Genomic DNA, 61,610 nt, shown 5'->3' on the forward strand with positions numbered 1-61,610 from the left:
ACACTTATCAGCAGTGCTTTGTGTAAGTAATCTAGTCCCAGAAGGCTATGGAGTAGCGGATTTGCGTCTCGTGTGGTAGATGTTGGAATCGGTGAACAGGCTAATCACGGAATTTCTTCAACACCAAGCTCGGCTGTGCTCTCTGTTGCTCCGTTGCAGTTCTTAATCTGGCAAGTGTAAAATCCAATATCGTCAGCCATTACGTTGTGAATAATTAAAGCATGGATGTCGTCATCGGTGACTTCGAATTCATATCGATCGTCTTCGATTATCTGGGTGCGCTTGCCCTCTTCTTCCTCGGAATAGAACCATGCTACTGTCGGTACTGGCTCGCCCACAAATTTTACCTCGAACCTGGCGTGGCTAGTTTCCACTTCTGCAGTGTCGACCAGTTCTCGTAGAAATCTTGGTGGGTTCCCGCTGGCCATCTTGAAGTTGCTAAATGTGGGCCCTTCTTCCTTTAAGATGCTTGAAATGTGGAGAATGTTGCCTCAGAGCTTCATGGACGCGATCGAAGGAAGAAGTTTTAGGCGGCAGTGCTGGTCGCTATGCGTCTGTAGACCCTAAACGTCGGACAGCGCCCGGCCAATTGACACTGTATGCCACAGGTATGCAGTGGACAATTATGAGCTTCCCCTGTAAATAGACGATTGTTTTCAGCTCGATGGATCGCGGAGTTACCTGAGATATTTGTCTGAACTAATGTCACGGCAATAGCACTGACAAATTATATTTACCAGACGGGTACTCAATTCACAGTTGCTACGATACGACCAAGTGCTCCCTTACATTAATTAACAGAACACTACCGCACGTTAGTTTAGAGAATCAGTTTGTTGGTAGAAATAAAATGGTTTTATAACAAAAGTAGTAGGTCAGTAATACATCCAAACGTGCTCGGTTTGAGGAGGACTAATTATTCATTTCTTCTGAAATAACTGACGGAGAGGGGCTGTCTGCTGAGGGCAATCATAATTTTAGATAGTGCAGGGCAGAGTTAAATGAAGTTTTCAAGTCAACTAGATTTCATTAGAAACGGCTATGGAAAGCTAAGGCATGAATTCGAAAAATGTGGGGACTTGAGATAACCATGTAACTTGTTTGGATACCAGGTGATGCAAGACGCTGTGCCGTTGCAAGGCTCGAAATTAACTTTTTTCCCTGGTAGTCCCATTGGGCTACCATTTTCTGAAGTTGGTAGCCCAGTGACAAGGTCTGGTAGCCCATGCATGAATGAAGAGTTGTTTGTAAAGGATATCTTTATTTATATCTAGACTATGAAAGATTTATTTTGCATGATTCTATCCAGGAAGTGAATTTTCTAGTCATTTGACATGAATACCTGCAGATCATAGCCTTAGGAGAACGGTATAGCAATAGCGTGTGTAGTGGACAACGGTGACGCCTCAAAGTTAGACGACCTATTCACACATGCAAATTTTGATGTTCGCCATGACAACGACTTTCCACTCAGCACGTGTAAATATAACATGACTAAAATAGATAAGCTATGAATTTCAGAATGAAAACTTGGTAGAGTCATGTTCCTAATACTTTCGTGGCAATTTTGGCTATATCATGTCATGATTTCTACACACAATCATGGGATGATCTCGTACACTTCGGAAAGCGTAATTTGTGGATGGCCCGACAGCTTTTACTTTGCAGTTTGAATAATTTTGTGTTTCATTGTGATTGATACATTGTGATTAAATAACTATGAAAATAAATTTTCATCGGCAATCATTTCCCGAGCCTGTCATCCAAGTACATCAGTTAACATAATGACACTTTATTGAAAGTTTGTCACTACAAATTCGACTGCTCTGTCGCCTTTTAATTTTCATAACTGGGTTGACTGTATGAGCGTCGGTCGTCTCACAGCGACCAAAATCATGTCGCTCACTAAGTAATATCATGTCCCAGGCTTCGGTAGTCCGCGTGGGCTACTATTTCATGGGTTTTGGTAGCCCAAAAGAAAAGTTGGTAGTCTGTGGACGCGGGACTACCGCTAATTTCGAGCCCTGCGTTGGCTTTGAATGTTGTGGTGGCGTAGAGGGCGCTGTTATACAGTAACTATGTGCATAGCGAGGGCAATCAGGGGTTTGGGTTTTCTTTTAAATTGTATTTTAAAATGTTGCTGATGTTGTGATTTCCGTTTGGTAAAATATGTATTTTTCGGATGTGCCAGTCCTTGGTCTGTAAATATACATACAGTTTGCAGCTGGTAAGTTCCGTTCATCTAGGCGGCAGTGCTGGTCGCTATGTGGGTGCTTGTCGTGTGTGATGTGCATCGTCTTTTCGTCGCTCCGCCTAGTTTGGTTTTCCAACGATTTTTATCGCCGTTTTCTGCGTCTTAGTTTTCCCGTTTTGGTGTTGCTGTGTTGTTTTCTTCTGTTGGACTTCCGTGTGAGCTAAGTTATAGAAATTCCTTTGAGTATTCACAACTCTAGCCATTGTTCTCAAGTTTTTAAAGGTCGAATACTATCTGTACACAAATTGGATGGCTAGGGTACCTGCGCCCTGCTCCATTCGGCGTGTACAGATTGTTTGTTTGGTGGTTCCATTTGTTATTTTATTTGATATTCGGAGTGACGTTGTCTTCATGTGATTTTTTGTGTTTTCTTTTGAGGACCACAATGGAAATAAGTTTTTAACTTTTTGTGCAATCCTCGGCAAGTAATATTCAGTGGCGTTTATTTTAATTGTAACATTTTAATTGTGCTTGGTGTTATTTTATTTGTATTTCTGTGTATTTACTTTGACATTTTGTATTTTATAGTTTTCCTGAATATTTGCCTAATAAATTCAAATCAAATCAAATCTTGTATATTTGAGACAGTGGTGACACTAAATCCCGGTACTTGAGGTCACACCTGGTACAATTAATCACATTATTTCTTGAAAAGTTCGCGCGTTTTGCTTTTGGAAATAAAAACTCCCTCCCTTGATTAACTAGATTTGCTCACGACTCCCAACCCTCCCCCACCTCTCTAAAAGAATAACAAACACAAATGAATGAAGGAAAATAGCTTTATTTCGTACTATCTGTATTATTATGGTTGCCTTCATAGATTACAACAAAAAAATCTCTTGTCTCTTCGTTTTGTTGGCCATGATAAACATAATATACAGTTTGTTTGCTCAAGAAGGAGAAAAGAAAGTTCAGCTCAAGTATCTTCTCGGTATTTACATAAAAAGTATTGTACACGATTTTTACATTTATGCAAGTCATTGCTATTCATGTGTTGTACAGGATTGGATAAAGGTGTGCTTTTTTGTTTGTTTCCCAGCATGCACTACTGGGAAATTCAAATGAAACTAAACGATCTCATTTTCTGCTTTTGAAAAGTATTATTCCTTCTCTTTCTCCGCATTGAAAGTCAGAAGAAAATTCACTCCTGTTCCCCAAACCCATTGGGACTCCATATTTCTAACTGGTGTGCCCATAAGAATGCATTTTACGCATGTACAAGCAGACACGAGCGCAACAACAACAACAGCACGCACATTGTGCCTTGTCTGTTGGGCATTTTATTGCCTTACACGCGCGGAATATTGTTTTCAAAAATATTTGCCAGTTTTTATCAAATGGAGAAAGCGTTCATATTTAAGTTTCCAAAAATGCAAAGGGAGATATCCTACATTATCAATGAAAGGTTGGACAATAGAATTACCAGCACTGTCAATGCATTGCTATCGCATAGATAACCTTTGACTTAAAACACAAACCTCTCTCCTTTCGACGTGTATACTGCCCTCAACGGTCACATTTTACTCGGCATAACTGAACACTAACATTTGTCTGATACTAATAAAATTAACCTGAATGTGACCTGTCAACGAGCCTTTTTTGTCAATTTTTGTTTCCCTGGGTCTTTTTGGAGCATAGCTGTTCAATGAATTCTCAGTTTGTCTCATAAAAATTCCAACCGTAGATTCTTTACTTTAACAACTGGCCACAGTTTACCAGTGAATTCACTAATACACGTTGACGTGAAGCTGCGTACACAACTACCTGCCCGAGATGGTTTTCACAGACCATGATGACAAGCCTACATTCACAATGACTATGAAACAATACTTGTAATCCAATTTTTTGTGCAGAAAGTCAGACACTTTGTAAAGTGACCTTGAACTTTCCTCACATCGACCACAGAGGGAAACTCGATAAATTTAGAGAATGCAAACAAGCTAAAAATTACCAATGCTCTCTGCAACAATCTCTTTAAGTGTACAAATTTGTTATCCACCTCTTTTCATCGAAGTAATTATCAATGTGTATAAACTTCTACAAAATCCTCACCACTTCGTTCCCTTAAAACCCACCACCCCTCACTCCACATGCAGTGATCCACGTCTCCTTAATAACTACAATGCGGGTCAGACTAATTGGATGTCTATGTAGTGGCCAAAGGGCATAAAACAGCACAATCACAAATATCTTTCAAAACTCTGACTAAGCGTTTAACCAGGTAAACAGACAGTAAGTAAAGAGCTTCGATGCATACATTTGCAGCTTCCCAATTTGTCCATTCCGGCGAGAAATACGCCTCCTGTGTTGAAAATTGAAGATCCTTTTCTTTTTTTTTAATAGATTGAAAAAACATTCAACTCACAATGCAGTCAGATGGAGGCTTTTAAAAAATGCTAGAGTTTGACTCTTTTCATGACCCAGTACACATGTACATGCTGGTACCCCTGTAAATATCAACATTTCCAAATCAAGCAATTACATACAATTCACCAGACAAAGAACAAAAAAATCTAAATTTGAAAGCGAAAAACAAAAATTCTTCAGTCTTAATAGAGATATTTGATTGTCTGGTATATACAGAAGTGTACATTTCTTCCACGAGTTTTCCCTTTTTTTTTGTTATGTGCAAGTGTTTTGAAGTGACTAATTTTGCATATTAAAGATAAAAATTTGCATATTTTTGGTTGTTCAGATCTTCCATTGGTAGTGTCAGAGTTGCCAAAGTGGAAATACACATAGAAAATCTGCAAGTAACACACATTTGGACACAAGGTTGGTATACGTGATTAACATGGCAGCATACAGTACATTCACACAGTTACAACACTAATTTTTATGGCACCACATCGCTCAATCTGTTCCAAGTCAAAAGAGGAAAATTTTGCTTCAAAGGACATCAAAAAGTGAAGCTTCCATCCTCCATGTTTTTTTCTCTCTATGTGTTTTTACCTGCTTTTAATAGTACTGAGTAGAAAAAGGTTCCCTTATCGGAGACAAAAGACCAACCTTTTCTGAAAACACAGTGTTGTAGACTCCTTTCTGTGCCATTTCCCATAAAAATAAAAGTCAGGCTTTAATATACAAACAGCGCAAATCACGTCCCCAAAGTCTATGTTGTGATAGCGGGGATGTTTGAGATTGTGGGGCTGTTTGTCTAGAAAACTATGTTTTGTCAGGGTCAACAAACCCCTATGTGCCAAATGGCAAAAAAACTTGCATCACTATACATTATCATTAGATTTTCAAAATATATTTTCTTGGGATTTTCTTCAATGGCAGCTTAAAATTCAAAATAGTTGCCTAACTTGGACAAGAGACAAAATATGATGTTTGCCAGGATTTTTTTCTTCTCTGGCATATTTATCGGAAGGCAAATGACCAAAAATGTCAGTTTCAAAGCTTGTGAAATGCACCACAGGTGGCGCTCTCACCAACTCATGTTGTGATGTTTGTGACACTGAGGGCGCACTGCAACATTAAGGTAACTTGAGGACATGACTCCTTTAAAATGAGGATGAGGCTTGCGGTCCATAAATATGGCATGAACTTCAGATGATGTCAAAACCATTCCAATATTCACAATATTGTTTTGTTAGCTATCTTTGCGATTGTGTGAAGATGCAATCGAGTATTGCTGTGTTTGCAATTCTGATAAGAAAGAAACTAATACTAGTTGTGGCTGCTGTCTGCATAAAGATCAATAAACAACAAACAACCAGCCACCAAAATTCTGGTGTCAATCCTTTGTCAGATGAAAACAACAATTTTGGATTTGATCAGAATTCTGTGCATGTAATGTAAAAGCATTCTACTCACAACATGTTGGTACTGACAAAAATATTATGCATTTAAATAGTCTAGAAGAGTTATACAATCTGCACAAAGATTAGCTGATTCAATTGTACGGTGAGTGAAAAAAAATGAAGATGCATCACTAAGGTAAATTATGAGCAAAGGGCATCCCCCATACTGAAGTGGTATGGTCCACCATGAATATGTGATCAGTACCACCCAATCGTGGGCATGTGAGCCAACACAGAGAATTTCCTTTCATCAACTTTTTGCTTACCAGCAAAATTCTTTCACAACTGAGTGTGTGCAGCTATGTGTGTGTGTGTACGTGTGTGTAGAGGGGTGTGTGTGTGCGTGTGTGTACCTGTGTGCTAGGGAGGGAGAAATGCCACATTTCGTATCCCACAATACAAGCAGAGAGCACCTTGTGATTTAATGAAATGATTTCAAATTAGATTTTAGCAATGTTTGGACTATTTTTAAACTACTCGGACAATACACCAATATGCAGTGAACGAAAAACAGGAGAGTGGTGGAGATGCCTCATGTGTGATATTTCTGAACGTTTAGGGACTCCCCTCTGAGTTCGAGAAGTCATGTATGGGATTACGTGATCGTTACACCATGTCACATATCATTATCTACAGCTTGCCTGAAACCAAAAAAGCAGACAAACGTCTCACAGTCCAGACTGTTTTGTTGATGGCTGTACCACTTACATTGGAAGAGTTGCCCAAAACACCCCTTGAATGGTTCAGTAAAATGGAGGAACTTCTATTCACATTATATGAGACTTGTCGCCACAGACTGAACCATTTTCCCAATAGGGGTGCCATTGAAACATCACCAAGTGATTCTGTTATTTTCTGAGAAGACCAATTCATCTTCACAGCTTGGTAGATTGTGACTTTTCTTTGACAGACTACTAAGTTTTCCCGTGGCCTCAACCATATAAAACGACCAATTAAGGGTCTTCCTAGCTAAGATCTTCCTCCAGAGGGCACTACTGCTTCTCAACGTTAAAAGTCATTGTCCCCCGGTGGAGTGGTCTCAATTTCTGCTAGCTGGAGTATGGCTCTGGCTTCTATATAGAGCTGGAGAGGGAATGAAAATGGAAATGTCTGGGTCAGATAAAAACACTGCTGAAAATAAACAGCAGAATTGCTAAACATTGTAAAATCAATTTCTAAAAACCCACAACAGGTAGCATTCACGACTTTGGTAGAAAATTTGTCATGAAATGAAAGTTTGGCCGAGCTGAGGCTTTTTAAAATCTTTGACCATTGGCAGATATGGCCACACACAGTTTAAATGTTTTCAAAGAGTGCAGAGCACATACTTGTGATTTCAAAACAATTTTACTTTCTATGCAAGAGAACCATACCCCTGTTCTGGCCTAAGGTAAAGTATCTCATGTACCTAACAATTGTTTGGCAAGCTCTAGCAAATATTTATAATGGCTTACCCTACAGCCAGATCAAGCATGCAACTATGAATTTGTTATGTCACATGGTATTATGTTTCATCTGCTTTCAAATATCTTAGTAAAGATCCATCAATATTGTGAAATCTTGTCAGGAATCATTTACTGAGCAATTTTGAAACCTCTTGATAACTCCTTAAAATATTCTCTCATTAATTTGGATAGAAGCAAGTTTGGTTTAGGGAACAGCTGACTTTAAGCACAAACTACATGTTGGGAGACATGGACCAACCCTAAGAGCGGTTGTGAGTGCTGGAAAACATACAAAGGGCACTGCTCACCTCGGCGAAAGTCATGTCTTGAAACAGCTCTTGAATAAACCTCCTTGCAGACAGCCTGAAGGAGTAGGTACCAAGCAAGTCAGCCACGTCTGAGTACAAACAGATATCTTGGAACGCATCTGGAAACCGCTCCTTCAAACTGGTGGACAACGAGATTCAGTTAGTAGATGTAAAGGTGTATCAGGAAAGTGGATGATTTTTTTTTTGATGTTTGACAAAAGATGATGATGTTATCAAAAACACATCAATGTGAATACACAATATGACCAAAGTGGCGTTTCGGTTGCAGTGTCACACTCAATTACTTTTTACTTGTCAAGTTCAGCCTGTTCACCCTTGATTCCCTGTATATAGGTCCACTCACCATTTGATAACCGTGGGTTTGGGCTAAACCACAGTGGTGAAAGGGTGAAACTTGATACTTTTGCACTGGTTCAAGTAAAGAATCATAGTACTGTGATTTTTCATGACTCCACTAAGATGTTGCTATGACAACTGTCAAATACTTACTTGAGTAGCCCCTGTTCCTGCGCCTTCATCGCGACAGAGCTGCTCAGATTCACCACCAGCCTCAGCACTTCTTTCTTGATGAGCGACCTCCCGAGAGGACTGTCCTCCGTCAATTTCTTCAAGGCTGGCGTAGACTCCCCACTGCTGATGCTGGAGGACGTGGTCACTTCAATGCCGCTCGGCGACTTACCAGCGCTGGTAGATCTGAGCAAGGAGAACTGTGGGGTGGTTCCTGTGCTGTACTCGCAGCCAGTATCCGACGCGGCGCCATCGTCCCCTTCACTAAGCACTCTCAACCTGCCAATATCTTTATTTTTCAAGAGATGACACACAAGTAAAAAAACACATCATGTTGGGTAAGCTGTGAATGTCTTTTGAAAAATTATGGAAAGAATGAGAAACAAACACTAAATTGAATTCCATCAGATGTAAACTTTGAACAACCTAGGTGATCAATATTTTACCTTCCTCACTAAACCTCATATCAATTTGATATCATAAACCACGGTCCCTCCACAAAAATGGAGGGACCGTGCATAAACTTTGTTTTTGCATGTTGTCAGGTTTGGGGGGTTTTTTGAGTCATGAGTGTACACAGCATCTGATATGGAAAATATGTTGTTAAATTCTTTGACGAGCAAAAATAATTTCATCCTCATTTTTTGTGTACAATATTAAATAAATATCTGAGTGTGGATTACAAGATATGCACTGAGAAAATCTGCCTAGTAACAAACCTTACGTCTTCTCATATGTCAAACTGACAAGATATTGACAGGGAATCGTGCAACAATCATAATCTAAATGGGATGTTACCAACTTACTGAGTGACAGAAACAGCAACAAGCAAATGATGGGAGTCTTTAAATATTGGTACCAAAAGGTAAGATCCTACCATCAACAAATTTGTCTGATTTCTTTATTCCAATTCAACCTCGTATCCTACCTCCAGAATAATCTTCTACTGTGACCCGGATTCCTTCCCTTCTGAATTTTGTACACAGAAGGCATATCTCCGACTGGTGAACCTCGAAACCGCTTTCCATCCGGGATATCTTCCTCTCCCGGACCTGTTGGTGCAATGCCTCCGCTGCATTGGTGAGACTGAAGTGCGTCAGGGAGGCCGATGGGACAACCAGGGCATCGATGGATGACGTGAGGCTCTTCTCAGAAACAGGCGAAAGCATCTTCAGGGTCTCGCCTTGTCGCTGGAATCCTATTGGAGACTGCTTGCGAGGAGGGTCATCGACCTGTACACACACAAACAAAAAATGTTTTTTGAATGATTTTCTTTCAAGCAGTTCTCATATTTTGTATTGGCTGTTCACTTGGTTTTAAACAGACATTATGCAATGCCACCTTATAAAACGAAACGTTAAGATTTGAGTGAAAGACCACCTGTTTTCTTGAAGTGACAGACACATTCCTGTACAGAGCAAAGACATGCAAATTTGATATGTAAATTTATGCAAATTAACCACAAACTTTTTGAAACAGTCTAAGACTGACACACAGACAGAGAAAGATCCGGAAAAGTAGCACTGATGGTTAAAACTACATTGGACACAGTCTTTTTACCAGTGCAACTAGAAAACTTGGCTTTGAACAAAACTGATAATATTTATCAAGTACTTCAAAAAGGTGCCAAGCACTCCCTGGACATAATGAACTGTTCAGTGAACAACAAACAAGTCCTCTTGGTAGCAATGTCAATCAAACTGATCATCATCTGACATAATGTGCTGATTTCATTCAAGACAAGAGAGCTGAAATTCCATGCGCTTGATCATTGGCTTTCATCAGGCAGCACTCATGAATCTTCATCTGTAACTATTAAAGTCAGCCATCAACGAAAACAAAATACCCATACCTGGAATATCATAGTGACATCGACTGGTAAGCAGAGTCCAATATAGTCCCCACCCCCGGGGCTCGTTGTATGATGGCTACGTGGCAGTGATCTCGTCTTCTTCATACTGTCGGAGCTCTCCAGCGATGTCTGGCTGCCTTCTCTGAAACATACCATTTAGAAATGGATTTTCTGTAAGCATAGCTGTAGCCGTTTTTATTAGCTTTACCATGGGACATCTTTGATGTGGTATTAGTTTATTTCAAAAACATGGCCACATACTGTCTGCATGAGGATACGGACGCAGTATGATTGCCCCAACATACAGTGGATGAATGTGTGTAGCACTAGATGTCTGAGTGCATAGTTTGTGGCACTTTGGTAGTAACCTTGCTATTATACATCTTAGATTCTGGACAGGGGCGTCAAGAGTGCCGTGCCGCCGATGCTTTCATGCAACGTCACGACAGATCTTTTCTTCTATATTCAAATGACAGAGTAGAGAGTCATCAAGGATATGCATCTGTCTACCTGTGAAATTACAAAAGGCGCTTGAAATAAAAATTGTGGCATATCATCCAAAGGGTCCCTTGACACCATTCAAAGTAAATGCACCAAGGGACCTGCAATGGGTACCGTGCCTGGAGCACCTGGATAAGGTCGAGGTCAGAGTTCAGCCATTCCATATGGCATTTTGGTATATTGATTCTATTGATATGATGGTTGAACCTGGAATGTGAAGATCTTGACTGATCTAAATATGCAAAAATGGTTTTAATTTGTATAGAAAATAGGTATTGGACACAATAAACGTAGATTGGAAATTGAGATAAACAAACAGTTTTACTCATTCCAGCTTACCCTAGTGAGGTCAGTCTCCCAGAATATGTATTGCTTCTTCCGAGTGAGCCAGGTGACGTTCCAAATGGAAATCCAGACAGTGATAGTCTCTCTCCTTTGTCGGAGATACTGTCTGCTCTCTGTCGTTTCAAAGATTTCAACGCCGCGAGTCCCTGGGCGTCACGAGTTGTGGTAAATGTAGCATGGGCCTCCACGACCGAGCTCCTGCCACTGAGGTGAGACCCCGTGGGCAGCGTAGCTGATTTGTGCGAGGAAAAGTGTCTCGTGAAGCTGGGCGTCCGTTTCAGATTCACCTGCTTCCTCGCCGAGTCCGACGAGTGAACAACTTTCACTGTTTGCGAGCTGTTGATAGTACTGATGCTAGACACGCTGTCTGTGTGGGCGCTGTCCATCGGTGGACTTGACTGAGTTGAACTGAGCGAGCTCACACCGCTCGTGACAGTGTCGGCGAAGCTGTCGCTGCGACTTTTGGTGTCCATGCTGCCCCGACCACTGCTTTCGGTGCTATTGCTCCTGTACTTGAAGCTCTGACTTCTCTGCTTTGGCAATGTATTGTATTTGAGTTCAAAACTTCTATTGCTACGTAGCTTTCCAGCTTTATCAGAGTCGTTTGTTAAAGTCCGACTGTCGCTATTACTCCGCCGTTTCGTCTCAATAATGGGACTATCACTCACGGTCACCATCTTCCCTTCCGGACTCGGCGTCATCCTCCGCCTCTGCCTTCCTGGCGTCAGGTCACCTTCCCGATCCTTTGGACCTGCGATCAATTTTTTCACGCCCATGCCACTGCTACCTCTATTCCTCACATCCATGTCTCCGTACGGCATGGAAAAACTTGTCCTCTCCTTCTTAGGAGAAGCACCAGCCACAACTGGTGAAGGTGTCCTATCAGATGCCTTGGCCGCAACGTGTTCCAGCTTCTCATTTATGTCCAGGAAGAAAGTACTGCTGGGGCTGCTGCTATCCGGCATTTTATCCCCAATTGATATGAAAGATCCGTACTGTCCGTCCCCCGGCACATAGTAATGGGGCGTTTCCATGTCAGTCCTGCTGTTCATACTCTGCAGACTGGATGACGATGGAAAGTCGTGTAGGAGATTCCCCGTCTCATCTAAGAGTACATCCTTCTCTTCCACAACGGGCCAGATTTCCTCTCGACTGTGCCGGGTGCTTTCCCAGCCTAGCCTGCTGAGCATCTCAGCTCCGTGCCTGGTCTTGGCTATGAGACCTAACACATAGAAACATGTTCTGGAAAAAAAAATAAGATAGTAAGTTCCATATCAATGCAACATTCTCTCATTCAGTTTATTAGTTTACAAAGTTTTGTAAGAGGCACCTGTTTCCAGGGAAAAATACGATGTTTTGTTACAATAATTTAAATTTGAAACAAACATATCATTGAGACTACATCCTTGCAACTGTGATTTCACTGATTTTAACAGCTTCACACAGCATTAAATTAGTTTTCCACCTACTTTAAACCAGAATATCTGGAAAAAATCACTCAGTTAATATCAGAATTTTGGTTAGGGTTAGGGTTCAAATGATTCAACATTTCACTGTGATAGTTTTCAAAAAATTGACATTACATCATCACATGACAAAAATTCACAATGAGAGAAAACTGTTGACATGCCACAAGCAAACACCTTCTGGGGACATTCACAATCAATCACAAAATTACCATGGTTGTAAAATGAGGAAGGTAATAAGATCAATGTGGTGACAAGATTACCATGGTGACAAGATTACCATGAAACAGGATCACCATGGTGACAAGATTATGATGATTACACAATGGACAGCTTACCCCCTGACGGAGAAAACTTCACATTCTTCAGCCAGTCTGATGATATCAGGCAGGATTTCCTCTTGCGCAAGCAACTTCAAACCCCAGGTAGAACTGCCTATGTGACCCTGAATGGTTGGAAGTATTTAAATGTTTGAGAAACACCCTCTGTTTCTGTAATATCATTATGGTAGTTTGCCATGGTCCCATAACTTCTTACATGTCAAAGGATGGCTGAAAAACAGCCACTTCCCTTATGTGGTCAGTGGCCACATTAAATTGCTCAAATTTTTCACAAAATGTGTGTATAATGGTCAACATATCTGACTTTGAATGACCTCTGTCAAAAAATGCTTAAACTGGAAAGCAAGAAATCAGTCTATTTTGACTAATTTCATGTCTGCATTACTAATTTTTCAGAGATTGAATGCATGTTTCATGTATTTCCACGATATTTATAATAGCAAACTTTATCATTGCTGTTATCTTTTCCTGAATTCATCACTCAACACACCACCTACACAGAAGGAAGAGCCACACCCAACGTCTAGAGAAAGGCCACCTCCACATAGTGGTCACTTTTTCTAAGTCCCTTGAGTGGCCACTATACACAGGTTTGACTATATGTAAAATTTCCTGCAGATTTTGAAAAACACAAAACCAAAATTGTACACCATGCTGAAAAGTTTTCTCTAGAACAAGTCTGAGCATGGTCATGATAAAAATTTTTGTCAAGTGCATAGCAATACTCACCAGTCCCCACAGCGCTGCCTTCAATGCAGCTATTTTGTCTGGGGTTGTCTCTGGGTATCTGATACACCGACTGAGCTCAGGCACAATATCCTGATAAGACATTGAAAAAGTAATTATGCCACAAGTTATTACATAGCCAAACATACAAGTAACTCATGTGTGTTTCAAAAATGTCTTTATATCAAAACCCATCAGGTCATCACATCACATTGGAAAGAAAATGATGATTTATTTCAGACTCAGGTTCAACAGAGACATATTTCTTTGCATTCATATTTGTCTGAAGTCAAACTCTAATTTTTTTTAATTTTCCTCGGTAGGATTAAAATTTAATGACATAATGTTTGTTCATGCTAAACTGATTTTCACACAACAATGGCATAAAAATTAATTTTCGAGAAAAAACTAAAAAATCAAGGTTGCTAAAAAGAGGATTTAATTTCCTCAAGTAATTCCTCCTAATCAGCTTACCAAGATTAAATACCACTTCGAAATAATTTTTTCCAAATGACTCGTTTGGAACTTTAATCTTGCTGTTTTTAGACAAAAAGAGCTTGACACTTCAAAGCAGGGATGCCAGCGACTGATAAGACCATCAGCCTCACCCGCTGCCTTACCTGCTTATCAAGCAAGTCAGCTCCAGCTTTGTGCTGTGCCAGCTGCCCGTAGAGATGAACTGGGACAAACACGTCTTTCTTCGTCGTCTGCTCCTCTGACGACCGCCGCATGAAGTGCACGTCGTTGGTAGGTCTCTGATATGTCGTAAATGCCTCGTTAAGCTCAGACTCCACGATGGTCACGTACTTGTGATTGAACGTCTTCTTCCATTTTTCCAGTTCATGCGTCACAAAGTTGACATCAGCGAGGCATTTGAACCCCTTTGGAATAGACAGAAACCTGGCAGAGTATGGAAAGCAATAATCAGTTTGCAAGCCTTTTGACAGACTACAGAGGGCGCTCTTTTTGACACACTACACAGGGCGCTCTACATCTTATAGATCCTCAATCTGACAACAATTATTTTTTGTAGAGGATTATAGCTGTAACCTCTGATTGAAAAATAATTTTTTTATACTTTTCGTTCTATGAAACTAATCCACTCCCATTTTTCTTTCCATTGTATGTTGAAATAAAAAGTACAAAATGGCCGATAGCCGTAACTTATGATTGTTCACAATTTTTGTTTTTTATTGGCAACTTAAGTTTCTTGTTCTACTGCCCGAAGCATATTGAGATCGACAGTATTCAGCTTGCCAATTCAGCCTGTACATGTGCAGACTACATTATATTACAGTAGACAAGTGAATTCTAATCTCGACTAGAATTAAAACATAAACAATAACAATTCATTTTACGCATATACAGGCTTGGTGGTGGCAAGCTAAACCAACCAACTTCAGGGTGTTGAACAAGAAACCTGTAGTTGACATTGAAAACAGAAATAGTGAAATAGTCATCAAAAGCACAGTTACTGGCCCTTTTAATGTTGCCGACACAATACATCACATGCACTGAGAAACAAACAAAATTCTAATCACGATGAAGACTCAATGTCAACAACAACAGGGGACATCACATACATTTTGCGGTATTGACAAATTGACCTCTGGTGGCATTTTGGCATGCATTTGGGTGGAATAGAAATTGCATTTTTTACCAACGGAATGAAAGTAATGAGTATGACATCCAAAGTTACAGCTAGCTGGGCTTTAGTACTTGACAATATTGTTTCTTTTTGACTGAAATAAACTGCAAAAACACAACAAAATTTTTAAAGTCATGCATAAAGTTTCAATTATCAAGTGATCACAAATCAAAACAAGGATTTATTTATCATTCACACAAACATAATCACAGGAGTTTAATAAAACAAAACAATGTTCAGTACATTCATTACGTGTGGATGAAGCCTAGCCATTGCTAGATGTTCAGTTTGTGTTGTATCTCACATTACCTGATCAGCAATAACACCCCTTTGTCTCCCATGTGCAGCAGAGAGGGCCTCATCTGCACCAGCGCGTGCAAATTAGCCTCCACCTCGCACGCCTCGTCGATGATGTCGATGGCCTCCATGGCAACCTCGCGGCTCTTGTCATAGAGCTGCGTGACGAGTAGCTCCATCCCCCAACTGCTGAAGAACGGCGCTTTGGCCCGTAGCAGCACCCTCATGTGACTTGTTGCATAGAGTTGTACACTCTGCGTAGAAGTAGATCAAAGAAGAGTGCAGTCATGTCAATGTCAGAGTTCAAAGTTCAACTTGGAAAAATGTCCATTCAAAAACTACAAACACTAAAACATTACCACATAATATTTAGCAACGACAAGCCATTAAAACTTACACACTAAGTATCATAACAAATAAAAGCAATTTGTTCTTTTTTTGTCAGCCAATGGTAAAAATTAAATTGCCAACAATCAACTTTAGCTGGCAATGTACCAATAAGGAATTTTTACATATCAATGAACGGAAACATGAGTGTAATCTTCCCTACTTTCAGGGCAACCTAGAAATGAATGTATGCTAAATAATTGAAAAACTTTTGAATACACTATATAAGGGTCTAGAAAGAATGAATCAAGTTTAAACCGTCAAGTCATGAGAACATTTGATTGTGACATCGAAAAAGAAATGCTTGCCAAATAATCATGCTATAATGAGCCCTGCTACTTTGTAGCATTATCATATTTGGTCTGGCATACACAGTGAGGTAAACATATTTGGGAAGACACTATTTTGCTTAGGAAGGCAACTTTTCAGAGTTACCCGTCTCATGTCTGATTGTTATTTTTTTATGAATTTTCTACACTGGCATCTTGGGGATGTGTTACAGATGTATTACAATTATATTACAAATCATGGGTTTTGAGATCTGAGATAAAGTCCTGCTGAATAGACCATCTATACACACATACCTCCGGAGATGAGGAGAGGACTTTGGAGAGGATGATTCTTGAAAGACTGTTTCTGGAATAATCCAGACTTGTAATGACCAGTTTTGTGAGATGTTCCTGGGATGGCAAAGTGCACAGATCCAGCAAACTGAAACCAAATCAAATGAACGGCAGTGAGATTTTACCAATCATTTCCTCTGTCTTATCCAAGAACAATATCATGGTCCATTCGTCAAGTAACACGTGATGAACTAGTGACCTCTGAAAAAGGTAGTACATGCCTCAAAATTGAAAGATTTGTATAAACTGTTGCTGAAAGATTCATCAGAGAAACTTGGACCATTTCTTTTCAAAATCAAGAATGAACAATCAGAGGTTATGGGGAAAAATTACGTTTTTGATTTTCAAAAGAATAAGATAGTGAAAACTTTACAAACTCCAAGAACTTCAAAATGGAAACCCCCCCTCCTCCAACAAGCTGTACATTTATGAACTATTAAAAAATTGTGAGTCCGAACATCTGTCTCAGATTACATTCTACTTAAAGGCCATTTCCATTTCTCACCTTTACCATGCAAACTCATCATGGATGGCTATGAATCATTTTACTTGTGTGTGTGTATGTATGTGTGTATATGTGTATGTGTGTGTGTGTGTGTGTGTGTGTGTGTATATATATATATATATATATATATATATATATATATATATATATATATATATATATATATATATATATATATATATATATATATATATATATATATATATATATTTAAAAACTATCTACTGTTGATTGACAAATCAGAGTGCTCAATTCAGGGTGTTTTATTTACTCGTAAAGCCTTGGTCACCAAATTCCAGAAACGAATGACAGCGCCGTAGTAAAGTACTGTCCAATCAAAAGTGAACATGTCATATTCTGTAGACATCTGGTGCGTTTTAATATTCAAATTTGGTAACACAGCGGAAACCAGCTGCAACACAAAATCTGCTGTGCCCTAGGGCATTTATATTATGTGCCCTAGGGCATTTATAGGATGTTCCATTACATTGGAAGGCTATTTCACAAATAAAAGTTTTAATTCATATCCTAAACATGTTACATTGACAAAGGGGACGGTTGACGTAAACACATTGAAAACGAAAATATATCAGTTAGGGGCGATAGTTTTGAAGTCGGATAAAACCCTCGTACTCGGGCTTTTCTGGTATATAAAGTCCAACCCTACGATAAAATGTCTCGGCCTGCGGCCTCGACATTTTATCGCTGGGTTGGACTTTATATACCAGAAGCCCTCGTACTCGGGCTTTATCCTATACTTAAATATATATATATATATATATATATTATATATATATATATATATATATATATATATATATATATATATATATATATATATATATATATATATATATATATATATTTAATATATATATATATATAATATATGTACATATATATATATATATATTAATATATATATATATATATATATATATATATATATATATATATATATATATATTATATATATATATATATATAAAGAGCGAGTACATAAACTTTAGCAATTTGCTGAATGTGACAACAATCTTAAGCAGTGCAGTGCAGTGACCTACAACTTACTATTGGAATAAGCCAGTCTTTTCCAGGACTTTTTCACCTTGCGCCGAGCTTGTCATTTTCCCGATCATCAGGAAATAATGCTGACTCAGCGTACTCGTCACTTTCATGAAGCTGAAGATGGAGGATGACGTGGCTAGACCACCGATCACTTCCACCAAGCGGTCGACTAGTTCTTGTACAAGTTCGATCAACAGCTTCTCTCCCTCCTGCTTTGAGATATTAGATGAAAAAAGACATGTCAAAAAAATACCGTCAAGGACAGTCTGCTCACATTTGGTTTGAATCCGTCCATTCAAGAAATATTTAAACTAGAAAAACAAGAATGACAAAAGTAAATAAGGTCTGAAACTTTCGGTACTGGAGGTCAACTTTAGCAACATGCATAGCAGAGGAATGTTTCAACACAGTCCCTCTTAGTTTGAGCAGGTCTGCTAATATGTAACAGTTCATGAACAATGACAGGAAATGACTCATAATCTGTTTCAGTTACTGCCACCACTCCTACACATAATACTATAGGTACACTGCATACAAATAGGTTAGAGATCATAGAAGCTCTGACTGAGATTGGGCTGTTTCAGTTAATGCCACCACTCCCACACATTTGCAGGATTTCCCCTTTTTCTTACCTCATTTGCATATTTTTGGCACTGACATGTTCATTTGAACAAAGTTATATCTCAACCCCTGGGTCTACCTGTATACCAAACACTGAGATGGAAGGTGTGGCGGTTTGGGAGCTTTAGCATGTGATGGACATACATCCGCACATACATACATACACACAGACATACAGATACCACTGACTCACCATATAAGCTCTTTTTGGTACTTATATACACACCAAATATGAGCTGAAAACTAAAATGCATCCAAAGAATGCTAAAAAATTGTTGGCTTCTTAATTGTGTAATCACTGTAGTGGGGTGGGGATGGATTATTTGGCAAAGAACTGAGACATCATGAAAAATCTTTCAAAAGTTTTGTCACAAGGACATGCTAGTCTCTCAGTCCTGCATGAAATGTCTCATTGATGTGTAAATCTAGTCAGAAAAATTACTGAGGATTTAAGTTCAGATGTGAGTGGTTCAGTGATCAACAATGACAAAACAATGTATCAGGTTTTGTGGTACAATCTAAATTCTGGACATTTCACCTTGTTTTTGAATAGGCCTATAAAAATGCTTTGTCACTGGTTACAATCATCTAGCCTTTGAATACAGTATACCCATGCTGCAAAAGTATAAATGGTGTTCTACATGTCCTGGTTCATGGAATAATTTTAATCTTGTTCATGGGAATCTTTGACTGACATTATACATAAAAGTAAACACCACAGTTTAATACTAACCATAAATCTCTGAAAGTAAAATATCTTTCTATATCATGCAATCGGGCAGATTCAATATATGTAGATTTCACGATATGTTTGTTTCTTTTGAACATCTATACATGTATCAATATATTTGTGTTTCATTAAAGGTATACTGCCACCTGTTCCAAATTTGCCACAGTTACCATGGAAAGAGAAAATCTGACCAATCACAGATTTTAAGCGGGTGGCCACTTTTTAAAAACAGCGCCCTTACATAGACATTTTGAATACAGAGGAACACCCCTTGACCATATATGGGCATATTTAGATTACAGGTGACTGTATACCTTTAAGGTAGAATGCACCTCAAGGACAGATATTCAGACGCTCAAACTTGTGCAATACTTTCTTTTGCCTGCCATTTGTGTGGCTTCATTTTGAAGCTCATGCAGTAAATAGAGATTTCACTGCTTGTTTTTGTGAAAATCAAAAAATTTAATATTTCCCAATACATGTAGAGTAAACAAAGGGATGGCGGCCATTTTGAATTTAAAGTGTCAGTCATGGTACCAAATTTTGCACAGTGATCTCTGATATTCATTCTTGCTTACCAAAGGGAATGATTTTAAATTTCATTACAGGAATGATTTAAATTTCATCACAAAAAGTATTGAGCAAGAGTTTTAAGTCTTTCAATAACAAGGTGCATACTACCTTAAACTGAACAAAAACTGATTTGTGAAATTTCACACCATCAACCCTGAGTTCAACAATTTTTTGCCCACCTCTTCACAGCTCAGTAGAAAGTCAACAAGCTGGATACCAGCCACGGAATACTTCCTACTCTCTGACTTGGTAATGTCTATGGAGCAGTACAGATTATTGCTGGGTTTGAAAAAGTGGGTTACTCTTCTTATAAATCTGTGTTGAAATGGAAAGAGGGGATAAATAAGATGAACTGATATATCCAAGAAACTGGTGAACTCTGAAAGACAAGGTGAATTAGTTTTGACTCAATCCATTTTAAAAACATATTTTGAAATTATCAGGTAGTTTGAAATTTCAAACTGTTACAATTTTTAATTGTCAATGTTGGTATACCAGTGAGTGGGGCAAAGAAAATTTGAAAGAAGGCCGGAAAGTGAACATTTTCTCTGAAGTGAATATCTATGTGCTACCATATCTGTTACTCCCTGGAAATTTACCCACCAGATCCTGTTCTTAACCCTATCCCCAACAGGTGGGTGAGAATGTTCTGGCAGTAAACTTCCATACTGTTGTTCATTTTGCATGTCTAATGTTACATTTTATCATTTGAACTGTGTTCAGGGGCCAATCCCCAAGTGATGTCACAGGTAACTATAGACCAGAGTTCAAAGGTCAGTTCCATGGACAATTAACAAGTATATAAAGACACTGGGTTTTATCGCATTTTTCTAAGAAGAGTGCATTTGTTGAGTGCCATGTGCATAATGAAATATACCTTATAATCGGAGGAATACGGTAGTAGAAGATCTGTCAAATGAGCCAAAGAAGTTATCAACTTTAAATAAATTATCATCAGATTATTATTATTATTACCATAGTATTTGTTCATTCATGTGATGGGTTGAAAGTTCATATTTACCTTGTATTTACAGTGTCTTCAAGTCTTCGTAACGATGAACCCGGCCACTTGAATTTTAGGAGAATGAGTGAAGGAGAATGAATATTTGTGAAAAGAAATAGTGACACACACTGTCAATGATTTGACATCAGCACATTTAGAAAATTACCACCACACAATCACAACAGATTGTTTGTTCAGTGGCTTCCGTCTGCTGTGCATTTCACCGATAGGATGCTGTATATTTTACCATAGCATCGGCAAGATGGATGACAACTTTGTCATTAAAACATCAGGAATAGGGTGGGAGAGACAAAGGAGGCACTGTCACTGATTTATTCATCACAAAATGCAGTTACGTGTCGGTTTGCACATCACCCCTATCCTAACCTAACACTTCTATCTCTTCACAAAAGTGGACAAGGGAGCAAGTTTATTATACCATAACTGCTTGACTATGATTTCATTGACTTTGTCTTTCTCTTCTGGTCAATTTTTGTGTGGGAATATGATGAGAGGTGTCAAGGTGTCAAGATTTTATACCTTGAGAACTGCAGTTATTAGATCCCAGTCCCACTCAAAGTTGGCTTTCGTCGTGAGCACTTTGGTGTCCTTCAGGGCTTGGCTGATTGGATCGTCTGAGTCCTACAGAAACACGAAATTTTGTGTAAAAGAATACTATATGAATGCTCATGCTACTCCAACCATGGGGGAGGGGCAAACATGTTTCTCAAACACGTAGTAATTTTAAGGTCTTTGTTCAGGAAAGAAATGAAGGAAACAGATCATGTGACATCTCTCAACCAATGACAATCAAGCAAAATGGCCATGTGATAATTTTTGACCAATGACAGGAAATGTGTGTCTTAATATTATTTTTACCTTGTAGGTTGCATGAAAGAGTTTCTCTTTCACCATTTTGTCATTCTTGGCCGAGTCTGTTTCATAGGCCTTGCTGTACTTCAGTATCTGGTCAAGAAACAAACTACACGGGACGGGACCTCTCTTTTTCATCTCGTGGTACCTGCTGAGACGGCTGACAGCTGCACTGGCACGACTGTGATGCAAAAATATTTGTGGGGGGAAAAACAGTGTCAAAATATCTATACCTGCTAAATAAGTCATTGCAGAATGCAATACAGATATGAACAAAATTACCAAGTAATTCCATCGGCCCTTATACCATCGCAGTTCATTCCTCAAAGCTTTTCAAAGATTTCATTGGTCACTGCAGGTATTCAAGGGCTTATAGTTTTCACCAAGACAGGCCAGATCTTCTTTCAAGCTTTTTTCAACTTGTTGAAACTTTTTTGGCAGAATGTCTTGTAATCTTGAAAGCCTGGTTGTTTCCCAGTAATATAGACTGTGTTCTCAAAGCAAGACTGAAAAAATTCAGGGGCAGCCACTTACAATACTACCATTCAATAATGTTGTGGCATTCACAAATATTCTGACAAATATTCTGCCACCAGTACATACAACATTCGATTTCTCACATCCTTCCAAGAGCAAAAAGATATTTCTTGTCAGAGAGACCAAATATTTTGATAGTTTGTATGATGAGAATAGAAAAAATACCGCAATTATACGGTGTCACTCAAATTTGATCAGAATTGGTATATACCAGTATGGGTTACCAATGATCAACAATAAATGTTTCTTCTATCTGTTCAGTGGAGGAAAATTCTACGTTGATGTTATGGCAATGATTTCTACACAGTACAACCAGAAAAACAACAAGAAATATTTAAACAGAAAAAAAGAATGACCAAACGTAATAAGGTCTGAAACTTCAGGTACTGGAGTTCAACTTAGCAACATGCATAGCAGAAAACGTTAGTCCCTCTTAGTCTAGTATAAACGGTCTTCCCCATCTACTGTCTATGGTTGCAGCTGGTCTGTTAATATGTAACAGTTCATAAACAATGACAGGAAATGAGTCAAGATCAGTGGAGTTTGCCTGTTTCTCACTGGCATGCCTCCTGCACTTTGCAGGATTTCACTTTTTCTTAACTCATTTGCACACTTTTGACACTGATGTGTTCATTTGAACAAATTCACATCTCAACCCCTGCATCTACCTGTACACCAAATACTGAGATGGTAGCTTTGGCGGTATGGAGCCTTGTGTGTGACGGACATACATCCGCACATACCCACAAATATACAGACCTACAGACATGCAAATCAGATGCAAATGAACTGATTCAGCTTATACGATAACCTCACATTGGTACACCAAATGTGAGCTAAAAAGGGGACTTAGATGTAAGAACACTGAGGGATGAAGAAAACTTGACTTACACTCTTTCAATGGTGGGAATATCAAATGAGGCAGCTAGGGTCATCAAGGTCGGCAAACAGTGGGAATGATGGCCACATTCATGAGGAAGTAACGTATTTGCCTGAGAAAACAAGACAGAAGTATAAAAGTTATGGTTAGGGAATGATTTCTTCATTTTGACTGGGAAAAGTATTAAACATGACCAAATCATATCTTATGTGTTTGTGCACTGATGATGGAACCCTATAAGTTGAAGTTTACAACTTCCTCAATCTTGGAGTTCTGGTGTCTTAGAAAAAATGCTTTGGAATCATACTGAAATGAACACTTGCAGAGCTGCAATGGTTACAGCTCAGTGATAAAGGTAAAATGTGTGGCTAAATGTCAATCATAGCCATGCCTCATGACTTCAATCACAGCGAAAGAATAACATGATTCCAATGTGTGTCTTGAAAGTTTGGTTGATTTGTGAGATTCTAGTGGCCTAAAATTTGGTGGGACCAATGAGGTAAAGAAATCTGTGCGTGTGACATATTTATAACTGCATGAAACGTCCCAAATATTCACTGAAAATTATCATTGATCGGCAAGATAGGTCACTTTTGGTTATGAATGATCGTGTGCTTAACAAGATGTGCCACTGACTGGGACAAAAAGTGATCATGACTCTCATACGCTTCCCTTGTATGGAAACAGTTCTTGAATTTACAGAAATATATTCAATGTTGAATATGTAAACAGCTACTGGTAGGAGTCAATCTTACATGACCATATTGCTGTAACAACTGGTATGACACAGACTTTGTGCACTGGATCTTTGAGGAATGCACATCTCAAATACATGAGAAAGAGATTTTATGTTCCTATCATTAGATTGGTGAACTATCGTAGCATGCATTATTGTGCATGGGTCTTACCATATGTAGCAATTCTCCCAGAAGCAAGGTTGTCCTAATGGCTATGTGTGCTTCTCCTGATGTTATCACCTCAACCAAACTCTGTAAATAGGCGTATGGGTTTTGTAAGGTGAGAACCTGTTCTTTGGAGAACACATGCTGTAATGTTAACTCCTTCTTTGACAAGAGACAATTCTATTTCTCAGGAAATTTGTAAGTCTAGAAGAAGATACTGCCAATTTAAGTCTGTGTACTTCAGCACACTTGAACTGAGATACAATCACATAAAAGCTGAAACTTGTCACCAGTTACAAAAAGGACCAAAGTAAATGTGTGTGCATCATGAAAGTCACAAACTGTTGAAGTATAGAGATCCTACTGGTCCACAGTCAAGGAATTATGATAGCCAACTTTAAGATCATTGAATCAAAGTTACAAGTAAATTTACTGAAATGCTAGTGTATCAATGATCCGCCATGGTTCACATCTGACCAGCTTAACTGTAAGAAAGTCCAAATCCATTGCTATCGTTGGTGATTGTGGACCTGTTGAGGTGAACAGTTTGAAGTTTAACAGTAACTTCCATTTATCTACTTTAACCCTACAACTTGCAATGACTCTGTTTTATAATGTCAAAGAGATGACATGTTTACTTTCAATCAATGCAACTCACAGGCAATTGTAGAGACACCGAGCAAAAGTATTACATCCCTGACTCAAAGATCCACACAGGAAGGCACAGAGAGATGCATTGAGACAGAAACACTCATATACTTGATGAGACAGACACAGAGATACACTGACAGACAAATAAAGAGATACACTGACAGACAGACACAGAGATACACTGACAGACAGATACAGAGATACACTGACAGACACAGAGATACACTGACAGACAAATAAAGAGATACACTGACAGACAGACACAGATACACTGACAGACAAATAAGAGATACACTGACGGACAGACAGACAGACAGACACAGAGATACACTGACAGACAGATACAGAGATACACTGACAGACAGAGATACACTGACAGACAGACAGACACAGAGATACACTGACAGACAAAGATACACTGACAGACAGACAGACACAGAGATACACTGATAGACAGATAGATACAGAGATACACTGACAGACAGACACATACACTGACACACAAATAAAGAGATACACTGACAGACAGACAGACAGACAGACAGACAGACAGACACAGAGATATACTGACAGACAAATAAAGAGATACACTGACAGACAGACAGACACAGAGATACACTGACAGACAGACACAGAGATACACTGACAGACAGACACAGAGATACACTGGCAGACAAATAAAGAGATACACTGACAGACAGACAGACAGACAGACAGACAGACAGACAGACAGACAGACACAGAGATGCACTGACAGACAGATACAGAGATACACTGACAGACAGACACAGAGATACACTGACAGACAAATAAAGAGATACACTGACAGACAGACACAGAGATACACTGACAGACAGATACAGAGATACACTGACAGACACAGAGATACACTGACAGACAAATAAAGAGATACACTGACAGACAGACACAGAGATACACTGACAGACAGACACAGAGATACACTGACAGACAGATACAGAGATACACTGACAGACAGACACAGAGATACACTGATATACTTTGAAATACCAGACATGTACACAAATATACTTGGCGAGACAGACAGAATTACAAGACATGGAAAAAGATCTATACCTCCAGAAGGCCTGCACAGATAAAGGCTTGCAGAACCAACGCAAGATGATTCTCCACAAGGTTACTTCTGGTCATTGCCCTGTGAGGCAAGATGGCCTTGGCTTCCTCACACACAAAGCCCGCCGACAGTTTCCATGACGACTGCATTTGGGAGGGGTCTGATAGATGAAAAGAGGAGGGCATTAAAAGGATAAGAAGGCAGCTGTGGTTTGATTTCACAGAGCAAATCAAAGACAAGCATCAACATGTGCTTTTAAACATACATACATACATACATACATACAGACATACAGACGCCACCGACTCACCATATAAGCTCTTTGTGGTATTTATATACACACCAAACACGAGCTAAAAATGTAACTTCCACTATTATAAATTAATAAATTTCTTATATTGTGTGAATTCATTCTTGTTTTAACTAATCTTCAGTTTTGATAAAAGTTTTGAGACATTGACGATGTAAGAGTTTCGAACCTACTACATGTCGATACTTTCAGTTCTATGAAATTAAATATGCAAGAATTTCATCATATCAGAAAAATATGGGAAAATCAGGTACATGTACTTCTATATGATGTGAGACTTAACATAGCTGCATAAAACTGCACAGAATTAAATTTCTGACATAGCGAGTTGGAAAATTTCAACTTTCATCATGTATACTTGACAAACCATACATGTGACGGACAAATTAATTTTTGTATCTGGACAAAATCTACCAGAGTTTTCATCTATTTATACTGCATTTTCCGCATGTTGTTGGCATTTTGCTGTACAACAATACTCAGGATATGCACAAAACATAGCCAAGAAGTTGGTTTTTACCTGAACTCAGTAATGAAACGTTGAAATCATTGGTCCAGACTGGGATTGGAAGACGAAAAATATCAAAGAATACATCCATGATGCTTTTCTGTGAAGAATCAAGAAAAAGATAAATTTGTCTTGTGCAAAGTAGTAAATACATTTAAATAAACCCTTCTGAAATGAAAAGGATGTATTTTGAACTAATCAAAGTCACTTACAATCAGCAGCCATTCTACTGATAACGTAATCTTTCCTGGAATCGCAATTTTTGCAGAAATAGTTCACAGGGCTTTTGGAATTAATTTGCTTAAAGGGACATTAGCTGTAACTTTTGAGTAATTTTTCACTACTCTGTTTCAATGTATCAACTACATAATTTTACTATAATCCGATCATCATGACCAATGCCCAGTGCATGTCAACACAGCCTGTATATGTGAAATGACCATTGTTATTGTTGATATATGTATTCTAGTCCGGACCTGAATACAAAATTTAAACAATAACAATGCAGATTATACTCATATAGGGTATATTTATATGCTAAATATTAGGAATTTCTCCATGGTTCAGGGATTCAAACCAGAAACTGCAGATGATACACGGAACAAACAAAACTTTAAAAATGACCAAAGTTACAGCTAACGGATCTTTAAGGTAGAACATGTCTTTGACGGTAGATAGTCCGAAGTTCAAATTTTTTAAATATTTTTCTGGACTGCTGCTTGTGGGGGTTCATTTTAAAGCTCTTGTAGTAAGAAAAATTTATACTTTTTTCTGAAAACTGAAAATTTTCTTTTTCTCCATAAAGTTAACACAGGGGCGGCAGCCATATTTGGTAATTTGTTTCTCTGGTACCAAAATTTGCACAGTGACCCCAGATTTTTATACTTGATTTTGTGAGAGAATAGTTGAAACTTTCAGCAAAAGTTGAAGTCTTTCACTTTCAAGGCGCAAACTACCTTAACTTGACAAAAAATGACGGCTATTCAAGCAATTGTTGATGTAATATACATTTCTATCGGCAGATTTTTGAATTACAGTCTTGTGGTCTGTGATCAATATCCTGAGATCATATATACCTTTCAGAGTCAGACTTTGCAATACTTTGCCGCAGAAAACCACTTTTGATAAAGTTACATGCACAGGACAAACAAGCTCTACTTATCAAGACAAGAAAACTGCAAAGTCTTGTAATACAGAGAATAGTTGATATCTCACCCTGATTTCTTCATTGGGAATACAGAGAACACCTAGAAATGACAGCAAGCCACTGGCATCGGGTCTACACAACCGTATGATACCTGAAAACAAAGAGCAGTGAAAAAAAATCACCACAGCCCTCAATAACAGAGCCAAATTTGCTCTCAAAGTATCCATTAATTCCAATATAAATCATCAAGATTACTACATACGACAGAAATCATCACACGTCACTGATGAGATGGCTGAGAAATTTTCAATTGACTTGAAATTGCCGAATTAGTATCGGTATCAATTATTGGTGAATTCCAGCTTGGCTGAGACTGGCAGCTAACATGAAAACATCCTATACGGCAGGGCCAACATACAATGCATATCAATTATGGTTTTATATGTAATGGTACTTCTTGAATATGCACGTGATTTTATACCTTCATTCTGATCTGTGCGCTAAATGTACAATTTATATACATACACGATATATCGGTATGTGCGGCCTGCTTTGAAGAAGTGTTTTTGTACTACCGCTATCAGACAGACTGGAAATAACTGATAATTGCTGCAATTTATTCAGTAAACTTTATGCAATTTCAAGCAAATTTCAAAATATCTCGGCCCTCGAAGCAGCAAACTGCAATAATTTCTGTTTTATAAGGTTATACCGCAATCAGGGTTCTGCTTCCAAAACACAACACATGGAATGTCCAGAAAAGTACGTTTCACATGCTCTGACAAGTTACCTCATCCAGTAATCACTTTACAAGATGTCAGCACATTCTTCCTGGAAATTGCATAAATTGAAGTGGCGCGACTGAAACACTTACAATGACAGGAAAATTCACAAAATGTGTTTTCCTTGCAAACCATGAATGACTTGCTACATCAACTGAGCTCATTTGCTAGGCAGTGTGCCGTAATGAGATGATTATGAACGTAAAATTCTTACCTGGCCAGGATCTGAACATTGAAACAATGGCCATTCTACTGGCAATCCATCTGCATTCTCTGTCCTCACTGAAAATATCAGATTGTTTTTGTCATTAACAGAAAAACTTACAATGAAAGTGCATACAACAGTGTGTTCTATGCTGAAAGAATCACTGTTTCATTTATAATCATTCCCCCTCTGTCAAATAGATGGCTGAAATCACAGATGGGTAATATAAAAGAATGAAAGATTTACTTAATCATTGAAAAACATCTCGTTCTCAAATTTTAGTATTGCCATTGCACTCCCTGTACACAGGTAATACCTAGCAACAGGGTTAACATGGAATTTGAATGGACCAAGGTACCAAAAAACCATTTGTACAAATGCGCATAGAAATGCAGGTATTTCCATATGTGTTTGTACACATTGGTTTGTTTATACCGCTATCAAGTGATCACTTTGGTGTACTGAGTCTGTACAATGCCTGTGTGTCTTTTTTTAATTTCAGAACAGAACCTTTGATGACAATTCCTTTGAAGTACTAGGTTATCTGAAAAAATGTCTCATTTCTGGTCCAAAATACACGTAAGCTACAAGTGGGAATATGAGGAATCATAGAAAGCCTCCATTTTGTCAGTGGTATTGCATCAAATATTGGTGGTATGTCTTATAAAAATAACTCTGCCACTTTGAAGTGCGCAATAGTTTTATTACGAACCCTGTCACCACCATTTTCCGGTACAGAGGTCCATCTTTGCAATAGGGTCATACTAATAGTTTGCAGTGGAAGGGTTCAAGGCCTATTTTGCGATATGCCAAAGTTTGATCAAAGTGCATCTCTTCAATCTCTAACCCACAGCTGTCTACAGCCCTCTTTCACCATCCATCCTACCCCACTTTATCCTGTTGTGCTGTACCTTGAACCTGAAATCTTTACATATTTGGTGTTGTACAAATCTCTGTCATTTCCATAATTTTCACCCCTTCAAAACCCAAAATTCAGCATAATCCACTGCTTTCTGAGCCTTTCAGATACGTCTACCTAGAGGGATACTGGCTACTGGTGTAGGTACATGTACACAGTAACATAGCTTACCTTAGCTGTGTTTGCGATTCTGGCATATGGTAGGTATGCCTATAGTGAATGTCTGTGTAAGGAGCGAGGATTTTCTGTAAGAGACAAAAAAAGAGAATGCTACGTTTGAATGGTTGACATGTCACATACGTTTATCATGGAAGCATATACAGACTGAAGATCTGTGATTCAAGGGGTGCTCCCTGGAGTAAGTGCAGAAAGCGCCCTCAGGAGGCAGGAAGCACAAAGTCTCAACCACACAAATTCCTGGAGAATTCCCCAAATTCTGAGAAATCAAAATAGATGCATTTGAAAACAAAATGAAATATGTGGCCCATCTTATAACAAGGAAATTTAGCTGACACATTCAGAAACAAAGAAATTTACATACACATTTGAAAATACAGAAATTTATCGTTTACATCTTCACGCAGGGATGGAACAACGTCTGACAGCTGATGGCAAAAACTCAGCAGAATGGAATTCACACAAAATACATCAATAACTAAACTAATATTGTAAGACAGTGGCTTCATAAGCTTGTGGGAAAATAGTGATATTTTCCAAGGATCGCAGCGTTAAGCACTGAGCTTGTTCGAGCGTCATCACGAAAAAAATATTTTCACCACTCTTGCAATACATAAATCAATTTAATTGCCAGCTGCCTCGGGATAATCTCGCTCAATTTCCACTCTGTTTACGAATATGACAGTAAGGATGAGCAGAGCAATTACCTGTGCAATTTCATCGACCATAAATCTAGCCATAATTGCCCACTAGCTTGAGGCAGCTTTACTCATTTTCCAATGTACAGACAATCATTTACAGAAATGATTGCCAGGCTATGAATTTTTCAAGTCAGTAAACTGTATATCAATTTCTCTAAATCTTGGTTGAAAAATTGGCATTAAAACATAGTAGAAGTATGTGCAATTTGTCGACTAAAACACCATTTAAAGAGGAAGTTTAAATGTTCATTGCCTTGACGATGAGTACAGCTAGCACAGTTTGAAAAATACTTAAGCAGGAAACAGCGCAAGTAAATTTATCTATATGATGATATTTCTGCAAAATTTTTTTAATAGAGTACAGGGTTGTAGCGTTAAGAAAATTCACTGATTAAAATCACAAAATTTGACAATTTCACAGGAAATTTTCACAAGCAAGACATCATTGCACAGCAGACATCCACCCACACAGATTGTTACCCAATACCTGCTTGGAAAACAACCACTGATCCTCATATTAACGATTCAGAAGCCATTGGGAATGTATTATTCAGAGGTTGATGATACGCAGTTGGAAAAATAAAACCCATCTGCTCATAAAATCTGACCTGATGGCACCTGTGAGATGGTGACAACAATTTGTATTTACACAGGTGTCTGGGTCAACTGAACCAGAACGCTTTTTGTGGTTTTGAATTTTTTTATGATCCTGTGAAAGTATTATTGTTTGTTATGTTACTTGATAATCCGCCTTTGAATTTGCTGTGGCAAGCAGCAGCAACACTGAGCAAGTCATCTCATGTCCATGCAATGCTTTTTGAATTCTTTTCACAATGCCCTACAACAATCTTCAGATATTTTTTATTTCCCTCTGTGCACACCTTTGTGTCTCTGCTCCACACAAGGAAGGTGACCCGCAGCCATGGTAATGCATGACCTTTCACCTTCCGACCTTCTCAAAGATTCACCTGGCGGAGATCTATGTAAACAGGAAGTGCCCGCTGTAGAGTGCAGTGCTCCAGCAGGAATATGAATGAGATTGCTTCCTGAATGTCCGCTGTGAATCATAATTTTTGTGTCTGCTATACACGACACGGCTTCAATATGACAAATAAACTGCCTTTCCGCCTGTCTGGCTCGCAGTTCTTCCTCTTTTCTCTCACTCACGCATACAAAATACACAGCAGGTCATTCAAATGACAAACTGTGGCATCTTCTCCGACCTACTTTTCAACAGCAAACATCACAACATCATTCGTAGCACAAAATAAGGACAGAAAGCTCGTTTTTACACTACAATATTTTCTGAAAAACGAACTGTAATTTTTTTCAGAAATCGTGCAGTTAATGGAGGCAATACAATTTCAGAATTGTTTCCCATACTGCTACCAATTTTATTGCTCTATTCGTGTGTGCAGGCGAAATGCCATTTCCGCCTATGGTAAACTCTGATACAAAATACTACATAATATGTAATATAATAATTGTCATGTACAGCTGTCACTGATTGAGCTGTACTATCGACGAGTGAACTAGAATTTGAAAATATTTCAGAATAACAATATACTTATAGAGATGCACTCCTCTGTATTGGGAAACAAAAATTTGATTCACAATAAAGCTAAAAAAAATTAAGAAAAATCACAAACACAGACGTGACACTGAAATATTCATTTCCACATAGTCTTCACTTTGTGTAAATGCTTTCCTTCTTCCTACTTTTCCTCTCAACTCCTGTGTTTGAAAGACTTCAATTTTTGCTCGAATTTTCTATGAGAAAACTTTCAACCATCCTCTTTCAAAATCAAGAACAACAATTGGGGATCAACATGCAAGTTTTGTTACTGTGGAAACAAATTACCTTAAATTTACCAATATTTGAAATTCCAAAAGGCCGCCATTCCTGTGTAAATTCTACGGGGGAACAAATAAAATTTTCGATTTTCACAAAAAACAAGCCAGTGTAAACATAAGCGACTCCATGAGATTCAAAATGAACCACCGCAAGTGGTAGACCAAAAAAGTAATTGTAAAAGTTTGAGAGCCTGAATATCTATCCAAAAGGCACATTCTACCTTAAACACATTCGATGAACTGATTAAAAGTCTCTTTTAAAATAAACTTTGTTTAATTAAGGAGTTTGCAAAAAATTACTTTTATACAGTACACCACTTTGGAAAAAATGCTGCCACTCACAGTGTTACCCTTTTACAATGAAGGATGAGTCACTGAGAAATCCAAGACTTAGAAGAGAAACCGGAAATAACTCCTGGGGGGGGGGGGAGTTCTATTTCAGTGCGAGTGGAAATCATCGACAATTACACATCAGAATACCCTGGATCTCGGGGTAAACGATGTTGATGCTTTGACATTCAAAATGTAAAAGTCATACACTATCGTTGGAATGGAATGTTTGATATCATGCCAGAAAAAGTACGTCTGACAAGAAATTATTCAGAAAACAGCGGCACGTCTGATGAAATTTCCACGGTACATTCAAGTGTGTCTGTTTTACTTGACTTTGTGATTTGAAACAAGATACTCTGCAGATGTCAATACAAAGACAATATTGTTGTCAATCTTGCTATTTCTACTTGCTCCTGTTTTATTTGATTTTACCACACAATACTGGGAGAAACCAAAATCAAATTACTACAATATTTGATCAGGATATGTTTTCTTAAGTAAATTCTTCCCCGCACAATTACTTTTTTCCTCACCATAAATTTCATAGATTTCTTCAAACCAACAAGTCAGAATAATAAAATATGCTACCATCTTTTTAATACATTCAAGCAGCAAATACAAAACACATTTATTTTCAAGATCACGCTAACTGTCCATGCACAGTATCTTATTTTCTACATACATTGCACGGCAATTTCTTTACAAATCAATGTGAAATTAAGACAGGCGTTTCAAAAAATCACCAAGATAATTGTATACAGAGATTTGACTCGACAGTGTTCACATTACATCCATCAACACTTTACGAGGGAGTTAATTGACAGCGGCAGGGAAACTCCACAATTCATAGTTCCTAAAAAGAGATATTTTTCTCTTTAAGTACTTCCTGGCAATCATAGAATCAGTAACTGCCAAGTTCCCCTTTAACGGATGGTATGCTTCTCTTCTTCCTTAGATGGTTTTTTTTAAAGCTAACTTCCCTTTGGTATTGCAAAACAACCACAAAATAGTAAAACAGAAATCACACAACTAACTTTACTTCCTTCAATCTATTAACATACACTGCCGCAATCTATTCAAGCAAACAAAATTTTTATTTTTTTCTCTGAGATTTTTTCTTCGCTGTTTTTTTTATATCTCTCGCCACTGACCAATGGTGTACTAATACAGACTTGTAAAACACTACCTGCATTCACACTGGAATTTACCCGATTCTTTCGATAAAATTCACAGAACAAAAGCCACACTGATATTTTTGGAATTTTTACGTTATCACCGGGAAGTAAACTTTATGGCCTATTCCCTATTTTGCAGAAAATATGCCCGATCAAAATACACCATCAAAGATCAAAGATACACAAAAAATCTTTTGTGTTAACATGTCATGTGACTGAAATCACTGGTAAACATAGCACTGAGCATAGTCGCATAACAACTGAAATTAGCATACACGTAAAACGGTGAAGTTCAACTCACTGATAATCACTAGAATGCTGAGGATAAGATATTGACCTCACTTTGTTAGCATTTTAATTATTTTTTTGTCTATAAAACAAGTACAGTTATGTTCTTCTATTGAAAGTATATGGCAATACATGGTACTTAAGTCTTGCAAATACACAACACAACACAACACATAGTGCTCTATCATTGTTGACAAATAAGTTGTTGTCAATAACAATGTACATTACAGACACACACATAGGTTGCCTTGACAAGTTTCACACTGTCCTGCTCGGCATGATTTGGATGTACAACAAGAACTGTGCTTTTACAGACAGATCAAAGATAACAAGGGAAAGATCAAGAGTTACTTCCAATGGAGCTGTGACTGTCTCTGAACTAAAGTCCCACGGCTCATGATGCTGTGGCTCTGTTATTTGTCTACTGTAGTAAATCACATCAATATTTATCAGCTAAATTTAAAAGTGATTAATTTTTTACAATAATCTGACAGACTGGTGTTATCTCTGCATATTTAGGCACATTTTGTCGAGGTGACAGCTTTGACCTTCAGCGCGACAGACACTAGCCGTAAAGGTCAGCTGTGTCAAAGGTTAAACACAAGACCCAATGAGGTAACAGATTTGACCTTCGGCATGACAGAAACTAGCCATAAAGGTCAGCTGTGTCAAAGGTCAAACACAAGACCTCTACTGCCAATTAGCCTTCCTTCTGCTGTCCTTTAATGTCACCATGACATTGGCAAAAAGCCGGCAAGAGCCAGCATCATGATGTCTATACCAACAAAGGACAATGCCACTGACGGGGCAAAGCATGGCAGTGATCTGATCTATCTTGAAAATGATAGACATTCCTGGTATGAGACGTGGTCATAGAGTTCATCAAATAAAATGACGTGATATGTGTAAGTAAATTATCAAAGGTCTTTTGAAAAATCAAGCTTTGTGCAAGCCTTTGTACTTGCTACAATATTTGCATATGTTTTCAGATATTTTTTATTTCTTTCAAATACATTACACTTTGCAGAAGATTTGTGTGATTGGTTATATGAAATGTATAAATTTGCTTGTATTAAGGTAGAACACATCTCACGGACAGATATTTGGACTTCACACTTACAATACTTTTTTTGGTCTAGCACTTGTGGAGGCTCATTTTGAAGCTCAAGGAGTGAATAGAGTTTCTACCAGCTTATTTTTTGTGAAAATTAATCATTCTATCTTTCCCCATAGAGTTAAATCACAGATGGCGGCCATTTTGAATTTCAAGCGTCAGTAAAGATTGGGAAATTTGTTTCTCTGGTACCAAATTTTGCACGGTGACCCCTGATTTTTTATTCATGATTTCAAACGGGGAATGGATTAAAGATTAAGCCTTTGGATTTGGAGGCACGTATACTTTAATCTATTTACAAGTACCAGTTTACAAGTACACATCTCCTTCAAGCAGTATACGATGTCAGAGACTCAAAGAATCCTGACATTTCCAATTTAACAGTTGCTGAATTCAACCGACTCCTCCCCTATAATGGAAAATTTGTAGATGCACGGCAGCATGCTGAGAGGCTGATGAGGAAATACTTGCGGTTTTTCGACAGATGTGGTTGCATGCACAGCTCATTAATATTACACTGTATGTTAACAGGTAGAAATACACACACCGCAAATGGCAGGAAAATTTTATCAAAACACACATGAATTGTAAGGAATAACATTCTCAGGATAAAACTGTTTTCACAGACTTGAGAAGTATTCTACGATGGTGTCAAATGACGAGAAATAAACAAACTACTGAAAATACATATGCAAACGTTTCAATCATTAATTATTCATAATTATATAACACACAATTTTATGATATCATCCCCCTAGATTATTACTGATAATATATCCGATTATCCAGTATTGTGGCCCCAGATGTTTTGTACATCTACAAATTCACTGGCATTATCAAAATTATAAAATAATAGCAATAATGTACGCCCTTCTGGCCCATAATGGACTCAATCAAACTTTGCACTCCATAATATACTGGGCTTTGCCTTGTACATTATGTCATGCAAAGTTTGCTTTCATCCATTATGAGCCAGGAGGGGGTACATTATTGCTTAAATATATTAATGGGCACAGATGTGATGACATTGATAAGAGCTCTCCTGTGACACATGGCAGTGTCTTTGCTGGGGTTTGGGTACACAGGTATGTGGTTTGGGAAGCCCTGTACTGTACCTTTTGTCCCCTACTTGGCTTGCATTATCATACCGTTGTGAACCCTGGGTCAAATTTACAGCCTCTGTGAACTCGCTCACAGTGCAGCTCACGATGCCAAACACGCTGAATCAGCAATGGCAGCGGTGCTGCTGAGCCAGGCTACAACCAGTCATAGCCAGGAAGGGGCTATGTGAAAGTATATACCCTTACAAAAACACTGTCTATGACCCAGTATAAGAGGGGCATATCTCCTATGCTTTAACACAGGCGATACACCCCTCTTGCACTGGGCCATGTGTGTTTGTTTGTGTACACTTACCTCCAAATCTACATTGGCTCTGATGTATTTCCTGGTGTGCGGTTGATTCAACAGATACAAAATGGTGAACACCAAGGATTCGTTCATTCTCGGCAGTGGGTTGTCTAAAATGTTGTGTAGAATGGTGCTGATTCCTCCACACTGGGACACCAGCTCTATATTTTTCAATGCTGCGGTAAAAAATACAAAGAGTCATTAAACCAGTGATTATTTTTCCATCAAAGCTGTACACAATGAATCAACCTCCTTCTTTATCAAATTTTGGTTCAGTCCCATTCTTTTATATTGAAAAGTTGGACCTCTCCACAAGAAAATGGGGTGAAAGTGTTAGAAGGGAGCACAGTAAGTGAGGCTACCCACAATTCCCCTTGATTTATGCATTCGGACATTATTTGCTAAAGGCTTCTTCAATTTTATCAGTTTCTGAACAATTTGGAACTTAGAATTTAATTTAAGGATTATTTGTTAAAACTATGTTCCAAAATTATCGATTATGTTTAAAATTCAAGAGTAAATTGAATGAGAAGTCGATGTTTGGAGGTGCTAAAAATTATACACTTGTCAAGCTAAAGTTATCAGCAACTAAGATGGTCTCATCATACCACCTGTCAGACATGCAAAATTTCCTTTGTCACGAACATTAAAAAAATCAATACCCTTTCTTTTGCAAACACAGATGCAACGTATTCCCTTAGTTTCCTTGAAAATATTGTGTATGGCTGTCAAAAATCTATGTCCACAAAATTACAAAATTGCTATCTCCTCCGCGGAAGAGGGGTTATTCTTCTCATTATTCACAGTGAGAAATCAGAAAATTATGATTATCAGAACTATGTTGCCAGAATTTTGAAATATGGACCGAGCTGTTCTGTGTACAGAAGAAATTTGTTTCAGTTCAATGAGTGATCTCCGTGTGTACAGATCATGGAGAATTGGGGAGTTACCCATTATAACTGATAGCAACAGCACTGATTGTGATTATAGGTTTGTTACTAATTATATACCAAAAAACGTAATAGCTTTTGTCAATGCCAGTCAATTTGTGGTGTCATACACTCAGATTATTACGGATAATGTATCCAATTATCCAGCACTGTGGTCCCAGATGTTTTATACCTCCACAAATTCACTGTCACTGCCAACACTGCATGTATACAATAATAGCAACAATGTAACCGCTTCCGACCAATAATGGACTGAAGCAAACTTTGCAAGACACAATCTATGAGGCGAAGTCAAGTACATACACCAGTGGCCGTGGCCACTACAAGGTCACTTGAGTTCATCATGAACCTGGAGCAGGTACATTTTTGCATAAATATAGCATTATGCATGCAACATTGACACAATTCACACAAATTTGTATCTTTCTGTTCCCTTGTTTGTGCCACATCTTGACATTCGATTTTTTAGTTTCATGACATCATCAGCTGTTAAAAAGAACCAGTTGTCACCTACAGTGAGTGCAAACCATGCATTTGTGCATCACCATGACAACTGCTACGTACAAAATTCCAGCAATTATCGCAGATAACAGGACTGCCATGTGGTAGTAGCAGTTGCAAGTAGTATTTTGGTCTGTCATATTTTCATAAAATATTTGTCCCGAACAATAATACCTTGGATAACTTCAGTACATTTTAATAAAGTATTTTTACCTGGGTAGAGCATTTCATACGTTTCATCACCAACTTTTGATATGCATACGTGATGTGACAACATATCTATTTTTTTTTTTAATCTTGAATATGTAATTGTAAAATTATTAAACCGATCAGAACAAATATTTATTTTTGCAAATTAATGACAGGATCAGCCCTGCCATGTTTGACAACACTTCACGTTACTAGTAAAATAGCGTCCAATCCTTGCGGGTCAACGACCAATTTGACAGAAACGGGAAACACTGGAAATGATTACAAACAGATCTTGGGAAGTAGATTGCAAAGTCCTTTATGACTGTTGACTTTTGGCCTGTAAACAAATGTTATGAATGAATGCCAGTGTGCAGTTTGACTGATACAGCACACACAGACTGTTTGAGAAATCTTACAACTTTGGTCGTTTGTTTTCTTCTCAGTCAGACTAGGTGACTCAAATGTCTGGTATTTTAACCACAGTCCCTCAATCACTGTGTTCTAACACACTAGGACAGACGTACGTGATCATTTCATTGTGACCTGGATTACAATGTAAAAAACTTGGTTGTTTGTGATTAAATTATTATATTTCATTATTTAAGTATTTGATTCTGAAATTTGAATAGGGTACAAATTACGCCATGTAAGAAGTCTTGGAATCTCACAGAGAAAGAGTGAGTGAAAATTTCATGTCATTTCATCCAAGCTGTATTTCCAAACATCCTGGGGTTTATTTTTGGTTACCAAAACATGACATACAGTTGAGATGACATAGTTAAGTTGAGAGTGGAGCATGCAATGGGTGTTTTGATTTTATCCTGAAGTTCCAGCTGTTGACATGCTTTCCTACTCAACACAACCGTGGAACATCACCTGTTTCAAATATGTTTTGATTTGGTATAAAATCCCTAAGCGTACAAACTACTTTTTGAAAATTGCTGTTTATGCCATATCTGAGACTGAAAAAATCTTACATTTTGATAAAATAAATCACTGTTACAAAGTCTCAAAAAAAATACATAATTGTGGTGATATACAAGTTAATAAGGTCAAGCTGACACAAAGGACAGAACAAGAAACTCAGAAATCAATGTAGAGCAAAATATGAAATTGGCAAAATGGGCCAGAGGTACAGATGCTTGGCCTCTCAAATTTTTGTGCAATACTTTGCAGTATTCCATTGCCGTCAATTCACTTTGAAGCCTGTAGAACCAATGTCTTGATTTTTCACCGTAAAGATTTTGTGAAATCCAAAACGTAATTTTCCCCCATAGAGTCAACACAGGGTATTATTACCAAATCCTACGATTACCAGGACTTTCAAGGACTCAATTTCGTTTCCAAGGACTTTCCCAGGACTTTCAAGGAGAGGCTTTAAAATTCAAGGACTTTCAAGGAGTATACAGACCCTGTATTTGTTAAGAATAGCGACTACGGTATCTGCAAAGGGAGGATAAATGTCAAGAGAATGAATATCTAGGCCCAACACAGAGTGATCAACCCTGACACTTCATAGTGATTTTTGCAGTCTTGTTCCTGGTTAGTTTTAAATCACTGGCAGCAAATGAGTACAAAACAAAGTTAGTTAAAACCAGTGAGGCGGAAAATATCTAATGTGTTATATACTTTAACAAAGCCTTCAATATTCGACAGCCTCTAAAAACCATAGACACTGTCATCAGAAATTTACCGACTTTACCCACTATGACATACATACATACATACACATATCAAGAAAATAACAAATACATGTTGTTGGTGTTGGCACAATACCCCATTTTACTAACTTGGCGGATGGGGCAGGCAGGAAGAGGGTAAAATTATCAATGCAAAATTATAGAGTTTATCTGTAAAGCACAAAGCAACATCAGAAAGCTTCAGAAAATGGTTGGCCTTACCAAGTTCACACAGGGTTTCCATGCAGGCTCTGAGAAGCCGGTCTCTCTCATGTCCGCCATCGTTTCCAATAGCGATGATGGCTTTGGCCAGAGACTGGGGGAATGTTGACGGACACAGGGTGATTATCTGTGAACATGAATAGTTTAGGAGTGTTCTTGTAAATAACATTCTAGAATGCTACACTGCCAATGCATTGGAAGTTCGGGTGTTTTGGTTCACAATATGGCATTTTATATCTAGATAACATTTAATCTGTACAAAATTTGAACACATTCCCTCCATTCCTGATCTGAGAAAATGAAGCCAGGTGCTGAAGCCCAAGTATATATGTTATATTTGTTACCTGATTAAATTTAAAGTACATATGCAAACATACAAAAATCGCTTTTCTGAGACACTCGGAAATTGAAAACATATTTTACAGTTCAAATTACTGGAGGATTTTTGACAGGACAAAAACTACAGCAAAAATCATACAACATAGGATTCGATGTAGCCTGTACTTAACAGTAGCGACACCATATTTTTCCTCTCAACTTGTATGAAGGATCTCTTACTAAAGAAGTATAACAGTAAATATGACTGCACCTACCTTTCTCATAAACCTAAGTGCCTGCACCCTTTCAATTTCATTACTTTGGTAAATGTCTAAACATCTGGCCACCAGCACATCAATGTGGAATTTCAACATAACACTCAACGTCTCCTCACTCCGCAGGAGATATCGGAAAGCACGGAGGCCACCTGCCCGCACTTCTTTCGCATCATGGAGCAGAGAAAGTCGCAAACTGTGGGAGGAATGAGTTTACAGGTTTTTACGTTGGCACGTTATGAATGGGAAAATATAATGAAGTACATGTAATAATCAAAATCGTTTGTCCAAATCTCTGATCTTGTCAGCCTTACTTTTCACAAACCTGAAATCCATCAACAGAACGGCTGTCAGAGATTTGTAATATTGCATGGGTAGCCATCTTTTCTGGTCACACCCTAAAAAAGATGGCCGACACTGAAAGTCAACACAAGATAGTTACAGAGCCACTACCCTCAGATTACAGCACATGTGTGCCATCCTTGATAAACTTTTGATGAGATTTGTCATAAGACATTTAGAAATCCTACTGATTACTCAGGATATCAAACCATGGTCTATGATCAAGCTCACTTGCACTTTGCCCTGCTACAAGATGTCTCTTTCATATACAATTGCTCAACCCTTTGAGCGCTGTAATTTTTTCCCGCCAAAATTTAAGTGCAACATTTTTACCAACTTTTATGAATTTTTCTGTAATTTTTTGATAATAATGGACCAAATGGACATCACATTTCATTGGCTACAGTTTGTTATCGAAATTTTGACAAAAATCTAAAAAAAAAACTAAGGGAGAATATTTTCATAAGGTGAGGAAAATTGACTTTGGCGCTCAAAGGGTTAAAGCAGCCAGTAGTTGCAACTTTTGATGATTTTTTTTCACCATTTTTTATTTTGTACATCAACTACTAGTTCTTGTTCTACTCCCAAAACCACATTGAAATGTGTACTATTTAGCTTGTCAACACAGCATCTATATGTGGAAAGTGCACTGTTATTGTTTACAGTTGAATTCTAGTCCGGACCAGGATTCACTTGTCAACAATAACAATGCAGTCTACACACATACAGGCTGAGTTGACAAGCTGAATACTATTTTTATTTGTAATATCAACTACAGTTTCTTGTCCGACTCCACGAGGCAATGCTAACATACAGGAGAGAAAGAAACATCAAAACTTACAGCTACTGGCTTTTTTAAAGGCAACCCTTTCAACCCCAGTTCCCTGTATACAAGTCCAACCGTACCATAGAAAACAATGCATTTGGGACAAACCATGGTGGTGAAAGGGTAAAGGCAACACTTCCAACCAGTCGAAAGTTAGATTTTCAAACTTTTATGAAACGCAATAAATAGTTGATCAGCAGTGTTCACATGTACATGTACGCGACACAGGAAGTCTCTCCCATGACAAACATTTATAGACCCCAGCAACGTCAGCTTCACTCTCGCAGGAAATGGCAGTGATTTATAGCCAATGTTTCAATTTCAGACTATCTCGCTACTTCAATATGTAAACTTATATGCCTTTCTGGGGACTATAAGTGCCACTGCTGGTGGCGATCATCACCATTTCCTGATGTATATGGGTCTCACAAAACATCTCAATGCAATTGGGTTTGGACGATAGTTCAGGGAACGGTTGGATTGGGAAGATTAGATAAGGAACGACAGATTGAAAGAAAACTTTGGATATACTAGTATCTAGATGTTTTATCACCGGAGACAGAGAGGGAGAGAGACCTACGCCCTCAAGCACCCAAAATAGAAAAGCAACATCCTCCCTGGCAGGCATTTAAACTTTAGACAAGCAAATACTGGAGTCAATGACTCGGCTTACTCTTAGTTACCAAAACTAAAATCTGAACTTTTACCAAATTTGTTTTAATTGCAGGTCATAAATTCTGTAAAAGAAATCACAGGCTAATGGAGTCTCTAAACAAAGATGTGAACGATAAACTAAGTTGTTAGGGCTTGCCAACATTTTTTTCCAATAGTTTCTTTTTATCATACCAGGGTAAGGGTCACAGTTTGATAAATCTTGTCTGGGTGGTGTGAAGAACACTCTGTGCTGTGTCTCTAATGGAGGAACAAAAACTTTTATTGTTTGTTGCCGGATGGGGCATGTCATGCCACTGACCACAGACATTCTGCACTGGGTCTGAGGTCAACGCTATCAGGATCTAAAGGCCATCAGTGTTCCGGTTTTCACAATGTGTGTATGTGTGTGTGTGAGAGGATGAGTGAGATTGCTTGAATTCACGATGACTTTGAGCTGTGGACTGGCTGTGAGAAATTCTCGAATTTCATATGGTGGGAAATTGTTTTGATGTGCACCCATGGAAAAATTTGGATCTGTTCCGGTGGATTTTAATAATTAGAATCCAGGTTGCAAGGTTAAAGAAACAATGGTCAGAAAATTTGCAAAATCTTTACGACTAAGACAATCTTTTGCACTATCATATTTTTTTTTGGGGGGGTGCTCCCTCCACACACTAGTGACTGACACCACTAGATAATCAAAAGTCGGTGTTTGATTATCCCGTTGAAGATTGCTGACTCAGCTACCAAGAGTAAATTAAATTTTCGCTGGTGTTTGTAATGTTCTATGTGCAAAGGTGCCTGCATAACACAGCACATAGCAGTGTTGCTTCCCCACGCAAAAAACTGCTGAGTAAGTGGGTCTCAAGACAGAACATTGAAAACATTTTGGAGAGACCGAACTGTAAAGACCAGACATGTTTGCCGTCTGTCGAGGGAGCTGGTTAACTTTGACGACAGTTCAAAGCCATTGCCAATAACAATCTTTATGACCCTGGATGGACTGTTTGCTTTCCTGTTACTCTGTACCTTTTGTGTTTCTCAAGGGCTGGTCCTTGCCTCCTTCGTGTGAGGGCCTTGGCAATAAATGCATGAAAATCAAAAACTTAGGTAACAGACACAGCACATCCAAAACTTCCCCTACAGCTTGTCATGAGACAAATCAATCAACTGTACCACTACACAGACACAGTTGAACCGCTTGGATGTAAACAAGAATACCTGAATCTTGAATTATGGTCAACTTTACATGGGCATAAAATAATTTACAAACGATGTTAACATTAGCTCTTTACACAAGAATGTAAACCATCAAAACAGTATATATATATATAGAGAGAGAGAGAGAGAGAGAGAGAGAGAGAGAGAGAGATTACTATTTCTTTTGACGGTTTATTCATATTTTTGTTTAAAGGGCTGAATGTTTCATTCAACTAAAAGATGAAGGATATCTTATATTGTTATACACAGATGATTAAGGAACATTTCATTTTCTCTCTCATGTAATCTCTTTGCTTTCTACAACTTTACGACATGCACCAGAAAACTGAGATTATGCAAATAGCTCATTGCATATGCAATGCCCTGGACGCAAACAGGCTCCAAAGTTTGAAGCTCCCGGCAAACTTTGCCTTTGTCAGCTGACAGCCATCCCTTGCAGGTCAAAGGTTAAAGCTTATCTGATTCGGATTACCGGGAGCATGTTTTGTCGGCATCTCTTTGATGCCCATGTGACATGTGGGCCATGGTGGCTGAAAGTGGCTGCCCACGCAAAAATGTGATTTGGGCTGTGCTATCTTCTTGTCTATTAAAGGGTCAAGCACTTAGAAAGAAAATGATACTACAACAAATAGGCTTTCCTAAAAACAAAAAAAAATATCCCAAATAAAAATGTTTCATTTAAGATTTTGCCACAGGAAATACTTCAACACTACAAGATCTATTTATCATTATGTATTGATATTACATGCAAATCATAAGAACTGTTACTATGGGATTTTCCTGCTTGACTTGAATTATTAATTATTTCATGAATTTCGGTTTAAAATCCGACTTGACAAACGTAAAAACATACGAAAAACAACTCAACAACTCTGATATGGCTGAGATTGCCATCATAACTGTCAGAATAACAACCTACATAAATTATATTTTTTATGTGTATGAATAATTTGTCTGACTTCCTCAGGTGTGTCGTTTTTTTCTCTTTTACATCTTTTATAGTTTTTATCCTCAAAATGATTTCCCCTGTATTGAAAAACAATTGTACTTTAAAAGAAGTCACCTCGTGTGACAGTGACATCTCCCAAGAGACACTACACAATCAAAGCATTTGGTTATAAAAGTTGCAATATAAGATATATTATAATATACATGTCCAGCTCCATTAGCGGTAACTTTTAATGTATTTCTGATTTTTATTTTTTCTGTTTGTAAAATACACATTCCTGTTCTACTCCAAACATCATGTTATAAATGCCCGGTGTTCAATAGAGTCGACAGAGTCTGTGCGTACGTACGGATGTGCTACTGTCTTGCATAAAAGGGAATTTTAGTGCTGATTATATTTCATTTGTGAACGATGACACATCGCATATTGGACACGATGCACTGTATTGGACATTGTAATTGTGTTTTGTGAATACTTTGAGGAGAAGAAGGCAGTCCAATATTTCATGAACAAAACAACGAAATTTTCATCAAAAGATGCTACTATTGTCGCCCTCACTGGGGAAATTTGTTCACTGTGAAAATGCACTCGCACAGATCTCCCAAAATCTTGTCATTTTAAAACATGTTAAAAGCTTGAACTTGACAAAAGTGCAGAAAAGCACAGTGAAAAGGACAAAGAAAACAGGGTCTGTCTGTTACAACTTTTTTTTTCACTATTTCTCTTCTTCACAGCGGATCATGATATTTGCTGTATTTTTCAGAATGGCTTTGATGGATGTTAAAAATGAAATAAAACTTACCAGCATATAAGCTCTGGCAAATGAAATCCTAGGTGTGTATCTTCATTAACATGACGTAAAATCTGAAAGAGAATAATACGAAACAATATTAGTTTGTTGTTTCCCTCTTATTATTGCTTATTTTATCATTACTTATTCTCCTGTTTTGAGATTTCTGCCCCGCAATAGTAAAAGTCAGTACCACGCCTTGTTTGATGTTGAGTAAATATATTTTAGATGAGAGATTATTTTCACAATTTTGCATCTGTATTTCCATTCCATAGTGTGTTACAAGACTGTAAAACTATATTACCCATAGCAACCATAGCAAATTCTAAGAGGTTCCAAAAGTTTGTTTTTAAAAAATTACTTGTCTTGCTTTTATCTTGTTAAGGAAAGTGTTTACTAGGAAAAGTCAGAATTCTAAGAAACGAGAACAAAAGTGAATTCATGCACACTATCAGCATTCAGTACGGTACTGCGATTTCATCCATTTTTCTCTTTGTGTGTAGTTGCACCCAGCTCATTGTGGAAACTGGTGGTTCACTACTGAAATTTAGGACAGGAATTTACTGTCATCTGTTCATTAGAAACTGTCTTTACAAATGCTACAAAAGCATTAATAAATCATTGAGATTTAATTTTCATTAATTTAATTTTCATTACTTTTTGCTGAAATTAAGGTAGTATGTACTTCAAATATCAAAGACTTAAAGTTTTTCTCAAACATTCCTCAATGAAACTTTTGACTATTCTCTTATCAAATCAAGAATAAATATTAGGGGTTACAGTGCAAAGTTTTGAACAACAAAAACAAATTACCTAACATTTACAAATATTTGAAATCAATATGGCCACCATTCTTGTGTTAACTCAATGGGAAGAGTTTTCAAAAACCTAAGACAGTAAAATTGTTTCTTGCTCCAAGAGCTTTAAAATGAGCTCCAAAAAGTGGTAATTTAGAAAAGAGTAGAGAGTCCAAGTATCTGTCCCAGAGGCACATTCAACCTTAAATCCAAGAGAAAATGCTGATTAAGGTAGAACACGCCTCGGGGACAGATATTCGGACTCTCAAACTTCTACAATTTTTTTCTGATCTACCACATGTGGGGGCTCATTTTAAAACTCTTGGAGAAAGAAAAACTTTCACCGTCTTAGTTTTTCGAAAATCCAAAATTTTATTTTTCCCCATAGAGTTAACACAGGGATGGCGGCCATTTTGAATTTTGAATATCGGTAAATCTTGGGTTATTTGTTTCTCTAGTTCCACAATTTGCACGGTGACCCCCGATTTTTATTCTTGATTTTGAAAGAGAATTAATTGAAACATTTTTTGAGGAAGGTTTGAGCAAAAGTTTAAGTCTTTCACTTTCGAGGCGCATACTACCTTAACAATAGATGTTATTGTTCTACTGTCAGTCAGTAAACTTAAATCCACGTGAAGATGTCTAGTACATAAAAATAGTGAAATTAAATCCCTGTGAAAATTAATGCCTTTAGTTTTCAGTATTATGAAGTTCTAAAATGTACACCGTGAAAAAGTTTTCACTTGCTCATTTTTGCTGCAAATTGAAAATGTTATTTTCCCTAAGAGAGCTAAACAAGGGATGGTCGCCATTTTGAATTCCAAATGTCAATAAATATTAGGTGATTTGTTTCTCTAGTACAAAACATTTTGAACATTAGCCTCTGATTTTTATTCCCAATTTGGAAAGGGAATGTTTGAAGTTTCCTTACAGAAAGTTTGAGCCAGAGTGTAAGACTTTCAGTTTTGAGGCATGTACTACCTTAACCTGTTCACCCCCAATTCCTTGTAGACAGGTCCACAATCACCTTTGCTAACAATGGATTTGGACTAAACCATGGTGGTGAAAGGGTTAAAGGTTCCTTAAGGTAGTATGCACCTCGAAAGTGAAAGACTTAAACTTGTGCTCTAACTTTCCTCAAGGAATCTTTCAATCATTCTCTTTCACAATCAAGAATAAAAACAGGGGGTCACCATGCAAATTTTGGTACTAGAGAAACAAATTACCCAAGATTTACCGATATTAGAAATTCAAAATGGCCGCCATCCCTATGTTAACTCTATGGAGAAAAATAAAAATTTTCGAATTTCGAAAAACTAAGCCGGTGAAAAGTTTTCTTTCACCAAGAGCTTTAAAATGAACCCCAACATGTGATATATCAGAAGAGAACTGTAAAAGTTTGAGAGTCCGAATGTCTGTCCCCGAGGTGCGTTCTACCTTAAGACAAGCTCTGATTTCCTACAGTAAACAGGAAGAGGCCCTGCCTTCGTATGCAAGTCCGTTTCACACAAAACAATAATAACTACAATGATAAAAGCCCTGACAGTTCCTTGTAACTCATCATATGCACTGCCTTCATAAAAAATTTACAGGCCATGAACACATGGGGCATCGACAAAAACGTGAAAGCTGGCTTTAGTGCAAATGATGAACTACTGAAAATGCTCTCTACCTCCGAGGCTGCATCAATCATCCATTTAGTAATGTACAGAGACTGAAAACATGATGACGATAGATATACACACAGTTAAACCATGAATTAGACATGAAAATTGACAAAAGTGATACTCTGAAGGACATATTGTTTGCTTCAATCTGTTTACAAAGTCTCACATACCGCAGGCTATCATTACTTTACTGCTAATTTTAATCGGTGATTTTTCGATCTGCAATAATATTTATAAATTTCTTCTCACAAATTCTTCCTTTTCTAGGTATCTTACACTGTTTAAGGTTTTAATATTTCATATTTTGTTCTTATTCAGGCATAATTTTGATTTGCATATATTTTAGTTTTACATAAGCCAGTGCTGAGACTACCCCTGTTGAAGTCAATAAATTTTATCTATACTATAACACATTGTCTTGCAAATTTCTAACAACGCTTGCAGCTCTGACGGTAACATCATTACCAATCATCAACCCTGTTGCAGAAGTGTTTACTTGAAATTGACCATCCTTTATCATTCTTGTACATCTGTCTATCTGACATTCTTAGAAGCGGAGACAGAATTTTACTTCCAAGGATTTTGGAACAGTACTGCTGATTAAATCACAATATTTGTATCCACTAGGACATAACAAATCAACCTTACATTGAATACCATGATGCCTCACCTTGCAAGCTTCTTACACCGACAGTGATCACTGTCCTTTTGTCACGGGAACAACATGAAAACATCTCCCATCAAAACATGCTCACGCATTCCTCTTAAATCCTATATCACGCTTTCTCATTTACAAGTGAAAAATCGTGTTTCTGGTTGACAAGTCAGTCTAGAAAGCCCATGGGAGAAAGATTACTCAGAATAACTGTCCATATTTGGGAACGCTATAAAACATTTGCTGCTATTGCCATTCGTTTAAGGGATATCAAAAGTGAAGCTAAAATGTACACGATTCAATACATTTGGCAAGTCAATTGACCTTGTTTGTTTATTTATACCTGCTTTTTTTCAGTTTTACTTTTTCAATATTTTTTATCTGACTGTCTATTAGTTAATTTATAAATCTGTTTATTTATATTTTACTCATTCACAGATTTATATAATTTTTTACTTTTGGTTTTTAATGTGCAGCTTGGTTGGTGATCACAATTCAGATTCGCAATTCTGGGAAAACATTACTATTACAACTGTTGTAATTTTTATTGTTAAATTATTGAAATCAGCACCTGTGGTGAAAGCCAAACATCACACGGTGCTTATCAATTTCAAAATACAATGCAGATTTATAAAGAGAATAATAAACCACTGTACACAATAAGGTCAACCTTACTTCAAAATTGCATAAAAATGGCACAACCTTGCTAGATTTAAAGACAAATAGCAATGTTATTTCTTTCTTTACAAACGCCCTTGCCCAAAAAATACTGAGAGCAATTTATTTTAAGGCCTTTGATAAATATATCCTGGTATATCTTCACTATTTGTTAGCAAAACCACTGGTGTTGAAATACAGTTCAAAGTCATTTGTAAAGGAACATTTTAGAAATTCAGACTGAAAAGAAATGATATTGCTTGTGTATTATGTCAGCTCCTAACTTCTTTGAAGGATTACATTTGTCATAAAAACTGTATGAGCTGTATAGAATATGCATAGATATACATTTCTATGTGATATACCTCAAACAGTGAGACAGATACACCAAAGTTTCTCATCATGTATCTTGTCCTCTACGCGCTAACTACAATATGATATAATGCACTTGCATAGAAATGAAATCTTTCCAATATTGCTTTGTCCTCTACTCATAATATGCATGGATTTCAATACTAAATAGTTTTCTGAATAAGGAGTATTTTTATAAGATTATATTAAATTAATAAGTTAGTGAAAAATGGCAGAGTGCCCTTTATGTGACTTCTGCACAGAATGTTACTTTGTAAACTCTCTACAGCCATTCCAGTAACAAGTCATCAAAAACACTCTACCAGGGTTACTCTACCTTACCGTGATTATACCGAAAGGCTTACCAATGTTCAGGCAAAGTAAACACAAGGTTCTCTGAAGACAAGCCAATTTGTGTGAAATAACCCAAAAATGGTGATCCTTAAATCGTGATCCAAGACAGATATCAAATTATGGTTGAGACCAATTGTGATCCAAAACAGATATCAAAATATGGTTGAGATCGGAAACAAAACATATTTTCTCTCTCTCTCTCTCTCTCTCTCTCTCTCTCTCTCTCTCTCTCTCTCTCACACTCACACACGCACACACAATCTAAGATATAGTAACATGGTACACTAATATATGGTTTGAAAATCCCGCATTGGTTTTGTGTGAACAATCTCTCTATAAGGTAGGTTTTGACAAGCAAAGGGCCATTGGAACTTCCTTATTGAAAATGATAAACAAAGGTACGACATCTATTGACGATACAGTAGCAATATTTGTTACTTCCTCTTGTTAGATCCTTCATCCCGCATTATGTCAACTCATCAATTTCAGCTTCAACACTACAACCACATAACCAATAGGCTTAGCCCACTTCATTTTCAAAAGTGGGATTTGATGGCTTCAACCTCACTGATTTCAGCCACAAAGTACACAGTATATAAAACAGAAACTGACTGGCTGGCAAATCATTCACGTCTTTTTGCTGTACCATCCTGACACTTCCGAGTCACGCTTTTGATGAGGCAGACTGACCAATCTGAAAGGGGAGGGGTGGGGGCCTTGTACCACAAGTCTGGCACTGATATCAAAGGTTCAACTTTAAGTGTGTACAAATTCAATGGGCAAGGAACTAGCTAGAGTACAGCTTGCCTTTATGTCACTAAGAGATGGTGCTGCACCACAGAAGATAATGGTAATAATAATTGTAAAGCGCCTTGAGCACATGTACTTGTGGATATGTGCCCTATATAAGAACTTACAATTATTATTATTATAAGATGATCAGCAACTGGCAGTTGCAGTTCCTAGGCAAAGATACAGCGCCTTGTTTTTCAATGCACACATATCCTCAATGTACAACTGCATCAAAATTATAATAACATACCGAAACATGAACCGTGACTGTGCATCTGGCAGGACTATGTCAGTACCCTACGCGGACAGAATATCACGATCAGGTGAAAATATGTGACTCTTAAGGTAGTATGCACCTTGAAAGTGAAAGACAAACTTTTGCTCAAACTTTCCTTAAGAAATCTCTCAACCATTGTCCTTACAAATCAGTTATAAAAATCGGGGGTCGCCATGCAAATTTTGGTACTGGAGAAACAAATAACCCAAGATTTACCAATATTTAAAATTCAAAATGGCCACCATCCCTGTGTTAACTCTATGGAGAAAACAAAATTTTCGAATTTTGAAAAACTAAACCAGTGAACAGTTTTCTCACACCAAAAGCTTTAAAATGAATCCCCATAAGTAGTATATCAGACAAGAATTGTAAAATTTTGAGAGTCCGAATATCTGTCCCCGAGGCGCGTTCTACCTTAAATCAAAGCACTGAGGCACTTTCTACCTCCATAATCAAAGGAATAGATTACATGCTACTGACATAGGTAAAAGTATTGGCAAGTTAAAAATACACCATTGCTTGAAGTGGGGTGCTGTGTAAGTCTTACCTTTACAAAATTATTTAGATGTCCTAATTTCCTTCCTCTTGAAATGCCTACAGTCTTGACAATATTCAATAAAATCTCGGTGACATTTTTCTCTGGTTCTGCATTGCCAAAGGAATAAAAAAAGCCATGAAACATTTAAAAATAAAAAACGAAGCGATGAAACTATATTAATATGAAGCGTGCATACGTCTCAATTGTTGAAACAAATAATGGCAGCTTTGATAGCAATTTGAAGCTCAGCTTTTTTTTTCTTTTGTCGAATGTAACCAGTATAGAACAACATGATCCCTATAGAACATACAGCATGTACTGCAACTTGAAGCACTTAATCAGATCACTGATCTGTTGCTCCAGAAGTATACCTTTGGTGATACATTTCAAATAATGTCAATCTGAAGTGTGTGTCATAAATAGCAAGATGATTTTACAGATGGATACTTCTGTGAAAACTGTCTTGACAAAACATAATCTTAATTTTTTAAAAGGGGCAGTCTTCAACCCCTGGTTTTCGCATCAGTGGTTGATGACATTGACTATTTATGTGAGTTAACTCATTTGTTGTCCTTCGAAATTTGTGCACGTTTAGTCAGAGATAAAGCTGATAAAAAGCCTGCCCCTTTAAGTAAACGTTCAACCACGTATTTAGGAACTACTTATTTACAGCCGAGTCACGCTGTGTGCAGGTATCAAGAAATACACGGTGCGGTGGAGAATATGAGAGGGGCTAACCCAGCTTGAGTTGATCACAATAATCTGACGATGACAAAATACCAAATAAAAGAGCCATTCGATAGAGAGAACTAAATGTGAAAGCGCTGAATTTCAGCATATTCTGCGTCGGTTGGTTTGTTTACAATTTTCACATGATCGGAGAGTCCGGTCCTACTAATTACTGCCCGTCACTGCCCGTCACTAGCCCGTCACTGCCCGTCAGGAAATTAGCCTTCCATTACTGTAATCTGTCGATATATCAATACCAAAGACCACTTATATAATAGAAAGCTACAAAATAAGAGTCTGTTTTACTCCAAATGCCCGAGTCCTGTCTCAGAACTAACGTGAATATTGGAGCGCTAAGTTCTCTACTCGACGGCAGTGATGATAGGCAGTGTTCGGACATCGATTACGATCAGCGTTGCCACTCGTTCGCAAATCTTTACAGTAATTGGAAGGCTAATTTCCTGACGGGCAGTGACGGGCAGTAATTAGTAGGACCCGATCGAGTCTAGCTTCTGCCTCCATGATCGAGTGCACAATCGATAGATCGATGAAAAGCACTTGATGTTTGAAAACCCCATTCCATTCTAAAATATTCGGAGTCTGTAGGTACACGTGTGGCATATGTTGGTTAAAATAAAACAAGTCTTCAGCGATGTACTTCCGTTCAAATTTAGCTGTGCGTCCTGCAGTTATGGACTGTCACTCAGATAGATTGCTAAAACTTAAAAGTGCGAACGACCTGGTCTCCCGGCGGTTCACATACAGGCCCTTTCCCGGCCCGAGTCACCGCAGAATGGTAGTGAATCGGTGGCATGTGGCGGTAGACGTTCCACTCGACTATCTGACTGCCACCCATCGGCAAAGTATCATGGCATCGTGTTTATTTTGTTTTCCGTCCGCAATCAATGAAAATGAAATGTAAAGCTATGGGAATGGAGCACACGTTCCGTCAATCCCGTACCTATGCTGAGGTCCAAAGGCACGTCCGAATCGCTGCTATCATGGCGTCCTGTAAAGAAATAGGAAAGTCGCCATGAGTTCACCAAAACAGACTACATATTAAATTCAGAGGATCACAAAATAAGCTCGAAGAAATGAAAACACACCTCTCGACCGTCTGGAACTGTGACGGCCCCGGTGCATGATGGCAGCCATCTTGGGCCGGTCCTCGGAAAATCTCGTGTCTTTACGCGAGATTAGTGAATGGTCTTCTGTTTTTCCAGCGGAAGGGCAAAGTTCATCTGTAATTTAACAGAACCATGCACAGTTCGACATAGGCTAATCTGTAGTAAAGGGGAAGATTAGCAAGGGTGAAAAAAATATAATACAAGAAACAAAAACGGGGAAAACCACAATTTCAAACAGAAGATACACCGATGTACAGTTTCATTTCTATGTCTGTCAGAGTGCAGTAATTTTGCTGGGAAAGAATACTTTACTTGCAATTGCAGTCGGGATATAATTGGTGAAACCTTACACCAGCCGTCAAGGTGGGTTTGATGAACAGATACAGAGGGTACGAAATGAAGTATTTCCTGTTGTTGTTTTCATATTGTTGATGTGTTTTGTTTTGCATTATCCGGTATATTTGGTGACCTCGAGTCATTATGATTAATGCAAAAACCACATCGCATCCTAGATTTAACTTGCCCAAGAAATGAAAGTTCTAAAACTTTGGCGTCTTTGGTTTGAAGCATTTAAATTGCTTACTCCATAAAGCTGCAACATCTAAAATACAGTAGCAAAACAGGAAAAAAGACAAAAATATCAATAAAAATATTCAAAGTTATAACATTGTCCCTGTAATCCCAATATCTTCTATCATTCATGTCTTTATTTTTAATTTTCAAAATCTACATTTGTGAACCTCCAGAAGCCATTCTCTAGTTATATTTTGTTGGGGCATTCTGTATGTTTTGTCTTTTTTGCGGTACGGTTCTGAAAAATATCGTGTAATACGTTCGTTTACCTTGCTCACTCAGCTGTTAAAGGCCTGTGTAGGCACCAGAATGTCTCATCAGAAAATTTACACACCCGATTACAATTTCAATGGAAAACAAAAGGCTATCACGCATCCATTATCCTCTCTTACAGACTAGAACAAAGGCGATCCCAGGGATCGCGAACAGTGCCTTTAAGTTACGATGCGCCTCGAGGTGGTCATTCGCACTCTCAATTTAGTTTCAATACTTTTAAGGTCTACTGCTTCTATGGATTCATTTTGAAGCTCTTGTAGTAAATGAAGTTTTCACCATCTTGTGTTTTGTTTTGTTTTGTTTTGTGTTTTTGAGGAGGGGTTGTTTTTTTGTCTTTTGCCAAAAAACTCAAATCTAATTTTCTCCACAGAGTCAACACAGGGGTAGCAACCATTTTGAATCTCACAAATCTGAAAATCTTGGGTAATTTCTTTCTTCAATTCAAACCTCGCACCGTGGCCCCTGATTTTATTCTTGAATTGTAAGAGAATGGTTGAAATGCTTGAGGAAATATTTTGTAAAACGATTCGGTCTTTCAATTTGAAGCGCGTACTGCCTAAATCAACAGTACATGACATGTAAGCAGTGTTTCTGGTAAGAGTGATCACACGAGCAAAGTGTCACCCGCCTGGCTGTTGGTGCCGGAAAATTATTTTAATACTACTTTCAAATTCACAATCCTTCAGTGTTTCAGAAATGTAACTGAATTTCTGACGTTGTCCTCACTGACAGGGTGGATGTCATAGTGCCTGGTACCGTTGACGAAGTGACCCTGGGATCGTCTACTATAGTTGCATACACTTTCGGGATTGCAGAGAATCATCTTATGTCCCTGACTCTCTCATAGGCTTTCATTTTTTTAGCAATGTACCGCTCTCCTGTCCTCCAGCTGTACATTGCTCTTTGCGTTACGCTATCACCTTTTGATACAGAAAAAAGTAAAAAATTATCATCATTATATTTATATACGTTCTTTGTGAAATGCGGACAACGTAGAAATTTGCTCCCTACGAACTGTCGTGAGTTCTTATCTTACGTACTCTATTATTAGCAACGCGTATATTACAAAACGCATTGGATAAATTACTGCTCATCATAACAGCCTAGACAAAGTAAATTTTGCCAGGGGTACAGATGCCACATGAAAATACACGAAAATTCGAAGACAGCCTGCAAAGCGAGATGATCCCGTGCCAGGTGTAATAGTCAATATTGCCAAAACTTAACGTCTCTTCTGATTGATTTAAGCTTTGTCAAAAATGAAAAAAAAAAGATCGTGTAACTTTTCGTGTATCAAGGGAGAACCCACTTACTCTGTGTAGGAAACTTCAAAAACAGAGTCTCAGTTTTTCTGTTTCTATTTGTTTTGTTTTATTTTGTTTTGTTTTGTTTTGAGATTTTTACTCTATTTCTTGGGGAGGGTTGTCAAGAGGAAGGTGACGTCTTCCTATTGACGACACATGAACTGAAATGGTACCACTGCTGTATGGTAAAAGGATTGTAATCTACGAAAACCTAGCTGAATTCTTCCAACCTAACTTCAAAAAGTGTTAACAAAAACCAGTAATAATCTAGTTCAGTTTTTGCAAGCTGTACTGTACACAAGTTTCAGTTTGTAGGGTTTGCAATTAATCAGTATTTCGACAGATTCCAGACTTGAATTATTCAGTTATGCAACTTCGCTTTCTTGGTTCAGTCTACGAGGGCGCTGGTGGCATTTTGTCGGCCACTGTTCCGAATCGATAAGACCGACTCTTTTTTTTTGAATTGTCAAAATCTAATGGCAAAAGAATGGTAAGAAACAAGAAAGGGAGATTTTCACTTTTACAAAAGTATCGTTAAAAGACGTGGTGCACCGAACATAAAATGAAACAATGAAACTTAATGTAATAGAAATAAAATGACCCAAAAATAAAAAGTACAAATGTCATAAATATTTTTGACACTTTGATTCGTCGCTTGTGAGCTGCGACAGCAATAAGCTTACATTTGGTAAAACTGGCTTTGTTTACCCATTCTCCGAATGGGTAAACAAATACCCGATCTTTTTGGCATTTTTGGAAATAAAAAATAATTGCAACAGCCAAGGTTTAATATGAACCAGTTCTACAGGTGTTGTCACAGGCAATAAAACAGTAACATATTTTCGACGTTGCCGATAAACCTGTGAGTTGGACTAAAGAAAGCTTCTATGTGAACTGCTTGAACACCTCCGTAACGGCAAGGTTGATTAGCAGAGGGCGCTATTGAAGACCACCGGACTGCAATTGCCAGAAAGGTGGAAGAGTCAGTCTAGATGGTACAGGCCGCGTCTTGTACTCATTTCTCACAGTTAAATTGCACAATCATTGAAGTTCTTTCTCTTCTTCTTCACATCGTCTGCTTTTCTGATCATTGCTTTGTGCATATTTCGTTTGCTTCGCCCATTAATAGCTATAGACATGACACTTTATCTTGATGGGAGACATCTGCTATATATAGCGAGTTTTATTCAAAGCTTTCAAAAAAATCCATGATAAGTCACGTTATTCATACAATGATTTGAAGATAAAGGATGATCTCATTCTTATGATTTATATTGTGTTATTTTTGTCTATTTAACATTCTCTTTTTTTAAACCAATTCAGTGCACTTTTCGTTTACATTACACATTTACCGTTGTACCTTACATGTTCCGCGAAGGCGCCAAAGGCCTGGAACATGTAATTTTCCCCGGAAATTGGGCTGAGCTCTTACCTGGATCCTACATCGATATCATCAGATATAGTCGGTTTAATTTTCATTTAAAAAGTGCGATATATGCCGCTCTGCTTAAAATAGTGTTGTCAAATGTGATGCCAAGCACATAATGGTGCAAGGCTCACCAATATGAAAAAAGAACTCCAGGCCCAAAAAAGTACCATGAACGAGACTCGCAAACAATAATGTGAATATCTCATTTACCATTCACCCGAAGACCTTGAAAATCGGGTATGGCGCTTGCCTGAACAATGCCTCGAGTTGAAACTTTCACTGAAGGTTGGGATTTGGGTCCTGCCCGAACATATAGGCACTTACGAAAGTACACGAGATACAAACATGGCGCTTCAGGTTGCTGGTTGACACAATGCAATAAAAGGGTCACTTTGTGACTATATTTAAACTTTCGAATGGAAAAACAAAACGATTACATCTTGCAAATTCTGTGTACGATAGATTCGAAACCATTTTGTACAGGGTACTGTAGAAGTTTCAGAATTTCGTTTTTATGTAATATTCTTCACCAACAATCGACCACACGTACAATTAAGGTCAGCGATTACACAGTTATACGCAGTCAGAGATTGAATAAAACAACCGTAAAATAGATCATTTTTTTTCTAGTTGTCCAGTTATGGAGCGGATTAACGACAGGTTGTAAGTCTTGTCCTTAAGGTCCACTTTAAGCATCGTCTCAGATACATGGTAAGCCTACAATTTTCTATACTGAATTAAAAATTGATTTCCTGAGACTTGGAAGGTTTGGCACTGTTTAAATTACTGGTTTCAGAAAGATTGTGTGTAAGTACATATTTGCCGTAATTTCAAAAAATTCAAATTGGCTGAATCAGAAGCGGCGATTCGGAGAAACAATTTCATTATTCTTCTGAACGATGGAAGTTCAATTGAATATGGGGACTATACGCTTACAGAAGTACAAATTGTCGTCAGCTTTGTCGTCACTTTCAAGATCTCCCCAATCGCGTCTGTCCTTATTACCACTGTCCAGTTCAACAGGTGAAGATGGCCCCGTGAAGAATTTTCAGAGCGGATGTCAGTGTTGTCATCGGCTCCAATGAGGCGACGGCGAACAATAGTTCACTTGAAACCGATCTTGTTTCGGTCGAGCACATTAGGTATTTCCACAGGGATAAGAGTGCATCACCTGGAGAGAGAGAGAGAGAGAGAGAGAGAGAGAGAGAGAGGGTACGTGCAAGAGAGAAAGGATACGTGCGTTTATATGGCACCAATGAAATAATAATTTTAATACCAAGGCAAGGGTTGACAATATAATATTCAAGGGTTTGTCTGGAGAATCGATATGGCAATTTTCTTTCATTCTGGCTTTTCCTCTGAGCATAATTTTTTCAGCTTTGTGAGTTCTTCCAACCTTTCTTGGACTTCTTCTTACACGATTTTTCCATTGTCAGTGTTCGAATTACTTTAGCTGTGCAATAAAATTTAAAAACGAGTTTCACGTTTTGCTAATAAGCTTGACAGAAAACTTATATATATATATATATATATATATATATATATATATATATATATGTTTGTGTGTGTGCGTGTGTGTGTTCGCGCAATGATTTAAGTGTAACTTGTTAAAATTATTTTGAAAAGACATTATTTCTATCCATTTTAATATGTAACTCTATATCCTCGCCTTGAAATGAGGGTAATTATAAGTGTAATTATTATTATTGTTATTATAATTTTTGATGTGTGTTTATGACACGGGACAAGAACAGTGTCTTAAGTTTGTTTTGTATGCCAAACCTGCCCACGCATTCAAAGGTACTCAGACTTAAGTTGTCGACATCCAGGATAAACTTATAAATACTGGCATACTGTTGCAGGTGAAGCCACGGTAGGTGAACGACCAAAACTGCCTAAAATCTATGACCTAAACTTCCGTCATTTTGCTCGTATCGAAAATGGAAGCTGCGATATGAAGCACATACCAGTGTACCTGATCCGTTAGTAGAGTACTCAACAGTCCTCAAGAAGGCTTATTTAATACTTGCCTGTGAACGAGTCAAAGGCGAAAATCTTCACTATTGCGTAGGTTGCAAAATTTTCACGCGCACTCATGTGAGAAATTTTGTTTGAAACGTATCCACATTGGTGTGGTTGGTGTTGAAGTGACTTGCGTTCAGGTATCTTGTGAGACCAAAGCCCCAGCCGATGAAAAAGGCTCTCTCCACACTGCTGTAGGTGTGTTCAAGCTGTTCAAAACGATCCATCACCTTAAGGGACTCGGTATGTGCGTCCCACAATGCTCCCAACACACCATCAAACGAGTACGGCGCATTTTTGCCATGGAAATCTGCCGAAGTTTTCAACTCTTCGAAATACATTTTCCATTTACGCACAGTCTCTGGTACATCTTGTCTGCAAGATTGTACAGTTCTGCAATACTGATCGGAGCGTTGTGCAGGCGCGGTAAACTCGAGTACATGGTCACCAAGGTCGACCATACCAGCTTCGGCTGCGCCAATAAATGGTAGAACAGATAAATAGTAATTAATACTTGCCCACCAGCTCTCTGATGAGATATAAAATTCGTCCTCACTATCGATCGAGTTTCGAGGGTCGTTCAAGCGCCCAGACTCAAGTTGCCAGCCGTATTGCAGAGGTAGACCCCACATTACGTTCCCGAGATTATCGGTACCGAACTCTTCCCTGCAGTGACTTGTCGCATTCAAGAGGATTTTGTAAAGTCCAAGGCGGTGAAGGTAGTGCCAGGGGTTGATTTGTACGGTTTTGTTGGCAATTGGGTAATCTGTGATACGAGACGGCGCCAAAGGCCAATACGGTGGGAGATGAACCTGTTCTGTGCAGCCGACATCTCCAGGAGGTGCAGAGTTCATCTTCTTCGCCACCTCGGAGAACAGTTGCCAGCTGCCGATAACGACCAAGGATGCGATGAAACTGATTTGTAAAACGGATGCCATGTCGTTATTCAGAAAATGAGAGAACACTGCTTTTTCGAGGAAGTCCCGTGTTACTGAAATCGGTATCGGGCGATGCACTCCGAAAAATACACGGACTTTGATTTCGGAAAATCAACGTTCAACTGTTGACTTGGTCAAACTCCAAAATCCGCCCTATGACATGCAGGTATTCTTCGCTGGGAGTCTATTCAGAGCAAGTTTTCATCTGGTCACAATGAAAAATTTTTCCGTGCATTAAACGCAATCAGATCATACTCAGAAAAGGAGAAAACATCTTTTACGGTATCTTTGCGCATAACACAGCGAATTTTGCTGAAAATCACATTTTTGCAAAGATTCATTCAATTTTCATTGATAGTACAAGATTAAAATATTGGTTGAGTTCGCCTTTCAGCATGAAAAGCGGTCGTAAGTGAGAAAGAAGTGTAAGTTTGTGCAAATATATGCAAGTCACCCGATATACTGGCTTCTGTTCACACCCGTTTAGTTCTTACTGTTTGAATAACTCTCATTTTAATTGTACTTATCTTGATTTTAATCACTGTTTTGAAAGTCTTTCAATACCTTCCACTTAAGAATGAGAATAGATAAGCTTAATGCAAAGCAAAACTGTCGTTCTTTTATACGTATAATTGCAAATGAGATAATGATTTTATTAAGCAGCACCAAGTTTTTGACTTATCATGAATACCAAAATGTTTTCTACCCCAAAACTATACATATCGCATTCATCCTTCGAGTAAGCTATTCGCACAGTGTAAAACCTCAGACTGGTTTTTTTTTTTTGAAAATGCATAGTGAGGGGGTTTCTTGTCATCTTTGATAAGAATTATATTATAGCTTTGTCAGTACCAGTGAGTTTTGTGACGTCGTTCCCTCAGATTATTACTGATAATGTACCTGATTATCCAGCATTGGGCCCCAGATTTTTTCAACATCTACAAATTCACTGACATCGCCAAAACTATGAAATCAATAATATTCCCCCCCCCCCCCCCCCCCGCCCGTGGCCTGATGAGCGCTAACATCATATCGGTTCGGTTCTGAACAATGACGAGACTGCATTAAGGTAGTATGCGCCTCGGGAAGTGAAAGACTTAAACTTTTGCTAAAACTTTCCTCAAGGAATCATCCAACCATTCTCCTTCCAAATCAAGAATAAAAATTGGGATTCACCGGGCAAATTTTGTTAGTAGAGAAACAAATTACCTAACATTTAAAAATATTTGAAATTCAAAATGGCTGCCATTCCTATGTTAAAGGCCCAATAGCTGTATCTTTTAGCATTATTTTTTGTGATTTTACTTCCACACTAAAACAAG

General features: G+C 38.0%; 2 protein-coding genes across 3 annotated transcripts; both read right to left on the reverse strand.

Moving 5' to 3' along the window:
- Positions 1–3,019: 3,019 nt before the first annotated feature.
- On the reverse strand, positions 3,020–53,789 carry LOC139138865 (rapamycin-insensitive companion of mTOR-like). Of its 2 annotated transcripts, none has more exons than XM_070707433.1 (30): positions 53,726–53,789; positions 53,581–53,628; positions 51,900–51,997; positions 45,815–45,876; positions 41,021–41,216; positions 40,428–40,554; positions 36,890–37,059; positions 30,003–30,076; positions 28,922–28,989; positions 27,994–28,076; positions 26,791–26,878; positions 25,963–26,120; positions 24,223–24,303; positions 23,326–23,426; positions 21,904–22,078; positions 21,565–21,666; positions 21,043–21,089; positions 20,201–20,336; positions 18,101–18,306; positions 16,489–16,615; positions 15,530–15,771; positions 14,193–14,472; positions 13,576–13,665; positions 12,844–12,950; positions 11,034–12,281; positions 10,194–10,335; positions 9,270–9,573; positions 8,324–8,630; positions 7,814–7,952; positions 3,020–7,143 (listed from the first exon to the last, which is right to left on the reverse strand). In XM_070707433.1, exons 1-30 carry the CDS (start codon positions 53,772–53,774, stop codon positions 7,069–7,071), a joined length of 5,130 nt encoding a protein of 1,709 aa, XP_070563534.1. In that variant the 5' UTR covers positions 53,775–53,789; the 3' UTR covers positions 3,020–7,068. The 2 variants fall into 2 exon arrangements, with proteins under 2 accessions (XP_070563534.1, XP_070563533.1); XM_070707432.1 differs by having other exon boundaries at positions 18,101–18,309.
- Positions 53,790–59,421: 5,632 nt separating this feature from the next.
- Positions 59,422–60,288, reverse strand: LOC139138037 (protein LEG1 homolog). The gene has a single exon (XM_070706259.1). The coding sequence runs from the start codon at positions 60,286–60,288 to the stop codon at positions 59,422–59,424; it is 867 nt and encodes a 288-aa protein (XP_070562360.1).
- Positions 60,289–61,610: the final 1,322 nt, after the last annotated feature.

This window comes from Ptychodera flava, chromosome 8, assembly GCF_041260155.1.
Source record: "Ptychodera flava strain L36383 chromosome 8, AS_Pfla_20210202, whole genome shotgun sequence".
Lineage (NCBI taxonomy): Eukaryota > Metazoa > Hemichordata > Enteropneusta > Ptychoderidae > Ptychodera > Ptychodera flava.

Excerpts from the sequence above, each read along its gene's own strand:
- LOC139138865 (XM_070707432.1), bottom strand. The coding sequence starts at position 53,774 with ATGGCTGCCATCATGCACCGGGGCCGTCACAGTTCCAGACGGTCGAGA. Across the intron at positions 14,473-15,529 it reads GGGGTGTTATTGCTGATCAG|GTTTCTGTCTATTCCAAAGG; the intron begins GTAATGTGAGAT and ends ATACTCTGCCAG. Across the intron at positions 8,631-9,269 it reads AGTAGAAGATTATTCTGGAG|ATATTGGCAGGTTGAGAGTG; the intron begins GTAGGATACGAG and ends TGAAAAATAAAG.
- LOC139138037 (XM_070706259.1), bottom strand. The coding sequence starts at position 60,288 with ATGGCATCCGTTTTACAAATCAGTTTCATCGCATCCTTGGTCGTTATC.